We start from the raw sequence: 72,089 nt of genomic DNA, 5'->3' as shown, positions 1-72,089 counted from the left end.
AACTGGAGTGTTGTGCGATCGTAGAATGCCATTGCGGTTGAAGGGAAAGTTTTATAGGACGACTATTAGGCCCGCTTTACTATATAGTACGCAATGTTGGGCTGCCAAGAGACATCATATTCAAAAAATGAGTGTAGCTAAGATGCGTATGCTGAGATGGATGTGTGGAAATACAATAAAAGATAAGATTCGGAACGAGGAGATACGTAAGAAGGTAGGCGTTGCACCCATTGAAAATAAGATGAGAGAGAATCGTTTACGGTGGTTTGGACATATTCGACGAAGGCCTAATGATGCTCCAGTTAGAAGGGTGGAGAAATGGGAAAATATATTAGTTAAAAGAGGTCGGGGTAGGCCTAGGAAGACATGGATGGAGGTGATAAGAAAGGATATGAATGCTTTGAACCTCACCGAGGACATGGCATTGGATAGAAATGAATGGAGGAGAAGGATTCATGTGGAAGACCCATAATGATTTTCTTTGTTGGTTTATATCGCCGACCCCAATTGTTTTGGGATGAAGGCGTAGTTGTTGTTGTTGTTGTTGTATACTTGACCTGTATATACATATATAAGAAACCCACGGTCATCCCGTTAGCCCGCAGGCTGGGCTGGGCCGACCGGAGACTTTGTTGGGATGGGTTTAAGAGTGGTTTAGGTCAAGCCTTCTTTCAAAAACTAGGTGCCCCAGCCCGTTGTCCAGCCATACTCACTAAGGCTCTAACCAAAGGCTAAGTCTAACCTTGTCTTTAATAGGTTAGGTTCAGATTATTTCAGGTGTGATTTGGGGTAACAAATGATTCATAAGTGGCGGTATATGACTTAGGTTTTTTGGCATAAATAACAATATCTTCCAATGCACCATGACGCAATTTCTTTTCACTGTTGTTCTCGTGCATCGCACAAGTTTTGCACTAGTGTACATATATATATAGGAAAATATATGGTGGTTCTGTACCATGATACCATACGGTGGTACACACTCTTGTTTGCATAGATCTAGCCACCAAATGGTAAATATAACCGTACAGATGTGTTTTGCATGATTTATTTAGTATCTTAGAAGAATTTTTCATGTTTAATACACCATAAGATTTCATTTTTGAGACGGTGAAAATCACCAGCTTACAATTCATGTAAATAAGAGTGGTTAAAAATTGGTATAATATATCATATTTGAATCAACTTTAACACATGAAAAGAATAAATAGAATATGCTAAACATGATCCAACAGTAAGATTTAGTATTTAGAACTTAGATCTATCTAAATCAAGTGTGTACCACCATAAGTTATATGTTGTTGTGGTACAGCACCACCATAGAAGCACCCATGTATATATATGTATATATATAATGTGTGTGTACAGCGGCACAACCGTGTCCCATGTCCAAATTTTTAAGAACTGCCATATTGCACCAAGTGTATCCACATAACAGCCCGTTCCTACACCCGTATCAATGTAACATAGAGTGAAACATAAAATAAAACAACCAAGACATCTAACCAACACAAAAAAGCTGCTGAACAATAAGCAAATAACTTCCTCATCGAGCGCAAGGGTATCCAAACCGATAATCCAGGTAATAATACACAACTGCCAGTCATATCTCATGGTACAAATAAAGTGTTTCTTCTGTCATGGCGTTTGCAAACATTCTCAAAATTTGACATTACCATCGGCATATTTCTGATGCCACCGTCAGACAAAGTCAACATTCTATCTTTAACTGTATCTTATTTCCTTTTAAAATCTTACTTGATTTATATTCACTTGCATTTTTTTAATTTGTCATAATTTACATTACATTTTAATTTCAACTTAGTGTTATTATTTGATGTTTTTTAATCATATATATATATATATATACAGCCATGTCCACATGTCCTAATTTTTAAGAATTGCTGTGTTGCACCAAGTGTATCCACATAGTGGCCCATTCTCGCATTCATATCCACGTGACATAGAGTGAAACATAAAAGACATTAGCATCAGAATATCTTTGATGCCGCTGTCATATGCTTTTATCACTATACAGTTGCATCTATTATCAAAGAAATAACTTGACCTACTTAACGACTTTCTTTTAAACAAAGCAGATTCCACAAGTTGTGGAGATTCATTTCTAAGCCATTGAAAGCAAATGTCTGCAAAAGATAGTAAAGACGGTTTCCAATGACTTAATAACGAAGGAAAAAAGGGCAAAAAAGAGACAGAACTAAGCACATTAGAAGAAAAGAGAGAAACATCCTCAAAGGAAGGTACCATACATAGAGAAAACAAGTTATATAAAGGAAAATCCCATGCTTCTCATGTATGACGAGTATCTGCTTGAGCACAAACTCTGAAAGTTTGAAGATGTCAGTTACCTAAAAAGTGCCTTTTCTGCACCCAGAATTTGAAGAGTAGATGCAGGACATTTGGCCAAATTTGTAAGGCTACCAGCATGAGAAATCAAGCGGGCACCGACCATTTCACCAATTAAAGATGCTAAATTTGGTGCAATATCCTGCATTTTTGCGACAAGATATTCATAAAGCCCCTTTCTGAATTCAGACAGGTCCATTACCCTTTGAGCAAACTGTTGAACACTCAACAAGTCAATGGCAGATAAGTCCTGTCCTGAGAAGATAACACAAAAGGTGAGGGAAAAAATGATTCAAGAGCTACCTGGAAAAAGAAGAATAAGAAAGAACCAACTTTCACAATACCTACCCATGGACTGACTGGCTGCAACAAAAATCTCTTTTGCTTTGTCCTCATCACTAAGGATATCTGCAAGCTCCGGAATGGACTCTTCTTTTAGAACAGATTTGTCCTTTATAAGCTTTACAACTTTGGCATAAAGATAGTTATCATTGACAATCTTGGCGAGTTCTGGGAAATGCCACGAATACCATTCTCTGTGTGCAGGTAATAACAGCTTAGGCAATAGAAGCTGCAGATATAATCCTTTTGCAAGAAAATAGTAACACACATAGGGGGAAAATGACAGACAATAATCACCATCTCACCAAACAATTTTATCATCACTGTCAGATTCAGTGAAATCCAGTGATACTCTTATAAAAATAATTATCACGATATATCATGGATAGATTACCAGAAACTTAAATCTAGAGAGGGAAAAAAAGGCTTCTCTTCTAGTTTGAAAAATCTTCAAAAAGTATCAAGTGACATTTCCAAAACATGAGACATTTACAGCAGCAGCACAATACTTGCATTTGCTACACACACGGATGTGTGAACAAGTGTGCCACATACACATGTTAAAGAATAAGGACAGCCAGAATAGAATTTCTTTAACTCAAAAAATTGACACGAAAAGAATATGATATCTGAAATCCTAGCTCAGATCCATCAAATGCATTCTATAGATAGCATAAGATTTATAGAACTGAGGTCAAACTAGATAGTATGGAAATGGTTTGGATTATTTGGAAGTCAAGGTTGCATTCATGATCGTGTTGTGGAGTATAAAGTTTAAACTCCTTCCAAATAGTACAAAGTGGAGGAGTCCTGCACAAGTACATTGAAACAAAAAGGATGTAATATTTAAAGTGAATAGCAGGAAGAATAAAGTAGCAATCAGTCCTTGAGATTTGATCACATATTTCTCAAAACAATGGTTAAACATTATTTTCTACTGTAGCTTATCATTGGAAGTGGCCACTATACAAAAACACTGTCTAACAAAGCTAAAGTATAGGAGACCTTACAGCATCGACTATATTTCCCAAGGCAACTGAGAATTTCTTGAGGATCTTAGCTAAGCATTCCTTGTTTGGCAATGATCACGAGGTGGAAAACGGGATTTCATAGAAAGCAATATGGATTTTTCTTCAATTTTGCATTATTTGTCATCTGTTCCAGTTCCTTCCATTCTCTGAATTTAATTAATCCCTAATGCTTTCAGAATCAGAAATTGGCTTCAGTTCAAGAAAGAGCCAACGATTTTCCCACACGGCCTACTTTCCCCACAAGAGGAAGTAACATGCTTTATTTAGCTCTTACATGAAAAGCAAAAATATTCTCTTAGGATAATATTTTCTGAAGAAAAAGAATAATTCTTCCACGGTAATTAAGAACACTATTAGGCACCATTTGTAACAGAAAATAACTTGGTTTAATCTTGCCAAACTGTTGCAGAAAGCAAGAACACTAGCTACAAGATAACTGGTGACAAAGAAGCAACTGCTTTACAAGAAGAGAAAGAATGGGAGATCCACCTGATTCTCATGGAGAACAAGTTAATATCCTTGTCTAGAGTGTCAATGAGGAAAATCGCCTGGATGACCATATTATCCACTCTATTAACATTAAATTTGACCTTTGCACGACTGTAACCATGTGCAAGACCCAGTTGAGCTTTCTCCAAATCTGATTGCTGTTTGGTGCACAAAATGGATAACAGTTAATGAAATTTCAATGAAGGAGATAAACGAACAAAACAATGGCAGACAACAGACGTTGAGGGCCTTGATGAATCTCTCGAAATGCACACGGATACCACGCATGATTTCCAGAATATAATCATTGGATTGGCAAGGAATCTTGGTAACTTCAAAAATCTGTGAACCAATCTTTGACTCGTAGACACCTAAGGTGAACTTGGCCTTCTTCCCCTCCTTAACTTTTGGCAGATTGAGCTCCAGAAAGTTCCTCAGTTCATCAGTTAAAATGACTGCATCACAAATAAAAACAACAAATGATAAAACCAAACAATACTCAATAAGAGAAGCGCAAGAACACATAATAATCAAATAACGTTTGCCTATATTGATTCATTAACAACCTACTATTCATAAATATACAAGAGTTTTCACCAAACAGTAAAACATAAGGAATACAGTATTATCAGAGGATAGAAAGTACCAAGCATCTCCCATAAAATTATCCCATAAACAACCCCCTAATTGTTGCTCATCTGCTAAAAACCCAAGTATTAAAAAATAGAGGGAGTTGAGACCAAACAATTAAACATAAGAAATTCAATATTTTTTTAGGACAGAAACAATTAACTATCCCCCATAAAGTAATCCCCAAAAAGAACCATCAAAGAAAACACAACAAATTCAACAAAAAAAACAGATACCCATCACCAAATTGATTGCAACATCTATTCCCGAGCAATCTAGAGAGAGAAAGTTCCGCATTTCAAAAGGAAAACCGAGAAGAAGACAAAACCAATACAAAATCTCCCACCCAGAGAAAAAACCACGACGAATCCACCCGGAAAAACGTATACCATCAAAAATTTCACCGGAAAACAATCTCCCCACCATTCTAAAGAGAGAAAATTCGGTGTTTCGACGGCAGGAAACGACCAGTTTTCTAGTTAGGGGCAGGAATACCAACATTCGGAGATGGCGTTGCACTGCCTGAGCGCGTCGGCAGCGGAGGAGAAGGGCTGGAAGGCCGTGAGCTTCACCACCTTGCCGAAGCGGTTGAGGTCGGCGATGGACTCCCGGACAGCGTCGGTGTTCTGGCCGATCTCATCGATGCCGTACGCGTGGAAGAGAGAGAACCCGGAAGCCGACTCGAAGAGGAGGTACAACGTCGTCATGGTGGGCAGGCGGAAGCAGCAACCCCAACCAGCTTAGAGAGAGAAAGAGGCTTCCGTTTTTTTTAGGGTTTTAGAGAGGGAGAGGCAGGAGAAAGAGAGAGAAGCGGTTAGGGTTTAAAGCGTTGGACCAAAACACCAGCCTCTGCGTAAGCGTGAAGAAGTACTGATTTTGGCATAAATATTAGCCCTTGTTAAACGGGGAAAAAGTTTGGTACAGTCGACCGTAAATACAATCGTCTTAGCGAACGCCTCTTTTTTTTGTTTTTCTTTTAGTTTTAGCACATCTAACGATCCAATGTTTTATTTAGTAAGAACGGGCTTTAGGATCGCCCGAATCTGACCAATATGGAGGTGTTTTCTGAGATTCAATCAACGGCTATGAATGCATCGGTTTTTTGACTCATAAAAACATATTTTTTTGTCAAAAAAAACATGTTCAAAAAGGTTGATTTTCACTAAATTGAACATGTTGAACACATCTATGAGGTTAGTTTGAGTCGAAACAATTGTCATCATGAGATTCAAACTCGATAGTAGGTACAATTCATTGTAGCTAATATAAATCCTTGGTAAATATAACAATTATATTTAGTGGTCAATTTGTTTGTTTCAATTTCATAGTTGGTGTTCAGTGTTTATGGAGTTGGGGCAATAAGCATCTTGGATCCATGTTATCCCATGGGGTTTGACACGAATCAAAGACGCTACCATGGCACTGACACGATCTGAACATGTTCCAACATGCTGACAAATATTGGCATTTAAAAAAAAAAGGCAAAAAGCCACAAGAGTTGGTTGGCCAATACTTTTGATAAAATTGTAAAAATAAATTCTTTACTTTTAAATTTTTATTTCATGACAAAAATAATTCAAACTGCTTTATGTTGGAATTTAATTTTTTGTCACTTTACGCAAAAAAGAAAGAAAACAAAAACTTTAAAGTTATCATGAGAATTTGGCTACTACGATTTACCGCAATAATATTTTGTCACTATGGTTTCACTAGTATCTCAATATTTTTTCATAGCTTTTTATAATTTTTAATTATATTTCAGTGAAAATTTATTAATATTAATATATCAATAAATAAATTTTAATTGATTAAAAACAAAAAAATCATGTCCTTATGTCGTATTTTTCAAAAGATTTGCAAATTCAAGAGTCAAGATCTTGTCACACATAGAGATGTAAATGGGTTGGCGTAACACCAGACAACTTTCAATATTCTTAATTAGTTACAATATCTAAGTAATAGATATTTTGATGACTTATTCTATGGTTTTCGAATGCATGGTTCTGTTCACATCGAAAATTCGAAGAGAACAAAAGTGACTTCATCAAAATCAGAATTCATACAAGCTTAAAGCATGCCGGACAACACCAATGGCAAAATCATAATTTTGAAGGTCCATTTTATGAGTTTTGAACCTGTGATTGCATTCGTATCAAAATTTCAAGAAGAACGCTATTGATTTCGTCAAAATCGAAAATGAAATTCATTTGAAACATGCTCAACAAGTTTCAAGGGTATAATAATAAATTTTAGGGTCCTGAGAGTCATAGTCGTTCAAGCCCAAGTTGACCACCAATCAACCATTTGTGGTATATAATTGGCAAAATCTTGTTTTATATAAAATACTCTCTTGTATTTTTTTTAAGAGTATCTTTTAATAAATACATGCAATATAGAGGACCAAGTTTCACTAATTAAGTTAAGACTTAGTTAGTGAAACTAGATCATCAAATTAACTTAATTATGTTGGATTTGGATTGGATCTAATCCAACCCAGACCATAAGCTACCTCTTAAGAGAGCAAATTGTACATAGTTTTCTGCCCTAATTTTGCATGATTCATAAAATGTTAAGCCTCCCCACCCATATGTATTTAAAGAAATGCCACTTGTCATCCCATGCCTCCCTCTCCCTCACTAGGGATGGCAGTGGACTGGGCCAAAGGCGAGGGATAAGGTCTCCACCCCCGCCCTGTCTCAAAATCCTGCCCTCCATCCCTTCACGAGTCTTGATTTTAACCTCCATTCTTGTTTCATGTCCTCCATCCTCGGTCCAAACAGGGCGAGATGGGGCGGGGCCTCATTTTCCCTCAGTCCACTGCCATTCCTAAAGAATGATCAAAGACGAGGTGGGGTGGAGCAAGGTGGGGATTGGAGACGGAAACGAGGTAGGGTGGAAAAAAGCATAAGTCCATCCCCGCATGGGTTTCAATTTTAACCTCCATCCATGTTTCATGTCCTTCATCCTTGGTCCAAACGAAGCGAGGCAGAGCGGAGTCTTGTTTTCCCTATCCCTCACTATAAATACTACTTTCCTCTAACCCCCATTCACTTCATTCTCTCCTCTCAACCCATAAGTATTCACCTCTCTTCTCTCCGTAGTTCTTCCTCTCTCTCTTATTTGTTTTCTCCACCACTCCCTCTCTCCTCCATTAGTCCCTTGGCACCATATATTTTGGTGGTGCCCACCATAGTTCGGCCGCTACCCCTATAGTGACCCAGTTCGGTCCTCTATAGTGAACCAATTCTACCCTTTAGTGAACCAGTTTCTCTCATTATTTTGAGATTCGGTTCCTCGGTTCTCCCCTTGACCCGGATCACCTCGAAACTTGTTTTTGAGCTAACCTGCATTGTCCCCTCACACCAATTCAGTTTGCATAAGCCGACTTTCCACCCATCGTAGTTCGATTCAATTCAGCTATGTACATCAAAGATTTTTCTTAGAGGAAAATTCCCCCAGAATATTTTTGAAAATTTTATGTCTTTTTTCGACATGCTCCACAAGGTAGGTTCCTATACCAAATGCTCGTAGTTAGATGTTAAAATTCATATTCTTGAACTTGCGTATGATTTGTTTATGTTTCGATAACTTCACATGTGTTTGATATGCAATATAAAATAATATATATTTGCATAATATATATAGGAATATATATATATATATATATCAAAAATATATATATATGGGAATATATATATATATATATATATGGATTTCATTGAAAAATACCTTGTATGTTCATATTTCCCAAGAAAATATGTTATCATTCGTTTCTAGAGCAATATATTGGATGTGTACTTGTGTTCTTTTGCTATGCACAAAATAATAAGTTTATTTGTGTGCCTTGGTTTATGTATATTATGTAACACATATTTTAAGCTTTTGACCAAAAATTAGGATCTTTTAACCTATATTATGAGCTTTCAAACTGTATTATGAGCTTTCCACTTGTATTATGAGTTTTTAAACTGTAGTACAAGCTTTTAACCTATATTGTGGACTTTTAACATGTATTATGAGCTTTTAACTTGTATTATGAGTTTTTAACCGATATTATAAACTTTTAACCTATATTATAGACTTTTAACCTGATTATGAGCTTTTATCCTATATCATGAGTTTTCAAACTTTATTATGAACTTTTAACATGTATTATGAGCTTTCAACATATATTATGAGCTTTTGACATGTGTTACGAGCTTTTAATATATATTATGAGTTTTTGACATGTATTATAAGTTTTTACTTGTGTATACGACCTTTTACATATGCTTACGAGCTTTCTAATAACACATGTATGAATTACTCCAAATGCATATGAATTACGAATGCTCAAGGTTTAAATGTTTCACATCTTGGAATACGTATACTTTGAATTATATGATAATTTTGCTTTTCTATTAAAATATTGCATCATATAACTGATATATGCAATGAATGATTTCGCTCAATTGAGCGATGGATCACGACACCCTACTCATTGTGTTGGCGTGTTGAAATGTCATAACATGTATGCATAAATTGGTATGGCTCATGTAAGAGCTTGGGGTTCAAGGAACCTTGATGGTGTCATTGGGCCCATTTGTGTGTATGACATATGAATGACTGATATTGTATTGTAAGTCATCGACACGTGCTTATACAATGAGTGGAGATTCGATGGGAACCCATGAGGTGCGAACATGTACCAGGCTATGAAAAAACATACATACATAATAAATGAGTGGTTATTTGCCTTCACAAGCAAGTTGCTTGAATGGGTTAAAGGCACCAAAGCAATATTGAATGGGTTAGGTACATATGAGTGGAATAAAATTGAGTGGTTACCTTGAATAAGCATTTGGGTCACTGAACCCTAGTATCAGCCTATTGTTTTGTGACACATGAAATGATTAAACCCGTTAAAAAGATAACTCTTATACTTGTTCCTACCTTTGAGAGGGTTTTTTGTACAAACCTTGAGTGATTTTGATATATTTTTTGGAGCAAGGCATCTCAATGGTCTTTCACTCGTAGGTTCTAGAGGTTGGGGCTATCAATGTATCATAGGTGATAGATCTCCAACTATTGCAATAATCTGAAATGCTTGCATATTGAGTGGGAGTGGCCTTTGGAGAATCCTCTCTCGGTTATAAAGCATTCCTTTTAGAATCCGTTTAGCTAGTTATTCAGGATAATTGAAAATACATGGCATAATAAATCCCTAAATGGTCTTGATTGATACAACGATGAATGAGTCTACGAGTACCCGCTGGAAGAATAAATATCAAAACAAAAACCTTTTGAATCATACATTTTGAGATGAAAACATGCTTTAATAATACAATGCTTGAGTGGACATTTGCATTATGTTAAATGCATAAGTGGTCATATGTATTATATGTTTGACTGGGCATTTGTATTATATTAAATACACAAGTAGTCATTAAATGCTTGAGTGGACATTCATATTATGCTAAATATATGAGTAGAAACTTGCAATAATAGTTGCGCAACTCAATAGTAAAACTTAGGGTGGCTGAACACTAAAGGCGATGAGTTAGTCTGCCAAAGAATAATGTTATGCATAAGATGAAAATATTTTTGATAATGCAATAAGTTAAATATGTTCGTTATGAATTTATCAGCGTGATTATTGTAAATCATGCATTTTCTCGTGGAATAAATCTATGCAAAAATGGTTGATAAACTGTGACATCTGAGTTGCACAAATAAATATAAATTGACACCTGAATATATTTTTTAATATCTTGAGTTACTTGGAATTGGCATATACCTACTAGATTGTCACAAGTCTGACCATTTTTATGGGCAGATTATTGTAGGTAAAGACTGTGATGCAGAGCGAATGCAGGATGTTGCGGCGCTGTCGTCCGAGCCAATCATTTTTCTTTCCCATGCACTGAATTCAGACACATAACATTGTATTGGTTTTGTAACATTACATATTCCTTTGAATAAAAGTATTTTATTTGTGTCATGTTATCATCTTTCGAATTCAGTATAATCGTTTTGGAGTGTAACGTAACCCACCCAAGGTTTTGAATCAAAGATTTACAAGTTTCCGCTCAAGATTTTAATGCTAAAAGAAAAGTTTTAAATTTTCATGTGTTTTCAAGGGTTCAAATCTCGAGGTTACTACAGTTGGACTCAGGTATAATCCAAAAATTATTGAATCTGACATAATTGGATATATAGTTTTCATATTCGAATTTTGTTAACTTACAACCTTTACTACATTTGGATTTGAATGAGATAATAGAAACTATTCTGAAAACTGAATATGATAACACAATGCGCTTTTGCGAATTTACAACAAAATCCAACTCCGAATTCAACATACACTACACACATACGTAAAATGCATGAAAAAATTGCTAAATTCATGAATAAAAGTTATATAATAGAAACACCAATATAAATGTTTCAATAAAAAATAAATATAAAAATTCAAATTAACATAGGTCGTACTTCAAGTCTTCAAACCTCTATACATGAAACAAAAAATGATTATATTGTATGACAAAAATAAAGTGTTTCCCCAAATGCCTTATAATTTTCAAAATTCGCTAGATGTCCAAATTCATAAATTTGTGACTATAAAAGAACCTTTTTACACTTTGCGCAAGTGAATTTCCTCCAAATATGTGAACTTTTCTCCTAAATATCCAAATATGTGACCCCCCCCCCCCTATGTGAATTTTCTCCTGAATATGTAAATTTTTTCACAAATATGCAAATTTCCTCCCAAATATGAGAATATGTGAATTTTCTCTTAAAGGCTTTAGCGACACTTTTGAAGCATCACTATTTTTTTTACCTTTAGCTGCACTTTTGCAAATACCAAAAGGTCATTTGCCTGATATGTCCTGACATTTGCAAATACAATACTACATTTGCAACCATGAGTTGCAAATGTCTCCAAAATGTGTGAACTCCTTTTACTAAAATCGTATAAGGGGCACAGACAGAAGGACATTCTCAAATGTGTGAGGACATTCGTGAGTGAAGGTAAAGACATTCGCAAATGTGAGAGTATTTAGTTTAAAAAAATGTGTACATTTTGGGAACCTTTGCAACTCATGGTTGTGGATGTCCCCAAAATGTGTAAGCCTCCTTTTAATATAATCACATAAGGGGCACAAGCAGGAGGACATTGGAAAATATGTGACAAAATTTGTTTATTTGGATATTTGGAAGGAAGTTACATATATAGGAAAAAATCGCTTGTGTGAAGGGTAAAAAGGTTCTTTTACAGTTGAAAAATTATGAATTTCAACATTGAGTGAATTTCAAAATTATAGGGCATTTCAGGAAATGCATCATTTTTGTTGTACAATACAATCATTTTTCGTTACAAAAAGCGAAGCAATATAGCCCTTAGAGATATTTTCTTAAACCATGCATTAGAGCCTTCTCCTTAAAGTGGGTTTCAAATTATGCTTTACTCTCATTGACTGAACTTATTAACAATGATTTGTGTATTTTTTACTTTTTCTCGACATCAATTCTGTGATGGACTTGCTTTCTCATGATAAGGACTACTTCTAAGCTTCCACACAAAATTGAGTTTGATAGCACTTAAGTACAAGTATATCAAATATTACAACCTATTGCATCAACATTACAATAATTCAAGTGAATCACAAAATGAATACCACCATTAAAATAACGGCTCTAAGAAATGAAATTCTAAAGACGTAGTCAGGGAAAACCTTTATTATGATTTCTAAAGTTTTTTTTTATGTTTTTTTCTAATTTAAAGAACATTAACAATATGACCTAATGACAACAATGGTAGCATAAGAGTAATTGCTAGAAATACAACTAAAGAACCAAGAAACTTACAAAGCCATCGTGAAGCAAGCAAGATCTTCAAGTCTCAACCTTACTTGAATTAAAATAAATAATTAATAAGTACAAACACCATTTAAATTTTTTTATACTATTTCATTGGCCAATAAAATCACATTTTTTCCTATCAAAGCATCATCTATGACATAGAAGTTGCTAATAATTTTTTGACACCAAATGCACAAATTTAGCTACCTATTGTTGCCATAAACTTCACAAGTGAATAAATGAATCTGATGCTATTTTCAACCCACAATAACAACATTAGCATACTACTCTCCTCCTTTTTCACCCAAACTTGAGACCGATAATGGTGGAGTTATTGTTGCCTACAGTCCACCCAAAACTCAATTTTACGTCTTTAAATAAGAATATAATTTTAAGTAACAAAAAAATCAAATTATTCTCCACTGATTTACTTTATGGAAAAACTACATGCAACAACATGAAACTCAATGTAATTAGAGACATTATCATTATTCACAATACAAAATATAACTAATTATGAAGGTATCTAAATGAATTCAACACAATTTTTTTACATATGTATGTTTTATATCCAACTTAGAATTAAGATAACTGCGAACTTATAACTATACATTCTATTATAGGTTTCAATGTTCTTAATATCAGCTGATGCATAATAACATTAAGAAAGAACTAAGGTAAGTTAAGAGTTTCACAATATAATTTGGAATATTTAAATATATCAAGAAGCTTCTCATGCATTAATAAACAACAAACCCAATTATAATATTCACGATCGTCTTTCAACCATCAAGTTTTATCCATGTCAATTAAGGCAAAAAAATGATCATAGGAACACTTCAATTGCAAAAAGAAAACGATCATTTTAATAACATGTTAAAATTACTCATTGTGATAGATGAATATCAATTAAAATAGCATCTTGGTATGTTATTTGCGGAAAGGAGTTGAGTAATACAAAGTAAACATGGTAAAATTACATACCTAAACAATATTTATAAACAATAAAAACACAATTGCTAGTAAACCAAAATTGATTGCTCAAGGCTCACAATTTTCTTATCACAAATTTTTTTATTGATAAATATAAGATTAGAGAATGACCATAAAGTTTAAGAATCAAAGATTTGTAACTAGAGAACACTTTAATTCTAAAAAAAATGCTTAGATGCTTGCTTAGCAAAATATATTATGCAAGATGAAGTAATCTCAGCAAACAAGGAATACAAGGTAGATGCGAATAAACCAAAATATATTGCTTTAAAAATGTTAACCGAACTCAAAAAATTCTTAAGCGACATGATTGTAACTATAATTGAAAAGGTATACATGAACTTAAGATAAATATAATTCAACTTTAAAAGATATTTTCATGTAATAGTATATTTAAAATGCTAATAAAAAATGTGTAAGAACTAAAAAAGTATACTACCAAAAAAAATCAAATTGCATACCTAAGCAAAATTTTCCAAGTAATATAAATGGATATTGTGACAAAAATTTCTTTTTGATACGATATTACCAAAAAAACATGTTAAATATAAAGAGCGAGAGTATTGACCAAATAATGAAGATTTTATAAGACATAACAAGAGGGGTTGCCCTTTATATATCCTTATGTTTTGATAAACATAGAAGTTGACGTCACAATCTCCTTGAGTAAGGTTGTAGGTAGATCCAAATCACATGGAATAGGTTTTAAAAGCCAAAGAAAAATCACAAATATATTATATGTGTTAAATCTATATTCAGTGGTTTTTATTACATAACATTCATAAAATAAATATATTATTTTAATGAAAAAAGTATTTATCTTTTATTTGGCTTCTCAACCAATCTTGTTGACACTTTAAAGCTTCTACAATTTTTGGGTCAAGCTTAATTCGATAGAGAATGAGCAAACATCCTCCCGTGTTGAATGTTGATTCAGATTCAACTATAGACGCTATGATGGCTGAAAAATGTCTTGACATCTTTGTTAAAACAAGATACTTTGATGTATTTACTTTCCACTAGATTAGTATGTTCATGGAATTGCTCATAGGATACACATATTCAAGGAAACACTTTTTCTCTTGATCATTGCCACAAATACAACTCTAATTTTGATTTTAAATAATGAAATTTCAAAAACTCAATAAGGTAATTACTTAGGCCATGAGATCTAAACCTTTTCTAAGTCATATATTGAGCTAAATATCCAATGATAGAGCCATTTAAACCACTACTTTCAACACTAGTTGTACAAATAATAAGATTTAAAGGCACACTACGTAAAATATATTTATTGTAGATTATAGTTAAGCAATCACAAACATTTCTAAGATGTTTATCTACTTTATTACAATAGAATTCAAGATTGTAGAATTCCACCACATTTATCTCGAGGTGAGGATTAATGCAACTTTTTAAATAAAGCATTTTAAAAATATATTTTCAATAAAAAACATTTGTGCAAACCGTTCATCAAATAATAAAAACCAATTCACACTAGCGGTGAAGTTTGAGTCGAACTCAGGGACCGGAAAAAACTTTGTATTCAAGCATACAATTAAACTACTCTTTATTGTCAAAAATAAAAAGAATTAATTAAATAAATAAATAAGAGAGTATTGCCCCTGCAGAGGGCTTAAATAAATAAAAATAAAGTGCCTTATTACAATCCCAAATTGAATTGAATTAAATAAAATAAAACCCTAAGCTAAAAATAAAAGAAAAGGGTCTTCAATGCTTTAGTCTTTTGTCCCCTTGATCTTCTTTTAGGTTGAGCACTTTTGCATGGTTTAATTAAGGGCTCCCTAAGGGGCTTAAAGGATTTTTTTAGAAGACCTTTTAAGGACCTGAGAGGGCACTTCAGAGGTACAAAAAGGGGCTCACCGCATGTCCAATCGCTTTTTTGCATGAATCAAAAATAAAACACAGTAGCACGAATAGAACTAAACAAAAATCTAATAACTACTGAACAAAAAAAATCAACAAAAGCAAGAAAACTAACTAGAAACAAATTAATAACATGTACTGTCTATGAACAAACTAATAACAACCTAACACTAAATGACAAAATAGTAAAACAACCTAACTAACAAATCAAGAAACTAATTTCTAACAAACTATGAGTTAGTGACTAACTACTAAAAAGCTAAATATCGAATATCAATTAGAACTAACAAATTACTAAACTAACTAATTAACAGACAAATTAACAACTATGTAATCTTAAAACTAACTAACACAAAAAATATTCAGAGAATCAAGCTAACCGAATTCAATAATTAAACTACTTAACAAGTTAAATAACAAAAATGGATAACAAACTAGCTATGCTGTACAGAAATCACAACTAGCCTAATAGAACTAACCAACATAAAGCAATAACTAGCCTAAACTATTAAACAAAAAATTTGTTAACAATAAAAAACAAGGACTCGACTGAAAATAAAAACAACTAAGATGTAATTCTAATGAAAATGTATAGCTGGTAAAAAAACTACAACTAAAACTAAAAACGTTGATGGGAAAACAACTAAAACGCTGCTGCAAAGAAAGCTAAAATAAAAAATGTTGCTGCACTAATTGACAAAACTAAAAAAACAAAAGACGTTGCTGACTACTAATAAATTAAAGGCTGCAAGTAACTTACGACTAATCACGTTGTAAAAAAAAAAAATCTAAACTACAACTACCAGATTGGCTGAAGTAATTTATTTAAGTAAACAAAAAAAACTAAAACAAGTAAACTAACTAACTAAAACATCACGTATATGAGTTAACAATAGCTAAACTAACCTGGGATTGACAATAAACAACAAACTACTTGACGTCAAAAAAAAAGAAATGATATTTTAGAAAATGCTACACGAAGCTAGATCGGCTAAAAAAAACTTTATTTACATGATCTAAAAACAATAATAAATAAAAAATAGACTGCAGATTATTCTAAACTAAATCTAATCCTAAGCTATTCAAGAATCAAGGAACGATATAAAAACCCTATGTTAAACTATCGATTGACCTAAATCAAGATTATTTTATGCATAAATCAAGAAACAGCTAAACTAGATTAAACAATTTTTTTTTTCAAATGCGAAAAAACTAAACTAATTAAATATGCAGATGATGCAATGATCGACCTAAATACGATGCAATGCTATGCTCTATGCTATGCAAAACTAAACTACGGTAAAACGAGAGAGAAGAAATGAACTAGATGATTCGCTTTCTACGGATTGAATAAGAGAAGACGATGGCTGATCCTAGCTGAACGCATGCCTCCCCAACAAAGAAGAAGAAGTTGCCGACAACTAGAAGGGTTAGAAGCAGGAGGGAAAAAAAGAAGAAGAAGCAGCAGAAGGAGGAGAATAGGTAGAGGAAGAAATCAGCAAAGAGAGAGAGAGAGAGAGAGAGAGAGAGAGAGAGAGAGAGAGAGAGAGAGAGAGAGAAGAAAGAGAGGGAGCAAGGGGGCATGAACTTCAATGCTGAAAAAAAATGTCTCCTCTTGCTGAAAACATCCTATATATATTAATGTAATTAGGTTAAAACAAATTTTTCCAAACTAGTCCAAAGAATTTTTAATAATTTTCAAAAAGGGCTCTACTTAGAAAAATGTGTTTATCTAAAATGAGAATTCCTAAACTAACTAAAATTATTTAATTAAACCTAACCTAATTAAACTATAATTAAAAAAATCCTAAACTAATAAAAAACACTAAAAACACAGCGCAAGCTTTGAAATACATGATTTTCTGATATTTTCACTTCCAATGCGGTTTCTCAAAACTAACAATAAAAATGAGGTTTTAAAGTAATTTTTTTACTAGATCATGCATAAAATAAGATGAATAAAATGCAAAATATATGCATGATCAAATTTTCCCATGCTTATTGTTTGCTAGTCCTCGAGCAAACTAAAGCAAAAAGCAAAAATAATAGTCTAACAAAAACAAAAACAAAAACCTAACTCACTTTCATAGGAATCACGATTGTATTTAGCTTATGCAACAAGTCCTTTAAACCCATGGGTTATTCCAGTGGACGAGTAAGGTCTCGTGAGGGTTTGCAGTGATGCTACCCACAAACATCTCTGTCATGTATGCATAAAATAACCAACTTCAAAAACCATTAGGCAGTTAAAAAGTTTATTTTCACAAATATTTTGTGTCATTACATTATCGAAACATTATTAGAGTCTTTTACCTGCCACCACAACATAAGACCTTTTCTATTATTTTTCTAAATATTATAATCATTTATGCTTTATTCTCAGAAAACCAAATACATACATATCATTATTTACTTATCTTTACTTGTATGTTTTCTGCACATGTTTTCTCAATATTTGCTTCTAAGCAGTGAACCTTTTCTTTTATGCTCTTTTCTTTTTCTTGATTTTTAGTTTTTTCACACTTTTTTCTTTCTTTCTTTTGTTGAGCACTATATCAAATTTCTAATTTTTGTGACACGTGTAACGAGCTTTGGGTTAATTACTCTCAGGCCAGACGACCTTAGGGCACCAGATACAAAGTACCCCTCAGACTTAATCGCTCAAGTCACTAGACCTTCAATTTTCATAGTGTTACATATAGTCTACTTCTCTTTCATGTGCAATGTCAACATCTATTAGACTCTCTATAAAGTTTAAGTAACGAACTTTCGGGTCGGTGGCTCCCAAACCAGATGACTTTAGGGCACCAAGTGTAAACACCCCTCAAGCTCTACTTGCTCAAACAAAATAGGCCACATATATTAACTTAGACAAAGAAGTGTCTTTCTTCGTTATCCTTTTTGACATGAAACTCAAACACTTCAACTTGTGTCTGAGCCTAGCTACTGGAAAATACAAAGATATCAAACAACTAAACATATGATCTTTTTAATTTTTGAGCTCTTCTTTTCAATGTTGTTCATTTGCTTAGTTTTTAAAAATAAAACTGTGCATATCCATACTTATGATTTAAAATAAACTCTAGCATGCATCTATCGTCATTTCTTTGAAATCTACATAAATAACTATATTTTTCTAGATCATTGTCGGATTTTTTTTTTGGGGGGGGGCTTAAAAATTCTCTAAAAATATTAGATTTTGCAAAGCTTTCATATAAGATTAATTCATTCCTTAAAAGCCCAATTTTTATGAGTTGCCATCAAAAGTGTAAATACGAAGACATAAAAAGATTTGGGTGTGCAAACTATACCCTCCCCCATGCTTGAATGACACTGTCCTCAATAGCACTCTCTCATGCTTGCATGAAATTGAGTGAATGCATATGAGTACGAAAATAAATGAGAGAGAAGTAGTAGAAGTCACCTGATCCACACTGTGGAATCTTACCTGTTGTGGCATTGAACTGGCTTTGCAGAGATTCCATGTCACAATGGATATAACTCATAAAAATGCATAAAATGCCATGCATACACGATCTATCATTCATACTCATGAACCAAGACATAAACAAATGCATCATAAAAGAAGCAAAAATCTAATCCTAAAAATACAACATACAAATCCTGTGTGCTGCCTCACTCATCCATGAGGTCAATGACCTCGATGTCTTGACTAACCATGACATCAAAAATGTAGGGCTTCAGTCGTTGCCCATTGACCTTGAAGGTCCCAAGCACACGAGGATAAAAAATAACAATTGTTCCATGTGTAAACACCTCTCGTACTATGAAAGGGTCATCCCATCTAGACTTCAGCTTCTCTAGAAAAAGATGGAGCCACGAATTATAAAGTCAAACCCTCTGACCAGGCTCGAACTGTTTCTTCAAAATATGTTGGTCATGAAAATGCTTCGTTCGAGCCTTGTAGATCTTAGCACTCTCGTAAACCTCATTTCGCAACTCCTCAAGCTCACTCATCTGTAATTTTCTCTCTGCGTCAGCTTGGGTCATATCAAAATTGAACTTTTTGATAGCTCAATATGCCCTATGCTCCAACTCAACATGTAGATGACATGGCTTCCCAAAAACCAATCGATATGGAGACATGCCAATCAAAGTCTTGAAAGCAATCCTATATGCCCATAATACATCGTCAAGGCACTGGGACCAGTCCTTGCGGTCTGGCCGGACTGTGTTTTCAAGAATCGGAGTCTTGTTCTTATTCGGACATGTTTCTAATAATGAAGGATTCTGTATTTTGTCTGTTCTCTAGCATTTAGAAACATGTTCATATTTTTTGCTGGAAGCGACTCTTTGCTTTGTTACAGGATAATGGCCATCTCCAAGAAACTGAGTGCCGTTGAGGAGCTTATTGTACGTGATTCTTCTTCCTTACAAAGGTAAAGCTTGTACTAGCGATTAATGTTATTTTTCTGACTGAAAAGTATAAGAACCTAAAACTCTTCGTTCCATTCCTTAGAGGCTGGAAGAGAGAGGACAAGACTCGATTTTGATGATTTTGGTGTTCCCCAAAAATTCATGATCTAAGGGTATTTATAACGTTAACAATTAAGGTTGAAAAACTTGAAGCACATACCACTTTATAGCTGTCATGTACGCAAGCATGACAAAGGTCAGTCTGAACAGTGTACAGGAGAATGTTTTTGCTTGCTAAGGTTTTTGATGTCCATACAGATCCTGATGGAGTTGAAAGAGCGCACTGTGCAAACACCCTAGCTAGGACTCTGATTTTTTGGCTATTGATTGAACCAGCATAATGTTCATAGCCCTCGGAGGCGAAAAAGAAGAGGAAATTTGAACAAATTCCGAGGATGTGTGAACTTTCATGAAGGTCATGATTTGTCTATTTGTTTTCATTTGTTTTAAGCAAACATTGGGTGGCAGGATCCGGTTTATGTTATTGGGTAAGTACTTAGATGCAAGTAATTGCAAGCTTAAGATGGTTGTTTATCTAATAACATGGAACCCACCATATGGCTTATAATGTATGGGCAAGCTCATTTTGACTTAGCTTGAAGGTTGGTGCTTGGCAGAGATGGCAGTAACAGGGTTTTAATAAACACAGTGAAAACAATTTGTTCAGGCAGTGTAGCGGATGCGAGTCATGGTAATTGTTAATTCTTGAGTCAATTTATTTGGTTGATGAGAAGAAAGGCTTGTGTCATTCTCATTAATGTGGTTTACCTTTTTCTCGACGACATGGGGCATCTTGATATTGCTGGAAGATGGTTTGTTGGGCATGGCGGGGAGGAACACATTTTGCTTTGGTCACAAGTGGGGAGAGCAATCATAGCTGAGAACCAAAAACTAGGATTATTGGTCACACGGTCAGTCTTGAGACCAAGTTTCACAAGATTTAGGGCATGTTTGCAATGCCCTGTGATTCTTGAATTTCTCAAGATGTGGTTGTAATCACAACACTTTCTCAAGGTTAGTGAAACACGAGAAAAGTACAAGTTCTGATTGTGATGACCAGCTGTGATTATTTTTGCCTAAATCTTGTGAAGTTAGCAGCTTTTACTTTCTCAGCTGTGACTGTTCAACACCACCTGTGACCAATGCAAACATGTCTGTAAGGAAGGAGCATTCTCAAGTGATAATCAAAATCACAGCTTACATTTTCTCATGCTTCACTAAACCTGAGAAAGCACTATATAGTGGTTTGCAATCACATAAAGCTGAGAAAATCCAATACTTGCATGGCTTGGCAAACATGCACAAAATGTTTCTATGCAATACTGCAGTAAATCATATGGTAAAACTACATATTCTTTTAATTATTGGCAGTGGCAAGGCTGCATAAGGTTGCATTAGAGAGAGTGCTGCAGTGGTAGATAGGACATGAAAAACAAAAAAGTTCAGACAGAATTTGCTCATATTTTTCTCGATTCCATCAATCATAATGATCAAATGTTCAATCATAGAAGATTCAAAGATGGATCCGCTTTCCCAAGTGTCCGGGTCTTTGCCTCCTAGTCTGATTTGGGACGTGTCTTGTTCCCGGAGGCCTGGCTTACAGCCTGGTTAGGTTAGACCACGCTTTGCCCACAAGTGCCCTGTACATCTGGCTAGGTGGGTTGGCTAAAGGCATTCAAGTTGAAGAACATCATGAGTTTGATATTCAAGCTATGCATCCCTTGCCGCAATATACTCGTGGTCATGGAGTGTTGCACCGTGGACGAAGGTGATCGACAATCTTTGGATGTTCCAAGCTCATCTTCTACTTGAGCTGTGATGCCTGATTGAACGAACTATTGAGCAGTAAGGGGTGGCAAATATAACTCAAGTCTGCACTCTGGTGCTGAAATGTGTAGAAAACTCGGGCTATGGAAATTTGCAAAAGGATAAAGTAGAGTTTGGGGGGGAACTTTCTCACGTTACATGTGGTAGCAGATCACATGGGACTATGCTTTAAAACACAGAAGTCAGGCAATCATTTTCCATGAACTCTTACGCCACAAAACACAGAAAGAATGGATTAACATAAGCCAGGGTTCAAACAAAGCCACTGCCAGTCTCCTGCTTAACATGCATTGAAATTAGCCTCTCTCTCTCTCTCTCTCTCTATCTATCTATAATCACTAGAATATGTTTACCGAGATGAACGGCAATCCAAATGGTAATTGGCATGAAACCATTGAGTAAAAATCACTTTAATTTCAATTTTCTTTTTTAGGTTTTGTAGATTGTTTACAGTTGTGATCTACATGGTTTGTTTAGTAGGAAATAAGTTTTGAATCATGTGATTGTAACATGTAAGCAGATTTTTTATGGGCTTCAAAAATCAATGGCAGACAATGTACCAAAACTTCACGACTAAAAAATGGTATTCTTATAGCACAAAAACATGATCCAAAACCTTATCCGTAGCAAACAAATTATGCTGAAGGCACCTATGTGATTAGATTAAGTTGATACATAGCAAACAAATTTTGCTGAAGGCATCTATGTGGTTAGATCAAGTTGATACAGTTTGCACTTATAGTTTCCAACTCAATACTTCTCTACCTTAATTAGTATCAAAGGAAAATAGAAACCTACAAAATGGGTCCAGTGCTAAAGAAAACATGCTAATGGATTTCCTGCATTTTATTGAAATAAGGTTTCAAAAATCAACAGCTTACAATTTTCATAAAATTTTGAGGCAAAATCCAAAATGCATGATCGAAGTGTCGATTTCTACTAAATCAATCATGCTGAACACATCTATGGGTCAGAATTTCGAAAAAAAACACCAAAAATCCATTAGCATGTTTCATTTAGCACTGTGCCCATTTTGTAGGTTTCCATTTCCCTAGTATCAAATATTAACCTTTATACATATATGACAAGAAACCTGACTAAGAATGGGGTCACTTAATAGGCCTCTTTTTAGACAGTGAAGATGTTAGTATATAATAGACACTATTATGTGTGCAAAACAAAGTCTACGGATGCAAGCATCTAACATCACAGAAATAGAGGATATGCAATATCTTATCTTACCTATTTTCTACATATTTCCAAATGTTTGAAGAGTTTCCAGATACAAATTCCCTCGCAAGGCTAACCTCAGAAAAGCAAGGAAAACCTTATTTTAACCAGCTTTTCCTCCAAAACAAGGGCACTCTGAAAGAAACATTTTTACATAATGTTCACCCAGCATCTGAAACAACTCGGCATGGGCAATCTAGCATCACTCTACAATAAAATACAAGTGCAATCCTTATAATTGGGGGCAAGGGGTAATCCCCCAGAGTTTTACGCTGCCAGGACAATGGCAGAGCCAACACAGCTAGGTCTCTGATAAATATAAAAAAATCCTTATACTTGGATGCATAGGACGCCTGACAAACTTCACCAGTTTAGAAAGATGGTGAAGCCACAAATCCATGGGCTTGATGCATTTCAGTAGGATGATCTCATACCTACTAATAACCAGGCTTGTCATGGTTGATAAATTGGTGAAAGATTTCCCTTGTGTGTGTGCAGTCAACAGATCACATATATGTCTGTCTTTCAATATTCCACATTGAGATTTTTATTACTGTATCAACACCTTGAAAACTTGAGAAAATTAAATTAAATATGGTGACAAAAATCAATTGCAGGACAATCCTCGAATTTGTTGAACAATAGCCGATCTGAATTCATCGGAATCCATTATAATCCTAGAGAATGTGTGGAATATAAAGTCAAAAAACACAGTCAAGATAAATTATGATAGTGCTTTCTGAACTTCGACAGTGACCTCTTTTTGTGGCTTCTCAGCATCAAGTTTTGCAACAACACCCTTCTTCGAATAATAATCAATAACCTGCAATTCAGACAAAAAAAATTAGTTTCAGGATTTGAGAGGAACTTAAAATGGGGATCTGTTAAACTCAAGTTTGTGATCATTCATATGTTCCCTTGGTTACAAGAATCAGTTGTTTCTTGTTTGAGAAATATCAAACTATGACTTAAAACACGAACGTAACTGAAAATCACCCAATTCTTTTTGTGCAACTAGCTTTTGATAGACAGCATATATCACTAGTTGTACAATATTCATTTTACTCCTTTATTGTTTTTGATAATGGACACTTGTTATTGGCACTGTTGTAAATATTTATTTTAAACATCTGTTACTGTCCTTACTCCTTACAAGGGCTCGTTATATAAATGAAATACTCAAAACTCAAAAGTACTACCTCTCACCTTGACAAACCATTTGGGGTCAATGGTTGCTTGCTCAAACATTTCTCATTCTTGTTGATATCAGAAAATTATCATGGTATCAGAGGTGACGCTCTGCTAATGTGCTGCCTATTGCATAACAAGATCGTTTTCCTGGAGGTACTTTTCTTTTATTCTTATTTCTTTTTTAACCATTCTTCTGTCTTTTCTTTCTGCTCCTTTCATCCTCTCCCTTATCCTTTCCTTAGTATATCTTCTACCTCAATCTCTATAAACATCTTTATTTCCTTTTCTCAAAAAATTCCAGTCCAGTAGAAGTAGAGTGCTATCCTTGGTTATATGTAGGCAGGCAAGAGTTTCATTTTGTTTAACAGAGGTAACAAAAGCAGAGCTTTCTTTGCTGACATAAACCTAAAAGTTCCATTCCAGGTCCTATGGGAATCACTGATTCAATTCCAGCAAATGATCCGACACAATTTGCATATCTATTTTGTAGTTTGATCAGGAAAACAGCTCTTGAATGAGGAAGAGTGTGATGAAAGAGATTGTGGGAAAGCACTCATCAGTCGACTCGTCACACATTTGCACCATCACAATCTTTTGTACCATCTTTGGATTAACAATATAAGGAGTGATGTTTCTGGCTATCGAATACATTCATATCAGGTGACCTTATAATCGATTCCTCTGGACAAAAAAGTGCAAAGTTTGCTCTTTGGTGTTGGTAATTGTTAACGTCGGCTGGGTTCCTGATTAAACAGTAACTGAGAGAGAGAGAGAGTAATCGTTTGTTTCATTAGTCCCTAATCCCTTCTTAAAGGAATTAGTAAAAAATTAGGTTACTAAAAGAACCCACCTACTTATTACTAATTACATAAAGCTACCCAAAACCAAAAAGATATTTTCCTTTAACACTCCCCCTCAAGCTGGAGCATATATATCTATCATGCTCAGCTTGTCACAGCATTTAAGAAAGCCCACACTAGCAAGAGGTTTAGTAAACACATCGGCAACTTGATCCTCTGAAGCAACGTGACAAGTAGAGATTTGACCTGTCTATGCTAGATCTCCTATGTAGTGACAATCAACTTCAATGTGTTTAGTCCTCTCATGAAACACTGGATTATTAGCAATATAAGTGGCTGCTCTGTTATCACATTTCATCACCATCGGCGTTGAGGTCTGTACATGTAGATCTCTGAGAATTGATCTAACCCATATCATTTCGGCTGCAGTTTGGGCCATGGCTCTATATTCTGACTCAGCACTCGATCGAGCTACTACGGTATGCTTTTTACTTCTCCAACTTATTAAATTTCTGCCTATAAACACACAAAACCCCGTAGTGGATTTTCTATCACTAATGTCTCCTGCATAGTCAGCATCCAAATACGCAACTATATCTAGAGAAGAGCTTGATTTGTATAGTAGTCCTTTACCCGGAGAAGACTTCAAGTACCTAAGAATCATCATTGCTGCCTGCCAATGTACTTGGGTTGGTTTATCCGTGAACTGGCTAATCCTGCTCACGGCTAGAGAAATATCTGGTCTTGTCACTGTAACTTACAAGAGTTTACCAACTAGAGACCGGAAACTTCTACTGTCAATAGGTTTTGCCTCTTCAAACAAGTGAAGTTTAGGATCCATTGGAATGTTAGCAGGTTTGGCTCCTAACATTCCTGTTTCCTGTAACAAATCAAGTACATACTTCCTCTGAGATAAAACTAACCCTTCACGGCTTCGAGCTACCTCTATACCCAAGAAATATCTAAGAGAACCAAGATCTTTGGTAACGAAGTGTTTCTGCAGATGAGCTTTGGTATCTGAGATATCCTTTTTATTGCTCCCTGTAAGTATAATATCATCCACGTACACAACCATAATCACAACACCAGTGGGAGTTTTCTTAACAAGCAATGAGTGGTCTGATGCTGACCTATTAAAACCGAAAGCGGACATACTCTCAAACAACTTCTGAAACCACGCACGTAGACTTTGCTTTAGACCATATATTGCTTTCTTTAACTTGCACACCTTGTAACACTCCCCCTAAACCTCGAAACCCGGAGGTTGCTGCATATACATTGTCTCTGACAAATCACCATACAAAAATGTGTTCTTCACATCCAACTGGCATAAGCCCCAACCATTATGGACAGCTACAGATATGATTAGCCGAATAGTGCCAAAGCGTGCCACAGGAGAAAAAGTTTCAAAGAAGTCTACCCCATATGTCTGTGTATACCCTTTTGCCAACAACCTGGCTTTGTACCGTTCAATAGAGCCATCTGAATTGTACTTAATGGTGTAGATCCACTTACACCCAACAATATCAACATCCTCCGGCGGAGTAACTAACTCCCAGGTATTCCGTGAGACTAAGGCATCCATCTCATCTTGCATAGCCACTTTCCATTTTGAGTCTAGGACAGCCTGATGGTGATCTAGAGGTAGAGATTCAGCGGATAGAGCTATGATGAACTTCTTCATATGACTCCCAAGTCTCGCATCTGTAACAAACTTAGAAATGGGATGTAAGGTACATTGCCTTTTACCTTTCCTGATAGCTATTGGCAAATTATCATCCACAATAGATGCTTCAGTTGTGGTTGGAGGACTTGCTTCTGAGGGAGAAGGTAGTGTAGGTTCTGATTCCGGAGGAGATCTTCGAGTATATACCAGAGGTGGATCGTGATACCGTGAGTGAGTGTGAGAGGTAGGAGAGCTTGAAGGAATGATATCGTGACTGAGTGTGAGAGTTGATTCCATAGGAAAAGGTGGAATAGGTAATGACATTGCATCACCCTGATCACATAGGAACCTGGAGGCAGTATTTGAAAAGAAGGGAATGGACTCAAAGAAAGATACATCTGCATTGACATACTCCCTACGAGCGATGGGATCATAACACCTGTACCCCTTTTGATTTCTTGGATAGCCCACAAAAACACACTTTATGGATTGAGCCGACAGTTTGTCTCGATGAGGCCCAGGTTTATGAATGAAACAAACGCACCCAAACACCTTAGGAGGAATCGAGAAAAGAGGTGCATTGAGATATAGGATGTTCACGGGAATTTGTTCTCCCAATGAGGATGATGGCATGCGATTGATAAGAGAGCAAGTTGTAAGAATGGCATCTCCCGAATATGAAGGAGGCATACATGATTGTAGCATAAGGCTGCGAGCAACATCTAGAAGATGTCTATACTTTTTTTCAGCTACGCCATTTTGTTGAGAGGTATGAGCACAAGTAGTTTAAGGTAGAATGCCATGAATCTTATAAAACCGTAGTAACTCATTGGTTTTAAATTCGAGAGCATTGTCAGTGCGAATGATCTTGACAAGAGAATCAAACTGAGTCTTTATTTCAACAATGAGAGACATAAGAATTGAAGAAACTTCTGATCTGTCGTTTATTAAAAATACCCATGATAATCTAGAAAAATCATCAACAATGACTAAATAATAACGACATTGAGACCTACTGGGAACTCTACTAGGTCCCCACACATCGACGTGAAGAAGCTCAAATAATCTTTGACTCGATGGACTCTGACTTGAAGGAAACGAACTTCTGTGATGTTTACTCAACTGACAGGCTTCACACTGGAATGAGGCAGAAGGAAAATTTTGAGGAAGGATTCTATGCAGTTTTGGTAAAGGCACATGATCGAGACGAAGGTGCCATTGATAAGAACTGGAGGATGACTCAGACACAGTATGCACGACTCCCAGAGGTTGATGAAGATAGTAGACACCTCCTTCTTCATAGCCTCCACCAATCCTCTTCCCCGTCAGCAAATCCTGAAACATACAACACAAAGGATCAAAAATCACTCTACAATTGTGCTCCTTTGCAATACGACTAACTGACAATAAGTTTTGATGAGAGGAAGGAGCATGAAGCACATCTGTCAGCTGAAGTAACGGAGAGATGGAAACAGTTCCTTGTCCCACAATGGGTGAGGAACTCCCATCGACAAGAACAACCTTGTGATGATCACACATGGGGTCTAGCTTAGAAAAAGATTTTGAAGATCCACATAGGTGTCTAGAGGCACCTGAATCAATAATCCATTTACTACCTTGGTGATTTAATCCTTCACCTGTGGAGTAAGCAACATCTGCAATGGGAGTAGCTGCGTTCGAACTAGAAGGGCGGTGGGACATCAATTCTTCATACTCTTTGCGACTTATAGTGACCGAGTCATTGGAGGAGCCAGTGGGAACCTCCATGTCAATCTTTGCAATTTGAGCCTTGGACACATTTGATATCTGAGAAGAAGTAGGCGGTCTACCATTTTTATCCCAACACCTATCCTCAAGATGTCCCAATTTGCCACAGTAGGTGCACTGAAATCTACCTCTTCCCCCTGTACCTCTGCCTCGACCTCTGCCACGCATATTTAGGAAATTTCCTCTTCCCCGGCCTGGGGTGACTACCAGAGCAGATGTTTGTGAGTCAGAATGAGTTTGTGGAAGAGTGATAGCCAATCTACTCAGTCGGTTGTAGGCTTCGCAAGAGTGGGAACATCCGATCCTGTCAACATCTGAACTTTGGCAACTGCAAATTCAGATGATAGTCCTGTCAGGAATCTTGCAACCATGGTTTGCTCCTGGTGGGATTTCTGCGTGGTACAACATAGGGGCATGTGTGCATTCAGCCTCTCAAATGCAGATTTGACAGATGCATAATATTGAGCCAGCGTCTGATCTCCTTGTTGTAGTTGGTAAATCTCCTGCTCGACTTGTAGGATGCGACTCACATTGGTCTCGTGAGAGTACGTATCTCAAAGGTTGTCCCACATTTCTTTAGCAGTGGTGTAGTAAATAAGTCCATCAGCGATATGAGGCAATACACTGTTCATCATCCACGACATAACGATGTCGTTATCTTCATCCCATGTGCTATATTTCCCAATTTTATCAGGTGGTTCCGGTTCTAAAAGAATATATTTTTTTCGATGACCAGAGACGGACATCATAAAAGTTCGGGACCACCTTGCATAGTTAGAGTCATCTAGCTTGACAGATGACCCGTACGAAAAAGGATTCACAAAAGCTTTATAATCTCCAATCAGTTCCCTCTTTAGATCACCCGCCATCTTGACTTAATCTCAAACAGTCACCAGACTTTATCTAGATCTGATCAGTCCAGATCAGATTTGTGGCACACACGAAACAGGAAAGCACGCAAGAACCAGGAAAGTACGTCAATCAAAATCAGATGATACAGGAAAGGCACTTCCTATCTAACGTAGGGACTCGTCAGATCTGATATAGGTAGGGCTCCACCACGATTATTTCACAACCAGACCTGTCGTTAGATCTGGTTTCAGATCAACGTCTGGCGCAATAACAAAAAAAAAAACCTTCAGCAGACCCGATCTCCACCTGATCTGGTCTTCTCCACGATCCACACACCACAATCCACTTCCACGTCAATCTTCAGCAGACCCGATCTCCACTTGATGGGTAGCAGCTGGCGACTTCAACCATGACAGAAAATCGAAGACTTGATTTTCTTTCCCAAGCCTTCCTTAATCACGACAGACATACCCAGATCTGAGTAAGATCTGATTCCTCCCCCCCCCCTTTTTTTCTTTCAGATCTTCACCCTGTACACGACGAGATCTGGCACCCACGACCATTGGGTCTTCATCCAACTTCCAGATCTGGCTTCAGATGTGAGTCATGACCTCCAGTCAGATCTTCATTGTCGTGACTAGGTCTGACTACAGATCTGTCGCCAGATCTGATCTTCACCAAGAGGCGTTGATCGCTGATCAGCAGAGGAGCGACGGGATGTTGATCTTCTCTGACTATCCGATGAGATATTGCTTGAAGGAAACTGAGACTGGAACTCAGGCACCCAAGATCGCACACTGCTCTGATACCATGTTAACGTCGGCTGGGTTCCTGATTAAACAGTAACTGAGAGAGAGAGAGAGTAATCGTTTGTTTCATTAGTCCATAATCCCTTCTTAAAGGAATTAGTAGAAAATTAGGTTACTAAAAGAACCCATCTACTTATTACTAATTACATAAAGCTACCCAAAACCAAAAAGATATTTTCCTTTTAACAGTAATAATGTCTAGATTCAACAGTTCATACTGTAGTCATTATCTGGGAAACTTGTGTCATGATCAGAAACTTTCTTGCTTTTTATTCCTTATATTATTCTCTAGTTATTTGTTCTTGTTCTCTTTTGCCAACACCTATTCAATGGAGTCATCCTCTTCTTCTGCTTCACCTAATCTAACCTTTCCTATGGTAAACATCAAACTAAATTCATGCAACTGTATTATTAGGAAGGGAATTCTTATACTTCAAATCTTTGTCATATAGGTATCGGTGTTGGTATGTATTACAATATGGGTACAGTTGCAGCTGTTTCTGAAAGAAAGGTGAGAAAGTATAGCTCTCTCTCTCTCTCTCTATATATATATATACTCTCTCTCTCTCTCTCTCTATATATATATATATATATATAGAGAGAGAGAGAGAGAGATGAGTAGCTCCTAAACACTTCTAAAAAACATAGTTGCATGTGTTTTTTGCTTGATCCTGTGAATGCGTTCATCATTGCTTATTCACTAAAAACCATGCTTTGGTTCAAATCGATTTGATGAGATACCTCGATTTCTGTTTCACAAAGTTTTGGTTCAATATGAGCCATCAATTTTCAATCACTCTAAATATGCATCTAAACACGAAAAATGCCTAATCTAATAAGTGTTTTCTACTAAATAAGCTATAGAGAATATGTCTATGAGTTTGGATTAAACAAACCACCAAAACTCTGTCCCATTGAAGCTTTTTAGGACAGTTAAAGAGATAATATTGTTTAAGAACTACTCATCACCACCAAAGACTTGATTAATATAGGATAAGTCTCTGGTGTGGATGTGCATACGTTATCAATAAGGGTGTCAATGGGTCAGATTTGGTTCAGACCCATGTAGAACCAGACCCAAACCTGACTTGAGATGATGGTACCGGGTCCGGACCAGGGTCTAATTGGACCCACCATAAGTGAAACCATACCCGAATCCTATAAGGATTACATGAACCAAACCCGGACCATACCCGGTAAAATAATATTTTTTAGCATTTTTATATCGAAAAATTGCGGATCTTAATCGGAACTCGGGTAGGGCCTGGGTCTGGTATGGAATTTCACAAACCATACCCAGCTTCATATATTAATTGGACCCTTCAGGCCCGACCCAGATTCTAATTGGGCCTTCTTAGCTATCACCAAACCCTGACCCTATAGGGTTTGGTACGGGTCGAGTCTGGGTCAAACCCGACCCATTGACACTCCTAGTTATCAATGAGTTGAAAGAAGGAACATCTTACTGCTCATGTTATCTAACATAACAGATATGATCTACATTGTCAGTTTGGTGGGGAATGACTTCTAAATCACCAGAATCTGGTCTGTATACAGGATTTTTTTGTTATTCAAAATTCAACGGTGGCAGGAACATACAGAATATTTATGACTTAAAAAGGTATTTTTATGTTGAAAAAACACGATCCAAGAGCCGATCTCTAATAAATTGACTATGCCAAACACATCCTTAAGGTTACATTGAGTCAAAACAACTTGCACATATGAGTTTCAAACTTTCAACTCATTGATACAGTATGCATATCCGCAGCAGACATATATATATATCTATATATATATATGGTACTATTATTTTGTATGTACAATCTAGTTGGAAACTTGGAATCTGATGATGCAAGTTTTTTGACAAGATGCCACAGATGTTAGGAGAGTGCATGAGCACGTATGGACCAGCATGTGCACACACACACATGCAAGATGACAATAAGAAGTTTTACCCCACCTGGACCAGCTGGCAACTGATTGCTGTATATGGATCCAAACTTGCAGTACAGTATTATGTTATGGTAAGGATTGGATAGACCCAAGGTTGCCGGAATAGGAAGCAGAAGCGGGAAAAGATACAGGAGGCAAAAGCGATAAACAAGAAATTGATTTGTGAAATGAGAATCGAAAAGGAAGCGATATGAGAATCAAATGGGAAGAAAAACCGGAATCACATGGGACGAGAATAAAAACTAAAGTAAAAATGACTTCTTAAATTTCATGAGTTTTTAGTGTTAGAATTAGAATTCTGTTAAAATCTAAAAATGATGGTTACCTATTTAAAGAAAGCACATGGGAAGTGGGTGAGAAGAATGAGATGAAACACAGAAAACATGAAAAGAAGTACAAGAGGACATATAGCAAGCATGTAGAAAACAAGCATGAAGTGCATGAAAATCATAGAAGAAGCGTGAGAGAATTGATATTCTCATCAAGTTTCAGAAGCGAAAAGTATCGCACTTATAAAGTGAGTTTCCAAGAAGTGCACTTCCCACCTATCTAAGAAGCTTCCAGTAATTCTGATAGACCTACCTGATCTGCATGGGACATTTGAGTGAGATCCCACCCAAATCCTTCCCACCTGAAACCAGACAAACCAGATTGCCCCACCACTGGTTTTCTTTTAAGCCCTATTAACATCTGACTGTGATCCAAATATATTACTAGACCTGAATCAAATGTACCAGACAAGATCAAGCCTAGAAGAGTAAATCGAAAGAAGGAAAGGAAAAACCCCAACAAAATCCAATTGATTTTCATAGATAAACATCATTCCCAGGTTCTCTACTTTGAGCAGTGAACCACAACAAACAATGTAGCATTCCAAAATTGCCCAAAGCCTTTTTGGTTCAAATGAACCAACCTAAAGAACCATGGTTTTAAGACCTTTATGATCCCTGATCCACAACCAGGGAAAAGGTGACCATGTTGGCTCATTAAGCACCTGCCTAACCTACAAACTCACAACCCTCGTGTTTATGGTCCAAATAATTTTGCATGTTGTAAAGTGATTCTTTTTTTCCTAAATTCAAACAACAAAAACAGTGATAAGCATGTGTTCTACATCTGATGAACTCTTGTTTCCAGCTATTTAGAACCTCAATTAGGTGGTTATGTTGTACAATGAACATCTGATGAAATGATAAATTTTCAAAACAAGCAACTTTGCAAAACAAGCGACTGAAGGAAACACGGAAAAGCAATCTTTTCAATTCAGCAGATAGTACTACATTCAACCAACAAGATGAAATCCCAGCATTTAACAGAAATATTGTACTTGAAGATCGCTTCCAAAATAAATAAAACTGACAGATGTCAACAAAAAATAATAAAATGAGTATCCATACAGGTTCAGTTTGCCTGTGAAAAGATTCCAGCCTTGACTTGAGAACTGCTGCTGTGTCATCCTTGCGTTGGATCAGTGGCTCACCAGTTATCTTGCACACACACATAAATAAGGGAAAAAAATAAGGTTGGTTCTAGAGAACTAAAAAAGAAAAAAGAAAATGTACAACATAATCCAGGAAACTCTAATCACAAACTTGAAATGCTGACAAAAGACACAGATATGTGACACATAAATAGGATATGCAGAGATGTTCATATATTTTCAATAAGATTTTACTAATAGGGGAAGCATTCATATATATATATATATGTGTGTGTGTGTGTGTGTGTGTGTGTGTGTGCATAATATTGTATGTATATTTCTTTCAAAAAAAAATTGTATGTATATATGTGCATGTGTATGAGAGAGAGACTTCTAACTCCTGTGCAATACAAGCAAAACAAGTCAAGAATCAAGATAATTAAGAAATACAACTATAGCCATTTTAAGGACAAAAACTAAAACGAAAAATATCTAGAAAGGCTCAAGATCAGACACATATACAGTAATTGACACAATGTTGACTGTGTCCATGAAGTGTCGTGGTGTGCCCAATGTCTGTCATGACATATTGACATGGGAAACCTTGGCTTCTTGCCAATATATTTCTGTGCAACAGAGGCAAAAAGAGAGCTGTTATAAGCACGTTTATCCTCTTTTAGTGCACAAATCATTCTTCAGAGATCCCTGCTTGATTTCCTAATTCATACATTTGTCTAGAGCTAGTGGACATTTACTTCTCATTCCACACTTTCCTTGGTTCTCTTATTCAGATGTGTATATTCTCTTTGATGCACACCAGGAACAGAGGCCTTCTCAGCCACTCAGACCAGGAACAGAGGTCTTCTCAGACACTCATTTGAGGGAAGATACAGGGATGCCAGTGGAAGAGAGAGATAGAGTTGGAAAGTGAAAAGATCAAGTTCATTGCAAAATGGAGAAGTCCTAACTCAGATTAGAATGAACAAAATTATTATAAAAACAAACAAACTTTACATTATTTTCCATGCATTTGTTCATTAAGCTAATTCAGGTAAAAAGAACATGGTCCATGAATAACGATGTTGCAAAAAAATCACCTATCTAACAAAAAGGGACTTGATACCTCAGATTTTTTAATTCAACGTTTAATCTCATCTACCTGTTGGAAGAACATAGTCAAGAAGTAGATCTTATGTATTGCGGTATTACCTAGTATTTCTGTAACGACCCCGAATGACCCGTGAAAAATAGTGTTTTTTTTTTAAAGCATTTACAAAAAACCTCCCAAGGATCCGGGGCATCAAAGATTTAATATACCAAACCACAAATCATCCATGCATTGAATAAACTTGAAGTAATAATCAACTTCATTAATTAAATAAATCAATAAATCAAAAGTCTAAAAGTAGACTATATCAAAATCATGCTATCTTGTCAGAATCCCAAACACCATCGCAACTCTTGTAATCTACAGCTAGCCAATCCAAGACATCACTGAGTATATGCGCCTGAAAAACAATTTTAAGAAAAGGAGTAAGAACCGAAGTCCTCGTACAAATTCTTCTAAAAATCCAAACAATAAAGAAAATAGCATAAACAAATTTATGCATAAATTTCAGAGGAATATCACAAGCAATAACTTACCACAATTATTTTACCATTCAAGCATTCAACCAAATATCATGCAAAACCAAATATGCAAAGATGCATGAACTAATACTAAATAGTAAAATACGGATGATTCAATGCACATGCAGGAGTAACCTATTAAGTTATTTATCAAAGTTGTTTTTGCATGCATATCCCTATTAAATGCACACAAATTTAATTTTCAATTTTCCTTAAACCCGCAAACACTCAAAACATGCACAATTCCTGAAGTTCAAGTAAAGTCTCAATCATAGCTTAACACACAATTTGTATTTTATTTACTAGGTTTCACACTTGTTCCTCGACCAATATCAGAAATCCTCACATTTCATCAAAACATTAAAAATCCTCACCTAATGTCGGGACATCAATGAAAATCCTCAACAATTGACCCCACTTTCTTGGTACACCAATAACTATAGTTAAGTCAACAACAACACCCCTAGACAAGGTGGCTGAAATTTCCCTAAAACCGTAGCCGAAAGACGAACCACCACATAAGGTTCTGAGGCACAATCAAACATGAAGTTTTAATATCCTTAAGGTCCTCCAAGACCATCATCCAAGATTCTCACACTGTGGAAGAGACATCAAGGAAGAAATTAATTACAGTGCTCTGGTCTTTTTTACAATTTCAAATCAGTTTCAAGTTATTTACACAAGAATCGTTTTGCAAATCAACATGCAAAAACAATTTCGGGTCTTGGTCCACACAATTTAACAGTGTAATTAAATTTGAAAAATCAATAATTTTCATAAGTCATTTTGAAAATGACTAAACAAAGCAATAATATTAGAGCAACACACGCTCCTAGCCTACACGACCCGCAGTGGTTCACATCTGACTATCAACATATCTCAAAAGTAATTTATGCAAAATTGTAAAATTCAGTGAACATGAAACACACACAGTTCAAACATGTCTACAATGCACATTCAAAACACAAAATAAATACACATTAAGCCAAGTACATACGCATGTGAATACAATGCCAGCAGACCACACCATTCATGATCAATTCCATGCATATAATTAATCAAACATGCATATGATCACAATATTGCAAACACCAAATTGTTTTCAGATTCATGCGTATGATATGCACAATTGCAAACTGATCAATTTAGGATCAAATTTATGTATGAACTCAGAAATTACATATTCCAATTATAAACATGTACATGACCATCTTCATGTACGTAAATCGGCTATGCAGAATTTTTTCAAGTGCCGATCAGATTTATGTGTATACTCAAATTATGTACAGAAATCGGCAAAACAGTAAATATCAATGTGCTGGTCAGATTCATGCACATGATCAGATTCATCTACATGTATCGACCTATCATAGACTATCCACAGCTGGTTTGATTCATGTACATGGTCTGTGTCATATACATGTATCTGCCATATATTTACATTCAGCTGAACAGTAAAACAATTATAAACAGTTGGTCTTATCCATGTACATGGTCAGATTCCAGTACATGGATCGGCCTACCATATGTGAGCATCATCCCAGCTGGTCTGACCTATGTACATGATCACAATCATGTACATGGGTCGGCCAGGTCGGCCAGACCTGTACAAACATGTACACAACTTGGTTGATCCATGTACATGATCAAAATCATGTACATGGGTCGGCTAGACCTGTACAACCATGTTAACAACATGCTGGTTGATCCATGTAAATCATGTACATGGGTCAGCCTGTGAAAATATCTCAAAGGAGATAAAGTGTGCTATAAGCACACCACCACCAATAGGTACGTGCACAAAGGCACAAGAACACTTTGAACAAATGTACACAAAGGTACAATAAAGCAACACAAATGCATATAAAATATAAAGAATTTTTATTGAGAAGAATGGAGAACAAAAGCTCCAAGAAGTGGTTTTTACAAAGGGGGAACTCCCCTATTTATAAGCTAGCAAGAGGCCTTGGAGGGGCTCCACTAGCTGTTGGAGCCCCTCCAACGGTTAGAATTCTAACCGTTGGAGAGGCCCAATAGCTAGTGTTGAGCCCCCTCCAAATTGACTTTAGTCAACAAACAAGAAAAAGGAAAAAGAAAAAGAAAAGAAAAAAAGAAAAGAAAAATAAAGTACAAAAAAAACATTACAGCATATGAATATGCACAAAAGAGGGGAAATGACTATAATACCCTTGTGGGTTTTACAAGAAGAGAGAGAAACATATATATATATATAAAGATAGATACATATACGTATATATATATCATATATATGTGCATATATATATGCATATATATATATATATATATATATATATATATATATATATATATATATATATAAGAGAGATACAATTTAACACCCTCCCTCAAACTTAGGGCGCAATGACCGAAAGTTTGCCAAGGAGAAAGTTGAATCTTGGAGAGCAAAGCGTCTTAATGAAGAAATCTGTCAACTGATATTCTGAAGTCACATAAGAAAGGTCGATGACTTTTTATAGATATGCTTCTCTGACATAATGAGAGTCCATCTCAATATGCTTTGTCCGCTCATGAAAAGTGTGATTCTTAGCAATATAGATTACACTCTTATTATCGTAACACAACTTTGTGGGTTCTTGAATTTGAATTCCCATGTCTTGCAGCAACTGATTAATCCAGACAATCTCCATAGTTGTAGAAGTCATGGCTCGATATTCTGCTTCGGTGGATGATATAGACACCTTCTGTTGTTTCTTGCATCTCCATGAGATCAGGGATTCACCTAAAAAAATGCAAAAACCTGTAGTGGAGTGACGATTATTTGAGTCACCTCCCCAATCAGAATCAGTATATGCAATTAAATTTAACTCAGAAGATGAGGAAAGAAAAACTCCCTTGTTTAAAGTTCCCCTTATGTATCTGACAACTCGGAGAACGACGCTCATATGAACGGATGTAGGAGCATGCTGAAATTGGCTTGCAGTATGCACGACATGAGAGATGTCTGGCCTTGTGATGCTAAGATACATTAGAGACCCCACAAGTTGCTAGTAAAGGGTAGGATCCTCCAAAGGTATCCCATCATCGATCTTCATTTTTTATTCCACAATTTCAGGGGTCTCACAGATTTTATCGTCAGTAATACCTGAACTATCAAGAATCTCACATGCAAGTTTAGTTTAAGACAAAAAATAGCCTCTATGAGAGTAGGCTACCTCGATACCAAGAAAGTAAGTCAGATACCCCAAGTCTGACATTTCGAACCTTTCTTTTAAAGTGGTTTTAATGTTTCTGATGCATTTTATGTCACTACCTGTTATCAACATATCATCAACATACAACAGTAAAATCACAATTCCTGCATTAGACTTTTTGACAAACAGAGCAGTGTCAGTGTAGCATGAAGTAAAATCATCTTGAACCATTACTTTATTAAATCGATCATACCAAGCCTTAGGGGCTTGTTTTAAACCACAAAGCGCTTTTTACAAACGAAGGACTTTTCCTTTTGGTACGTCCATACCAGGAGGAGCATCCATGTAGACTTCTTCATTAAGGTCCCCATTTAAAAAAGCATTTTTACCATCCATTTGGTAAATGTTCTATTTTTTAATAGATGCAATGGTGATCAAACATCTTACCGTGACCATTCGTGCAATGGGGGCAAAGGTTTCTTCGTAATCCATGTCGTATTCTTGACTATATCATTTTGCAACAACGCAGACTTTATATCTTTCAAGTGTGCCATCACTCTTGGTTTTGACTTTAAAAACTCATATACATCCTATTGATTTCTTTTCTTTTGGAAGATATTGAAAGGCCCAAGTTTTGGCTTTGTTGAGGGCTCTAAGTTCATTATCCATGGCGTCCCTCCACTCTCATTTTCTTAGTTTCTTCAAAATTCCTAGTTTCTTGATATGAGTGAATGGCGCTAAGACATGCCCTATGTTTTGGAGAAAAGGACTCGTAGGATATAAATCTATAAGGATTTTTCCTAGATCTTTCGGTTCTTCCAGAATGGTTGGAGGGCTCACAGAGTCACTATACTTTTCTATTGCACTTTTAAAGGTATTTTTATCAATATGTGAGTAGGTAATTGGTTCAACTATCATTTCTTCTTCAAGTTGGATGGGTGGTGGAATACTTTCACTTATATCCCCATCATCATTCAATTCATCATCGCTAAAAAATCCTCATTTCTAGATAATAATTCAAACAAAAAAGAGTAATCAACATTATCTTTATTAGTTTTGTGTTCTTCAAAACCACTCATATTTTCTAAAAAGGTTACGTTTCTTGAAACATATAGTTTGTCATTTTTAATATCATAACTAAAACCTTTTTGTGTTTCCGAATATCCCAAAAACGCACAAGGAATAACTTTGGGAGATAGTTTATTGTTCTTGTTGGTGAGGACAAAGCATTTACAACAAAAAATCCTTAATCTATTGTAATCAGGTTCTTTTTTATACAATGTTTCAAAAAGGGATATTTGATTCAAATTTTTGGATGGAAGTCGATTTATGAGGTAAACCGATGCAAGAGCCACTTCGGCCCAGTGGCGGAGCCATGGGTGGGCGGTCGCCCACACCAAAATTTCTTATCGGACCCTGGTCGGGTCCGGACCCGACCCAGATTTGAGAACCCAATAGGGTTAAGTTAGTAGGGTTGTGGGGAAGGGCTCACAACGCCTTTCCCTACGCCACCCTCCCCCTTCCTCCTTACCTCCCGTAACGGCCATTGTCGGTCATTGCATTACCAGTGGATGTCGGCTCCCTCTCGTCTTCTCTGTTTCCCCCTCTACGATTTTCGGCGAGCCGATCCCCCGCGGCAACTCTGCCGCGACGAGCACTGGCGCCTCTCGCAGGTAAACCCCTTCTCCTGTTTTTCTTTTCTCGTTCAATCAGGATCGCTGGAGGACCAGCAGAGGGTCAGTGTCCTCTGCCGAAGCCTTCCCCTTCCCCCGTGACGGTTGGAGGTCCGACAGAGGGTCGGTGGCCTCTGTCGGAGCTTCCCACTTCCCTTGGGGCCGTCGGAGGTCCGACAGAGGACAGGGTGGCCTCTGTCGGAGCCTCCCCCTTTTCCTTCGGTGGTTGCCGGAGGGCCGGCAAGGCCTGACTGCCTCTGTCGGGCCCCTTTGGTCTCTCCGGCAGGACGGGGGGGGGGACTCCGCCCCTGTCCTCGCCCTACCACTTTTATTTTTCTGGCAGGACAAGGGCCCTCGCCCCTGTCCTCGAGCCTGTCGGTAGGGGGCTTTGCCCCTTGCCCCTTTGATCTTTCCGACAGGACAAGGGGCTCCACCCCCTGTCGTTTTGATCGTCGGCAGGAGCAAAGCCCCTGTAGTCACGGGCTGAATGCTTCTCTTATGTGATTTTCTTGAAACGTGCAGAACTTGGATAATTTTTTTAGCTTTTTAATGATTTGGTATTACTTGCTAGAACTTGCGAACTGAAAATCGGGTTTGGACTTTGGAGAATTTTACGGTACATGCTACTACCTTCTCTAGAATTTTACTTTCACTTGATGATTGAGAGTTTTAGATTCAATTCATATCATGCTGTTGATACTCATTGCTTAGTTACAAAACATAGTTTGATACCTAGCTTCATAGAAGATTGTCATTTTCATTTTGCTCGATCCTTTTTTGCAATGAGATTTGGCTCATAGAACATTGTCTTATTTTTTTTTTCGTTGCATAGGAATGGATAAGTTTATAATGAAAAGGTCAATCCTTGATAAATCTTCTTTAACTCGAAAAAGAACCAAGTCAGAAAATAAGCAAAACATAAATTGATGAATCAGAGTTACCTGACCCTGCACTTCATCCTTCTATTTCTAGTTATCATCCTAATATCCAAGATAATGTTCGTAGAGCATATATGATTTGAGGTTCTTGTCAACCTCGATATTGTACATTTCAACTAAACCACCAAAAACAAAGGTTCATTCCAGCTTGGTATGATGAGTATAAGGATTGGTTGGAGTATAGTCCAAGTAAGCATAAAACATATTGTTTGCAGTGTTATCTTTTCAGGCCAAAAAGCACATAGAAGATTAGTGCAGAGGCATTCGTATATGAAGGATTTGATAACTGGAAAGGCAAGAAGAAGTTTGATAAACATGTTGGAAGCTCTAGCAGTTTTCATAATTCAGCACGAATGAAGTGTCAAAATTTAATGCAACAAAAACAACATATTGATGCTATACTTTATAAAGAAAGTGTTCAACATAAAGATGAATATAGATTTTGCCTTTGGGCAACTGTTAATGTAATCAAATACTTGTTAAGTCAAGGATTAGCATTTCGAGGGCATGATGAAGCTGAAGAATCTCTTAATAGAGGAAATTTTATTGAGTTGTTAAAGATATTTACAAAGATCAATGATGACATAAATAAAGTTGTATTGAAAAGTGCTCCAGAAAATAACAAATTGATATCTCCTGATATACAAAAGGATATTGTCAAGGTTGTTTCTATACAAACCACAAATGCTATTATCATGAAACTTGGAGATACTTTTTTTTTCTATTTTACTTGATGATTCTCGTGATGTATCAACTAAAGAACAAATGACTATTGTTTTACGGTTTGTTAATGAAAAATGTCGAGTGGTTGAGCGATTTCTTACTCTTGTGCATATTCTTGAAACAAGTTCTATATCACTCAAACAAGCAGTTGAAGAAGCAATTTGTAAGAATAAATTAAGCATATCAAGTTTATGTGAACAGGGTTATGATGGAGCAAGTAATATGAGAGGGGCGTTTAATGGATTGAAAAGTCTTATATTACATGAAAATGCATCTGCATATTATATTCATTGTTTTTCACATCAACTTAAATTGACATTAGTTGGTGTTGCTAAAAAAATTCATTGCTTGATGTGTTTTTCAATATATTAGGTAGGTTGTCAACTTTTTCTCCACTTCATGCAAGAGATCTGAGCTTATTCGAGAAGCAAAATTTATGCGAATTGTTGAAGCACTTGCATTGGGTGAACATGAAACAGGACGAGGATTAAATCAAGAAATAAGTTTCAAACGACCTGGTGATACTCGGTGGGGTTCTCATTACGATGCTTTGGTTAATTTACTCAGTATGTATTCTTTTGTTATTTAAGTGTTAGATTTCATTGTAGAAGATACATATTCAGGAAAAAGTTCAGATGCAATTATTTTATATCATCAGTTGCAAGATTTTGAATTTGTTTTTTGCGTACATTTGATGTGTAAAGTTTGGGGAATAACTGATGACCATTCACAAGCACTTCAGCGAAAAGATTAAGACATTGTGAATGCTATGAGTTTAGTCACTACATCAAAACAGTGTCTTCAAGGTTTGAGAGACAATGGATGGGACTCTCTCATAGCAACTCAAAAGCACATTGTATTTTCTCATGTGTATTTATTGATTAAGTTGGCATTAACTTTGTCAGTTGCAACAAGTGTTGAAAGAGCATTTTTAGCTACGAACAATATCAAAAGTCGTCTACGTAATAGAATGAGAGATGAATGGATCAATGATGCTTTGGTTACTTACATAGAGAAGGAGACATTTGATACCATCAGTGATGATACAATTATGAATTGTTTTCAAAATATAAAAAATAAAAGATGCCCGTTATAAAATTTTCATGAATTTAGTTGTTTGTATTTCTTAAGTGAACAATCTTTATTTTAGTTTAAAAGTACAATTTAAGGTTTTATCTTATTATGTTCATAAATTTAGTTATTTATGTTTATAACAATTGTTATTTTAATTCAAAGGCTTATTTAAGTTTTATCTCTCCACGAACGACTATTCCTCCAGCGAAATTTTTTTGGCTCCGCCACTGGTCCGAATAAATGGATCGTCCTTCAAGACCATAGCATTGTCCCCGAGACCCAAAGTCTGCCCACACAACGAAAAACTTCTGGCTCCGCCACTACTTCAGCCCAAAATCTTTTTGGAATTTTTTGATAAATGAGTATGGTCCTTATAGTTTCTATTATATGTCTATGTTTTTGTTCGGCTAATCCATTTTGTTGAGGTGTTTTAGGGCAAGACCTTTGATAAACAATCTTATTATTTTCAATATAACTTTTGAAATCATTTGAAAGATATTCTCCCCCGAAATCGGTTCTAAGAATTTATAATTTACTATTGAATTGATTTTGTATCATTATATGAAAAACCTTAAAGGTAGAGAAAACCTCATGTTTATGTTCGAGGAAGTATATCCAACTATATCTTGAGAAATCATCAACATAAATAACATAATACGAAAACCTTCCCTTAGACACAACGGGTGCCGATCCCCATATATCCGAATGCACAATTTCAAAAGGCTTAGTTGAAAACATAGTTTTTTGTCCAAAAGGTAAGTTTCTTATTTTACCAAGAATACAATCATTACAATTGAAGTTATCTTAACATAAAGTTTTAGCAAAATGTAAATAAGAAAGCTTGACAATATTTCGATGCCCAAGGCGTTTATGCCAAACATTTATATCTTTATGTTGGGCAACATTACAAAAAGAGTATTTTGAAATTTGAAGAAATTCCATAAAGTATAGATCTCCCTTCCTAGAGCCTTCCCCAATCAACTTCCCGGACGGGCAATCCTGTATCCAACATTTATTTGATGAGAATTTGATATCACACCCATGATCCGATAGTTGAGAGACGGAATGTAAATTTAAATTTAGTTTTAGGATAAATCTAACTTTAGAAATAAAAAACCTTGTCTTTCAAAATCTCTAATTCCTTTTATTTCAAGAGAAGCCCCATCCGCGGTAGAGACAAAAGAGGGTGACAAATTTTTTGAGTATTTAGAAAGTGCAAAAACATTTGGAGTCATATGAAAGGATGCACTCGAGTCTAAGAGCCAAAGAGTCTAAACGGGAGGAGAGAAGGTGGTCATGGCGGCTCCGGAAACGGATCCCTTGAGGAGAGGTTGAAGAGCTTCCATGATTTGATTTAGAGACAAAGTGGCATTGTTGGAAGTTGAAGGTCCTTCCTCCTTGTTTGGTTGGAAAGTTGTAGTCATAGCCACCATCTTTTTCCACTTAGGACAAACCGGTTTAATGTATCCCGGTTCTTTGCAAAAGTAGCATATGATCTTACTATAATCTCTTCTTTCATATTGCTCACCATTTTCTCTTCTTCCTTGATTTTTTGTTGAAGTGAGGGGGTTTATATGTTTTGACATTATTCTCCGGTCTTGAGACGGCATAAGCACCCTCATCCTTATAGGGAACGGCTAACACACTTAGATTGACTTTATTCATCCCCAATCTAGTTTCTTCTCCACTTAGTTTGGTAAGCACATCTTCCAACGGAAGAGAAGAGAAAGAACTCAAAAGAGAGGACCTTGTTTGTTCGAACTCGGGTCTAAGCCCATTTAAAAAATTGAAGAAATGATCTTCTTCTAATTGTTTGGCCCTCAATTCAATTGCCTCTCCACTTCATTTAGATTCTTGGAGAGCAAGTTCATCCCAAATAGTGGATAGCTCGGCAAAATATTCTCTAATAGACATTTCCCCTTGTTGAAGAGTTAATGCCCTCTTTTGTAGATAATATTTATGGGACAAATCTCTTGAAGTATACATTCTTTCAAGATACTCCCAAACTTGAAAGGCTTTCTTGAACTTCAAAATGTTTGCATTTATTTTCGTTTTAACGGAAGAAAAAAACCATGAAAGAATTTTGCAGTTTTTCATCTCCCATTCTTCATGCCTTTTGTTGTATTCTTCAAAGGCTTTTTCTCTCTCTTCACCATCTAGAACCTTTATTTCACCCTTCTCAATAATGGTGATCTTGGGTTCAGGAATGGTTCCTTTGACATATCCCCAAATACCTTTCCCTTTAATGTGAGTCTCCATATTTCCGGCCCAAACATGGTAGTTGGAGCCATTTAATTTAAAACCGAGTGAGAAATGAAACTCGTTGTAAAAACCTTTAAGTCTTTTAAGTCTTGTTGTAAAAACTTTCCAAAATATTGAAGAAAGAGAAGTCCCCACTCCAATCACCAAGAAGCTAAAGGCACACTTTTCGAGGCACTTGCAAATATGAAGAATCACATGATCTTCAAACTTGCTCTGATACCATGTGAAAATATCTCAAAAGGAGATAGTGTGCTATAAGCACACCACCACCAATAGGTATGTGCACAAAGGCAGAAGAACACTTTGAACAAATGTACACAAAGATACAATAAAGCAACACAAATGCACAAAGGCATATAAAATATAAAGAATTTTTATTAAGAAGAATGGAGAACAAAAGCTCCAAGAAGTGGTTTTTACAAAGGGGGAACTCCCCTATTTATAAGCTAAAAAGAGGCCTTGGAGGGGCTCCACTAGCTGTTGAAGCCCCTCCAACGGTTAGAATTCTAACCGTTGGAGAGGCCCAACAGCTAGTGTTGAGCCCCCTCCAAGTTGACTTTAGTTAACAAACAAGAAAAAGAAAAAGGAAAAAGGAAAGAAAAAAAGAAAAGAAGAAAAAATAAAAGTACAAAAAAACATTACAGCATATTCATAATTATGAACATGCGCAAAAGAGGGGAAATGATTATAATACCCTTGCGGGTTTTACAAGAAGAGAGAGAAACATATATATTTACATATATATATATATATATATATATATATATATAAACACGGCCAAACCTGTACAACCATGTTAACAGCACGCTCGTTGATCCATGTACATGGGTCGGCAAGGCTGAAAATAAACATGTATCCAGCATGCTCACTAATCCATCTACATGATCAGAATCATGTACATGGGTCGGTCAGGCCTATATAAGCAAATGTAAACAACTGCTGAAAACACACACACACACACACACACACACACACACATATATATATATATATATATATATATATATATATATATATATATATATATATATATATATATATATATATATATATATATATATATATATATATATTTTTTCAATGCATGATCATGTAATCTACAACACTAAAATACATATGTATAATTCAAAACATGAGCAAGAATCGACAAGTTGAGAAACCCATATGCGTGAGCACTAAAATCAGCAAACCAGAATCATATATAATATGTGCTTGATCATGAAGTTGACAATATAAAAACACATATCTATGAGTATGAAATGGACCCATCTAAAGTACATGCATGTTTTCAGGATACATAAACCATAAAATCGACACGTATATTTTCAGATGCATGCTCAAGAAGGTCGACAAATCTGAGTATATATATATATATATATATATATATATATATATATATGAACAAGAAAAATCGACACACCTGAGTATATGCATATCTATATTTTCAATATATAGGAATAGGGGAAATTGGCACATCTGAATATATATATATATATATATATATATATATATATATTCAGTATGTTGGATAAATAAAATCGGCAAATCTGAACTTCATGAATATTTTTAGATGCATGCATACTAAAATCGGCAGGTCTGAAATACATAAAAATATTTAGATGCATGGGCATGAAACTCGATAAACCTGCAATATATATATATATATATATATATATATATATATATATATATATATATATATATATATATATATATATATTCAAATTGTATGCACATGAGAACTCGACAAACCTGAAATTCATATATGTATGCATACAAATATTTTCAGATTTGCATGAACGGGGAAATCGACATCCATGAAAATTAACTATATATATATATATATATATATATATATATATATATATATATATATATATATAATCGACAATATATATACACATATAGCTTTAAAATCAGATTTCCCCTTTTTCCCCAAAATCTAAGCTTGAATCAGTTATACAATCCCCTTTCCGATGCGAATTAAGAGAGAAACCTGTACCTTGATTCGAATATCGAAAAAAAACCCAAAGAAATCATAGATGGATGCTCTTTTATTTTTTTAATTTCTTCTTTTCTTTTCCCTTTTTCTTTGTTTTTTTTCTCTTTCTTTTCTCTCTCTCCACACGATTTTCACTCTCTCTCTCTCTAGAACTCAGTTCTAGAGAGAGGCGCTTAAGACTTCCTTTTATATATTGTTAATGGGATTTTTAGAAAGGGGGGTGACGTCCCCTTCTAGATACACTCACATATGGGTAGAGTTCTACCTTATTTCTTCTAGACTTTTACTATTTATTATTATTTTATTTATTTAATATTCTTTAAAGAATATTCCAAGGGGGACGCCCCTTCTAAAAGATCCTCATGGGGTAGAGTTCTACCTCAGGTAGAACTCAATCTCATCCTATTTAAAAGTATTTTTAAAACTTTAAATTCATTCCAGTTTTAAAATTGCTATAGATGGATTTCGGATTCGATTTGGATCCAAGATCCAAATCCATATGGATCTCAACCTGGACAGATCCTAGTCAATATTAGCTTGGATCAAATGGAGCAGATCCAGTCCGATCCAATCTAGAAAAAGCTCAAAATAGAGGCCGATCATTTTTGAAAAATGTATTTTTCGGGACAACCGTAATCCGAATTCGGAAAAACATATCTTATAGGATCTACATTCCGAGGCGGATCTAACAGTGGTCATACCTGAATTTCGCTTCGAAATTTTGCCTGATTAACATAAATTTCGCTCAAATTTAAAGGTTAAGATTTAAAAATTCAAATTATAACTAACTCAAATAGCTCGCGTCAGTGGGCTCCGGGCCATGCCCAGACCCTACTGACATCACCTCCTATTTAATTATTTTCCCATGATTTTATCAATTAAATATAAATATATAAATTAAAAATTATATTTTTTGACTTTTAAAAATCATGGAAAAATACGAGATATTACAATTTCTTGTTCCATGATAGATGATACATAAATGCATACATATATAGTGAATAAAAGTTTAAAACAGGAAAACAAAAACTTTTTCTTGTGAGATATTAAAACTTTTTTCGCTTTGTTTTTGTGTATTTATTATCCACTTGTTATGATTTAAAAGTAAGTTTTGTTCTTATATTAGTCAAATACTCAAATAGTTACCTATTTTGAAATAATAGTCAAACTATTATGACCTACCTTTCAATGGTTGACCTATTCAGTAGAGGAATAATATGACAAAATGCTAGGAAAAATATGCAAAAGACAGAAGATCCTCAAAAGGGAAATCATAGTGGCCAAAAAAAGGACAGCAGCGAGAGGGGAAGAGGGTGAGATGTTGGATTGTGGTGCCATTTGATGGTTCTTCAATGATTGGCACCATTAGACTGAACCCACATGAACTCCAAAATTGAGCATGTTATGTTAGCATACCAGACAAATGCAATGAAAGCAGCCTCACAATAAGTCGTGTCCCACAACCAAGTCAGCCCTAAGCAAAGGTAATACAGCAAAAAATCTAAAAACAATGAAAGGGTTTATTATTTGACACGTTAAAGAAGATGGATACTAAAAGCTAATATTAAAACTGTTCAAAAAGACTTTGAAACTCTTCTGAAAGATGCATAAACGTTATTAATTTGGTTTCATTCAGAAATTTTTAATTCATACCTCAACATCCTGCAATATAAAATTTCTATCTATAACCTACTTGGCCAAGAGGTTACCATAATGAGAAAAGAGAAGAAAGAAACGTGGATTGAAATATCTTACATCGTCAACTCCAGGTACTTTTGGAGGGGCAAATTTCATGTGGTAGGTACGACCACTAGAAGGATGGATCAAGCGACCAGTAATTCTCTCCTCCAAAATTGAATCGTCAATGGCAAAGTTAAGCACCTTATCAATCTTCGTTCCTTGCTTTTCAAGCATCTCATCCAGCTGACCCAACATAAACAGAGGAAAGAGTGGGAAAAGGAAAAAAACAATCAAACGCACATAAAGAATGACCATCCACAGATATAAGAACTACAAAAAAGGAAAGCATAATTGATAGATAAGTAACAGCACAAAAATGAGGCCTAATAAATGCTCGATCAGAGATAAATTCACCTTCTCTGATTGAACTACTGTCCTGGGAAAACCATCGAGTATGAAACCTTTCTGACAAGAAGGTTTTTTTATTGCTTCATCAATTATTCCAACAACCAAATCATCTGAAACTAATTCTCCCTGCAAAATTAAAAGAAAATTTAAAGGAAATGGAAAAACAAATGATAGCATGTCATTGTTTTATGAACTAGTAAGAACAACTAAACTAAATAGCAAACTGTACCTTGTCCATAGCCTCTTTAGCTTTAATGCCAAGAGGAGTCTTAGCAGCAACTGCAGCTCTCAGCATATCTCCAGTTGCCAAGTGGCATAAACAATATTCATCCTTAATAATGGGTGACTGTGTACCCTTTCCTGATCCTGGTGGACCTGCCACTCATTGAAAGCAAGTAATCACGATCAGTACAGTAAGTGTTCTACTTTTGCCAGAACTTGTATTCTCTTACTAAGAGATAGCTGATTAAATTGTATAATAGTATTAGATAAAGATGACACATAGTTGTGGTTCCTAATGATTTTGATGAAATTTGACATCCTACTAAAGTATTTTTAAGCCTAGACATATCTAAGCATCAGACTCCTTTTTTATCCTGTATAGTATTAATTTCAATTGTTAGGTTAACTTTGAAGCTATGTCACATGTATACATGGCTCTCCATATGGCCATTTTTATAAAGTTTTCAATATGACTATTATATAAGGGGACACAGTACGGGGGCCAAAATGAAGAATCTGTGACATTTTTCAACATGGTAATATGGGTGGATTTAAGGTTACTGAGATGTAGGTCAATATGCAATAACAGGCAATCATTTTGTTGAAACTTCAATTGATAAATAACTGTAGAGTTTGGATCTTGGTGGTTTAAATGCCTGACTTGCCGCACCCTAATCACCCTTAGAGTTGTCAACAGGTCGGACCTAAGCTCCGGTATCGCCCAACCAGATCCATAACCCTGGGTTTGGTAACAAGAATGAAAACCCAAGTAAAAATATAACTGGGTTTGGGATTAGTGATTCAAACCCAGTCGGGTTTGGGTCCGGATATGAGCAGCTTGTAAAGAAGCTCGGATCGGATACCCGACCCAGTGTGAGGATGGCCTAGTGATCCAAATATACGCACATGTATTAAAAAGCAAAGCAAAGGAGCATCAATGAGAATCAAACCTCAACCCCATTGCACAAAAGAGCATGCAGCTACGACTACACCAACAAGTCTTCCCTGTCCACTGAGGGAAAAAAAATATAACTACTTTTAGAGCAATTTTTGACAAACCAGTTCAACCCAACCCTTTAATAAGCGAACCGGGTCCGGGTTTGGGAACTTAAAAAGTGTATTTGGTTGGATATGGTTTCATCAATCTTTGACCCAACAACTATCTGAACCCACACCCGAGCCCGACTATTATTTTTATGGGCAGGTCAGGGTCGACCCCGACCAGCTCTGATCCAACCCATTGACATCTCTAATCACCCTAGGAATTTATTGTGTATTGGTCAGGCACCTAATATTTGGTATCAGAGTAACCTCTACATCTCGAGTTCAATTCCCAGAAGGACTGACCTGGGAAAATGACCACTTGGACCAAAGAAAAAACTGTCAAAAGATGGAAAAGGGCTGGCATGGAGTCAAGGCCAAAAAGTGAGGGACCATCCAAAATTGGGCTGCCAAGATCACTTGTTGTAAATTGTGGTGGTTTAAGGGCCTAATCCAATGCACCTTGATCACCCTAGGGCTTTATGGTGCATTGACTAGGCACCCAACTTATAGAAACATAACACATTAATTGCTAATTAAAGGATTATGAGTGATGCCAAATATAAAGAACTAATGAAGCAAGACCCAAAGCCACCTTATAGTTCATGAATTGCGGGTCACTGCTTGTGGAGAATCTAGTCTTTTATACTCTCAAAAATAATTTAAGAGAACTTTTCTGGTTCTTGGACAATAGAGTTCCTAGACTGATGAATGCCAAGAAAGGAGTAATATCCCAGGTTACTAAAAATATGACAAACTAAAGCTTATCCCGACCCTATCATTGGGCATGTCCATACAAGGGTGAACAACTTTGAACCTTGCCAAGACCATAAAATTTTATCAAGCAAGCACTTATGCAGTTGCATGTGATAACCATCATGATCCCTCTTTTTCCTAATCAGAAAATCAAATATTTGCTTAGAAACATAATAAAGAATACTGTAAAAGAGCAGGTAGCATTATGAAAAATCACCTCCCACAGTACGCATATATAGCAAGAACTTTCTAGAAAAACTGTAATTGTATAACTTGCACCAATTAGATCATCCACAATAGATTTTACTTTTAGACTGGCCCCTTAACATATCTTACTTCCTTTATGTCACTTTACATGCCCCTTGAAATATAGCAGACTCAGATACTTCTATATTTACTTCTAAGCACAGATGACACCAGGCCCGCCTTAGTCCTTATTTTGAAATCCATTTCTTGCTCTAGAAGAAATCCATCTATCTAGATGAAGAGACCTGAAGGTGACTTTATTAGCGGCAATTCATTGCGGTAGAAGAAGAGATATGCAGTCGTCAACTTAGTATCAAATGTTATCATTGTAAGACTCATGCATTAAAAAAAAGGTTTTGGATCCAACCCAGATCCGGGTCCACACACCCCCAAGGACCCCAACCCTCGCCGGCTTCACGCTAAAGCGACCCAAGCCCCTCCCCTCTCTCGACTCTGCTCGAACCCCGACCCTCTCGCCTCTCCCCCCTCTCACGCCGAAGACCCGACGCCTCTCATCTCTCTCTCCCTACGAACCTCTCTCTCCTTTGCCGGAAAACAGGCCCGACACCCCCCTCGTCTCTTCCCATCTCTCCCTTCCCGAATCTCTTTCTTTGCTAACCTCGCCGGAGCACACCGCTTGCCTGGAGCCGCCTCTCCTCGGTGAGCTCTCCCTCCAACCTCCATAGCGTCCCTCGCCGGGACCACCGAGCAGGAATCACCTTCCCTGTAAGTCTCTCTCGTTCTCTCTCGTGACCTCACTCGTTCCCCTCTTCTTCCTCTGTTTTCTCAGAGGACAACAACAGTCGTTGGCTGTTGCTGTGGCCTTTAGGTGCCAACCCGGTGGGGCGGCTGAAGCCGCCACCCACCTTCCCCCTTGTTTTCTTTTCTCGTCGACAACCCAAAGCCACCTATGTCACATGGGTGCGGGTGCGGGTGCGGGTGCGGGTGCGGGTGCGGGTGCGACACGGGTGCGGCACAATTTTAAAATTTTTGGACACGGGGACTCGGCAAAAATATATATATATATATATATATATATATATATATATATATATATATATATATATATATATATATATATATAAAATTTTATTTTATTTTATTTTTAAAATGCCACAGGTGTCTGTGCACAGTCACAGACTGTGACTGTGACTGTGCACAGGCACAGCACTGTGCACTGTGCACAGGCACAGCACTGTGCACTGTGCACAGGCACAGCACTGTGCACTGTGCACTGTGCACAGGCACAGCACTGTGCACAGTCACAGACTGTGCACAGTGCACACTGCAAAGACTGTGCACAGTCTGTGACTTTTTTATATATATTTTTTTAAATAAAAATTATAAAAAATTAGTTTTTTAGGGACATTTTTGGACTCGGTCAAAGTTGACCGAGTCCAAAATGTGGACGGACTCGGCCTGGACTCGTTGACCGAGTCCGACTCGGCATTGACCGAGTCCGGGCCGAGTCCGAAGCCGCACCCGAGTCCGCACCCGTGTCGGGGCGTGTCGACTCGGGTGCGGCACCTCCTTAGCCGAGTCCGTGTGACATAGAAAGCCACCAACAACAGTGGCTCTGGCTTGCTAGTTGAGAGGGTGTCGAGCACCCTTACCTTTCTCTCTCTCGTTTCCACCGATAGGAGGACGCCACCCTCCTGCTTGTCCAATTTCTCCAGCAGGAGGGCGCCGCCCCTCCTGCCTGTTTTTGTTCTTCCAACATGAGGGTCCGTTTAGTTTTCTCTAGCAGGATGGTGCAGCCCTCCTGCCCGTCTCATTTTTTTCTAGCAGGATGGTGCAGCCCTCCAGACCGTCTCATTTTTTTCTAGCAGGAGGGCTTCACCCTCCTACCTAATCTTTTTTTTTGGCAGGACGACGCTACCCTCCTGCCTAGGCTCTCCTATCGAGCTGAGCTCAGTTCCCTCCGTTGAAGGACCGAGCCTAGGCTCGGTCCTATTTTGTTTGGGGGCCAGATCTGGCTCGACATAATGGTCGAGCCCTCTGTCCTTCCTTTCCTGCACGTTTGGTCGGAAGACAGACACTACCATGCCTGTCCCCTTGTTTTTTCCCCTTTTCATCGGTCGACCGACGCAAGCAAGATGCTCGATTTGGTTTAAAAGACCAGATCCTATAGAATAGGTCGTCAGTTAAAAATAGAACCTGATATACTTATTCGTCTCTTTGGTTCCATCAAGGGAGAGGATGAGATGGTACAAAAACTTCAATGAACATATTGTTAACAACTACGCTCCTCAAGTAGCAATTAACTCAGTGTCCCCGATCATCGGAGTTATAGGACAGGGCTACCAAAAATTATCCTAAGTAGTAGATCTCATGGGCTTCTGCAGAAGTTTGAATGCATCCCTTGCCATGTATGCCTCTGAAAAATTCTCTCTCGGTCACTAGCCGTCCCCTTAGGAGCGAACTCAGCTAGTTGTTCGGGGTATCAAAATACATACAATAACAAACCCCCAGGCAGTCTCAGTTGTTTCTACGTTTCTCCTGTGCATACCCTCAGGACAGTTAATATCGAAACAAGATTATCATGCTTATTTTACTTATTCTGAACTGCGCGTCACGAAAGGAACAACGCATATGTTAGTCTTGTTCTGAATTTTGATATCTAGGAACCATATTTTTATAAGTCTGACCCATTTTATGGTGTACAGGTGATGATTAGGTCGACACGACAGGCGATGACGTGATGATATCAAGATCCGACTTTTACTCTGACGTTTCGTTCCTGAGCACGTTTTGTAATTTTGTATAAGGGTTTCCTTTGAAAATTCCTCTTTTGTATAAACTTTAAATTATCAAAAACCTTGTTTTAAATCTATGTGGTTTCAATGCTTATATAGAGATACAAATCTATTGTGTAAAAGAAGGTTCGCCTGTAATGTGCCCAAGGTCCCTTGACTTGTTATTTCAAACACCCTTTTCCGTTGAACTGCCATTTTAAACTCTGAAAAAGGATTGATTACAAAGCTTTTAAATTTTTCCTAAAAAGTTACAAGTTCGAGATTTTGGGGCGTTACAATCACATATGAGGGTTTTGCTCCGAGTAACAAGCTATGTAGGTTCTAGTGCAACCCAATACAACTTTTTCAAGGAGTGATACCTGGTAATTCCTATAAGGAAACTAAGCATAAAAGGAAACATAAAATTTCCATGACAACCTAAAACACTCTTCTATCCTTTCCAAATCCAAGTCAAAGATTCCTCACCCCCACGGGCTGATGAGAGACCAAATCTATTGTTCATGGCCATTGCACACCCAAAAAACCACATTTTATCCAATTCTCACACTCAAAAATCTCATTCTTTCCAATTACTACCATCATTTGTGAAAATTTTTGCCAAAAGAATACAGGGGTTAAGTACACAAAGGACTTCTAAGTTAGGAAGATAGCCACCAAAGTGCACATGTTTTTTTTTTTTTTTGGAATAGGCAGCTAAGTGCACATGCTTATTGAAACACATATAAATTGACTTACAAATCAGTATGTATTTTTCTTTATTATATATGTCAGTCTTGATATGTAGACCACCTAAACATCACCATAACATCTCCACAACCATAATCACCATCATACTATCATTTATCAAGTAGATCAACAAGAAAAAAATAACTGCAATATGTACTACTTATATTTATCATCATCAAGACATGTTCCACCACCATCCTGCAAACAACATCAAGTTTCAATATGGGCATGACTAGAAATTACTATCATCATTTTCACACCAGTATAACGGAACAGATCACCACACACTGACATCATCATCATGTCCAATCTCCACCACCACAGGATAGTGATCATCATATCCCTCACAACAATCAACAGCACATCACTATCATTGCCTTCATCATACGCCATCAAGACTATCTCCTCATCAACATCACCACCCCACCAATACCTTTCCTCCATCCACCCATTACAAATATAGCTTGAATTTGTGATGATACAGCAATACTTGCCTAAAAAAGGTCCATGATGACCAATTCTTAAAACTAGTCTAACAGTACAATATGAGATGTCACCCTGACCCTACAATTATCATAAATACTTAACAGAACGAAATGGACATGTTTCACATAAAGGAGTGGCCAAAAGCAACTAAATCTTAACAAATCTTAAAAGCTGAACCGAGTCCGTTCTTAACCAAAAAGAGGGTCAAAGTTCAAAATAAAAAAACGAAAAAGAAATGATAAATGGGTCAAAACCTCCACCTCTCTTTTTTTAGGACAGTCAGTAGGGTCGTTGTCTGTAAAACAAAAGGCCAAATTTGAACTAAAACACACCAAAATAAGCTAGGAAAAAGCATACCTATCTGCGAAAGTAAAATACACGAAAATAGAATAAACGGTTCCAATTGAAATAAGCTCAACATAAACATACTCTTTAAACATAAACTTCAACTTGTAAAAGAAAGCAAGTTTAGAAGTGTTCATCTCTCCTCGACATGAGAATCACAAAAAGGCCACCCAAGATCAACAAAACTTGAAAACATTTCGATTTTACACTATATATTTTCGAAAAATAAAACCTAAAAGATATTGTGCAAAAAAACTTTTATAAAAGTTGGGTATCAATGATCTCAATAAGCAACCATTCAAGAGAGAGAGAGAGAGATCTATTTTAAGCCAAAAGCAGAACAAAACACCACAATGACAAGCCGCAACCTCTCTAAACCACAGATTTACGCAAGAAACCGTATGCCCCTCCGCATCCTTCTTCCCTAGCTCAAATTTCAGCGACATTTTGGTCATTCTCTAAATTCAGACCCTCCATAGGTCCTCTACGCATCAAAAATTACAGAATCCCCATAAAAGTAAAAACACCAACAATCACCAAACGTATCAAAACAAGGTAAAAATCCGTCTTCAGGCCACCAAATCGCATTCAAACAAGCATCACTCTAGTAATACTCGAAAAAAGGGATATTTGGAAAGAAAAGGGGGATAAGGCGAGAAAATACCGATTAAAATGAGTCGCTTGTCGGGTTTGTTCGCGCATTTCATCCGACGGAGGAGCTCCGTCATCAGATCTATCGAATGGACGTCCGAGAGATCCGTCGAACTCGCCATCCTCTCTCTCCTTCTCTCCACACACACACACACAGTAGGGAAGAGAGAGAAAAGGTGGAGCTTTGGTTTGGGTGAAAGATGGCTCAGAATTCAGAAATAGGACTCTTTTTATTTCCCTTTTTGCCCCTATAACCTTTTCTTTCTTTCAGTAACCGACAGATGCCCCTCAAAAGCCATGTCCTCTTTGACTTGCAATTTGGTCATCCCTACACCAAACAACGGTTGAAAACGGGTCGGATCGTGATATATCCAAATCCAAATATGAATTCGAATATAGGGCAGAAAGTTCGAATCTGGATGGGGATCCAAACTATATCCAGTGTATAGAGTTGGATCCTTTGAATTTTATATGAGAATGCTGGATCCGATATATATAAAAAGAAAAGGTTGAAACTTGTATAGTTGTATATGGATCAGACCTTAACCAGCTCCGAATGTAAGCCCGACAGAATGTATCCATCCCAAGTTTGAAAAATGCTTGAAAAAGTTTGAAACATGATCTTGCCCCCATGAAAATCTTACAATATGTTACATAATTTCTTTTTCTTGAAAAAAAACCCGAGAAAAATATTGCAAATTTAAAATTATCAACATTGCAAAAACTATGTCACAGGGCACGCCGTTTTGGCTGTGCATCCTTGGTGACAAGAGCGCGCGGACGCACCGACTTGATCACCGACACGTACTGCATTATTTTAATATTTAAAAACCATTTTATTAGATTTTAATTGTATTTCAACAAAAAACTAATTTTATGATGAAATATTCATCAAACAGTTTTTTATTTATTAAAAAATAAAAAATCCCCTGTCCTCGTATACGATTTTTTAAGATCGAATCAGATTTCTGCATCCTCACGAATCAATGTGACAAAGTGCAAAAATAGCATAACACGCGGTAAAACAAGATATTTTAAAGTATCTTGAAGGTAGGGCTCCAACAAGAGAGTTGCCTATAAGTTATAGTTATTATAAAGCTCGTTTATTTATTAAAAACCTAACATAGTTAACGAAAGAAGAATAACAAAGACTTGGAAAGATGACCCATTGAGAGAAGGGTGACTTTTTTTTTTGTGGAAACATCATAACAAATATTGGCTCAATGAACAGGTAGGGGTCTACCTAACCACAACTTAACTATATAAAAAAAGATATTTTAAAATAGGAAAATTATAAAAACAACAAGTTTAAGTTTTTTTTTTTGTATTATATCGACTCGCAATATTGACAAAATACAGGCGATATATGTGACTTAGGTTAGAATAGTATATAAGTTTTTGGGTTGAAGGTCCAACCTAACCTACCAGTTTGTAACCCTGCACCAATCTAGGGTTTCTATAAAATTACATAACCTATTTGCCGTCATATATTTATGCAGGTGGCAGAAGGTTAGGGATTAGGATCTCAAACAAATGTTGTTAATCACTTTGCAAATTGGTCGATTTTAGGTTGCTTGAGTTCAGGAAGACAATCTTGGTGAGCTCAGGTCAATCTTAAGGATGAATCTTTGGTCAAACCCAAGACGTTCGCAAATAGGCTTGGCTCCCAATGGAACTTGAGCCCCTTAGGATTTAAGGTGGTTCTAACAGGTCCAGTTTAAACAAGTACAAACTTGGCTTGGCTCAAACCAGTGTGAGAAGTCTTGGTTCTTGAGATTTTCTTGACAAGAAAATCTCACAACTTTTTTAAAAAAATTTAAATTATTCTTTAAAACATTAAGAAGAATTTGTAGAATTTACAATCGAAGAGTATTTCTTCAAAATTTGAAAAAAAAAAATTAAAAATAAATGAAAATTTAAAAATAAAACATCACATTTGTGCTAAAATCGATGACAAAAACCAAAGCTAATACCAAAAGGCAATAAATTGCATTTTCAAGATTTTGTGCAATTGTTGAGAGCTCCTTGGAACATTAAACTAATCTTTAAGAAACTAAACTTCAAAGTTTGAATTTACACGAATGCTTTTTCTTTCTTTTCTTTTTTTTGCCCCATGAGTCCATAGCTTCAGAGGCAACATCTTTTTTTTATATAAAAAAAAGTTGGTTGATAACCATTGTTGGATTCAAACCCATGACCTCTGGGATATGATAGTGTGACCTAACTATTCAGCTATTTCATTCAGCCCTGGAGAAGCCAAGTTTTTTGGTATAATGAAAATCCAACTTTTTCAATAATATTGAAATTGTGCTTCAGTTAAAGTCAACACGGTTAGGTCTTTGGTCCTGGAGGTGGTTTCTCTCTTTAAGGATAATAGCCAAAGTGCTAAAGATAATGTTAAAGATAACAATGATAGAGATAAAGATCATAGTGATAAGGCCAAAGATACCGGTCAAACCGAGACTCTCGTGGCCCTGAGAACTCTTCAAGATTAATCATCATTAAGTTAGGAGTGTTTTGTATATCGTGTTTTGTTATGTATATTATGTACAATCAAGAAGGTTATAAATAGATGCTTTAATGTCTCAGCCAATATCTGCGAGACAATATTTTCTTTAAGCACTTTTGTTATTTGGTTTACGTGGTGTCTGGCATTTTTTCATGGTATCAGAGCCTTCCTCTCCAACAAGCAGTCTAATGGCGTCCATTGCATCTGCATCTAACCTGAATGGTTCGACGACAACTATTGTATCTGCCACTCAATGGAACGTTGTGGCAAATCTTGTCTCTATCAAGTTGAATCATGAAAACCACCTTTTCTAGCGCTGCAGATGGTGAGTCAAGATTTATTGAGTTTTGTTGATGGGTCATCCTTTAAACTCATCGAGTTTATATCTGATAAAGAAGGCAGCTAGGTAGTCAACCCTAACTATCACGTAAAACAGACCAACTTGCCTTGAGTTGGATCAAGGCTACAATCTCTGAAGCAATCCGCAGGCAAATAATAAGAACTAAGTCTACGTACCTATGAAGCTTGGATAATGTTGGAAAAAACCTATGGTTCACAATCACCTTTGTGCATCATGATGTTGAAGAAAGAATTAACCTTCATCAAGACGGAATCGATGGACATGCGAACCTATCTTTAGAAGATCGAATTTTTATCTTAGTCATTAGTGACCTCAAGGCATCCCGTCAATGATCCGGATCTTATTTAGATAACGTTGAATGACCTCTCCATCGAATATGAAAGTTTCGTCACGTCAGTTACAATGGGCTCCACCATTCACGAGTTTGCCGATTTATATGATTTACTAATAAATCAAGAAAAGAGAGTGCTCATGTTGCACTCTAAATCAACTGGAATCCAAGAATCCAGCCAAACTGCATTCTCTATCTCTCGAGATAGAGGCTCTCGAGATAGAGGCCGCTGTTGCGGCTCTTACAAAGTTCGGTGGAATCAAGGTAGGGGGAATGGACATGGCTCTCATTTGAACAACAACCAAGGCTACTCCAATACACAAGCACCTGTAACCTGTCAATATTGTGACAGATGTAGGTACATTGCTAAGGATTGTTGGGACATTCCAAAAGCCTCTTTAGCGATGTCTATGCAATAAGGAGGAGATGATTATTGGTATCCTGACACAGGTGCCATATTTAACTATGCATGAGCAAAACCTTACCAATAAATCTTCATATCTTGAGAGTAACTCTATTATGATAGGCAATGGTAAGACTCTCCCTATTTCTAGTACATGAGATATGGTTATCTCATTTAAAGGAACTCAGTTTTCATTAAAAAATGTCCTGCATATGTTTTAGCTATCACAAAGAACTTATTATCTGTTGGTTAATTTTACTCAGAAAAATGATTATATTTTTGAGTTCTCACCGGTTAAGAATAATAGCAATAGTGCTAAAGATACTGTTAAAGATAACAATGATAGAGATAATGATCATAGTGATAAGGCCAAAGATACTGGTCAAACCGAGACTCTTGTGACCCTGAGGACTCTTCAAGATTAATCATCGTTACCTTAGGAGTGTTTTGTATATTGTGTTTTGTTATGTATATCATGCACAATCAAGAAGGTTATAAATAGACGCTTTAACGTCTCAGCCAATATCTACAAGACAATATTTTCTTGAATCACTTTTATTATCTGGTTTATGTGGCGACTAGCATTTTTTCATTGTCTATGTAAATATAAAAAATGCACATATATATATATATATATAGAGAGAGAGAGAGAGAGAGAGAGTATAGGTGCTTAATGATAAGCGTTTAATGAGTTTTTCTGGGTTTTTTTTCATTTTATTTTTAAATTATGACCGTATAAATGTGATCTATGTACTTGATTTTATAGAGATCAGCTCTTGAAGTGTTCCATTTTGACACATGGGTGGGTTTTTATAAGGTTCAAAAGCTCAACGGTCCAAAATCTTTGTAAATTTTCGATGCTTTAAATATCGTTTTTTTCATGGAAAACACATTATGGAGTCAGAACTGAGGAAAAAATACCAAAAGAGCAGAAAAAACCATTATGTGATAGGCACTTTTTATTAAATAAAAGTTTCAACTTTCAATTACAATTTTCATAGTATTTATGACTCGTATCGTTGCTTTGTATTCACTTTTCATGGGTATTCCTTCACCAACCACTCCTCACCTCTTGCTTCTTACACCTACTTGCTTACTTGCCTAACTATAAATGACCCGATTGTTTTACAAGAAAGAAAGTACTTTTATATCAAAACAACCATCTTTTCAACCACCACGGGTCGCCCTCATGACCAGTGGGGTGGTTGTAAGGGTGTTGAGATGAAAACACCATACCAAACTTCATTGAAGCACGAGTGTGTCAGTAGCTTTCAGAGGTGGGTCACATAAGGTAAGGTGATCGTGAGGTCACACCTGAAGTTTTCCTGGCTTGGGTGAGGGTTCCTCGCTTGAAAAGAAAAAACCGTCTTTTCAACCAGGCATTAAACAAACAATCCTGAGAAAAAATGTGTGTTCATGATTTACTTAGATGCCAGTGCAATTGGGCCCCATGAGAAACCATTTCATATGGAATGACTTTCATATGTGAAGGCCAGGAAATTTTGTGTGAAAAAAACGCACAAGGTGTTTTTTCAAGCCGTGTGCCCCTTTCACACGAAAGGGGATTCCTTCCCAGTTCTGTGCATCAAATTGGCCCTGCGAGTTTGAGCTTCGGTTTGATCAAGTGTATTATAAGTAGGGATGTCAATCAATTGGATTTTATCCAGTGTCCGATTCAATTTCATTTAGCTGCATTTGGTAAGACAAAACCATATCCAATTACAATCGAATGCGGGTATGGTTTTGACGTTTTGCTACTGAATCCGACAAATAACCAAATTTGATGGATACCCGAATCCATTTACATGTAAAAGTGGATCTGGATGAGCTTTTCACCATCAAAATTCAATTTCTTGTAGCCACATCTATGGTATTGGACACATCTGATCCTAATCCGAAGTGTTTACATCTCTAATTATAATTGCACTTTATCTGAGTAGCTTAGCTGCATTCCATATTTTTTGCCAATGAAAGGTTATTGTGGATACCACTAATTATTTTTTAAAATAATTAAATATAACGTAGGCTTGGACACGACCTCAGGCATGAATAAGAATGATATAGAGAAAGTGACATGTTTTCCTACCTTATTATTTACACAAAGCACTAAATTTTTTAAATAAGATTCGATTAAGTATACGTTGGAAGGGCACAGTCACAAACATCATGCCGCGATCTTTTCAAAAGACAATATCATATAATAAAATTATATTTTTGAAATAGCACCTATTTTCAAAATATTGTATCAACCCTTTTCTTTTTTTTTATAACGAGGAACCCTCACTGAGAACCGAATCATTTAATGGGCCAACCCCCCTAGGGTCACTAGGCACAAGCAACCCCAGGCCTGCCCATTCTCTGCTGGTGGCTGGCTGAAAAATGGTCATCCGAACCTTTTTTTTTTAATGTTAAAAAAGGTAGTTCGCCGGCCAGCCACCACAAATGCTGTAAAAAAGAAGAGTTTTTCGGGTTTGGCCAAAAAATGGCCGGCTGATACCGCGCTCGTTGGGGCCGGTACCAGTGCTGGCCATTTTCTGGCTGGTCCTCTACTGCTGTTTAGGGAGGTGGGGGGAAGAGAGAGAATTGAGGGTGCGAGGTAGGTGGGGCCCGATAAACCAGGTTGCAAACCTGGGGGAGGGGCCTTTTTTCACTTAGCCAGGTTTGGGCCCTCCTCAGGTTTTGGGCTAAAAACCTAGTTAACACCCAAAACCCAGTTGAAAACTGAGTTTTGAGAGTCATCCAACCGATACCTTAAATTTGTTACTTCTAAATTTAGAGTTCACAGTCACTACTAAGAGATCAGATTCAGCTACTTATCCAAAACATTAGCACAAAAGTTGTTAAATCTCTATGGTCTACAACACACCCAAAAATATCACCATAATATTATCATGATATTTTCCAAGGACGGTGTAATATTTAAAAAGTGTGACTTTTTTAAAACATTATCTATTTTGAAAATATCATATTAATATCAATATAATATTTTTGGGTCGTCTTTTTGTTATTTATATTATATGTATAATCTAATAATTTATTTTTATATTCGACAATATTTTCTTGAGATTTCCCTAAGATGAACTAGCTTTTTCAAAATATCATGAGATTTTTTCCTATTGACACTACAAGAAAATATGTGATTAGCGACAAAATTATTCCGTCGTTAGTTAGTGACAGATTAACGAGAGAAACACATCTGTCGCTATAATCAATAAAATTTACGAAAATAGCGAAGAAATATATCCCCTCGCAAAATTCATAGATAATTAGCGACGGATTTTACGAGGGAATATTTTGTCATAATGGATGCACCATTTAGCGATGACTTTTGCGACAGAATATATTCCGTCGCTATTTAGCGACGAAATTGGTGACGGAATATATTCTGTTGCCATTTTTGTGTTTTGATTTACGGTGGCTTAGCGACGGAATTAATCCACCGCTAAGCCATTGCTAAATGTCGCATAACCCCTAATCCCAACCCTCTTTTTCTTTTCTTCTTTCGCTGCTCCCGCTTCCGCCCGCCACCCTCTCCTTCCCGCCGCCATATTCGTCCCGTCGGCCTCTCTCCGGCCCCCACCGTCCACCGTTCGCCGGCTGCCGACCCCCGTCAGCCTTCCGCAGCCACCCGGAGACACGCAGGTAATTTGCGTTTTCCGGCAGGGGGTCGACCCCCTGCGTTTCCGGTAGGGGGTCGACCCCCTACATTTCGGTAGGGGGTCGACCCCCTGCATTTTTCAGCATGGGGTCGACCCCCTACGTTTTCGGCAGGGGGTCGACCCCCTGCGTTCTGGCATGGGGTCGACCCCCTGCGTTTTCGGCAGGGGGTCGACCCCATGCGTTTCGGTAGGTCATTGGGTGTTGGGCTTCTCAAGGCCTATGCAAGATGTTTTCATTTGCCTCAGTTTTTTTTTTTCGGCAGGTGGTGACTTCATTTTAAAACAGTATTTTTTGCAGATTTCTCAACGGAACCCGCTTGTGCTGAGTCACCCGTGGTAAGTAAGTGACAAAAACAATGCAAATCGGGTAAATACCCGTGGTGAGTAAGTGATGCAAGCGCATCACATGTTATTTAATTTATTGGATGTAACACTTTATTTTTCACACACTCACTTAGTTGTTGATATCTAGAGTTGCTTTGTTGGAGTTCGGAGATCATGCTGAGCATGATTTTAATGTATGAGAATGAAAGTGTTCTTATTTTTGGAGTACAGATTTCATGCAAGGTATGGTAGTAGTTAGTGAAATATTAGAGTGTGTTTGCTGCAGGTACATGTTTGACATTTGTTTGATATGAATGATTTCGATGTATTGCAATGTTTGATGTAATTGTATTCATGCTTGCATGTAGTTACTTTCAATTTGATTATGACTTCCATGTGAAATTGTATAATGAAAGCATGCTTCAAATGAATGTATCGTGTCATTAATAGTTTGCACATGAAAATATTAAGGTATCAATGCATGCATCATAATTATTGTTATTGTATGACATCATATATTGCATGATAAATTTGATATTTTCTTCATCATAGCATTCTAATGGTTCTCTTTTAACTGGTTAGGTTATTATTCGTAACATCATACGATAAATTGACTGCAAACCGTGAATGTATTGTAATACTTGATGCGAATGAATGGGTTGTAATGCAATACTTGATGTAAATGATTTGAATTATTTGAATGTATTGTAATACTTGATACGAATGATTTGAATGCATTGCAATACTTGATGTGAATGATTTGAATGTATTATAATACTTGATGCGAATGAATGGGTTGTATTGCAATACTTGATGTGAATTATTTGAATTATTTGAATGTATTGTAATACTTGATGCGAATAATTTGAATGCATTGCAATACTTGATGTGAATGATTTGAATGCATTGCAATACTTGATGTGAATGAGTTGAATGTATTGTAATACTTGATGCGAATGAATGAGTTGTATTATACTTGATGTAAATGATTTGAATTATTTGAATGTATTGTAATACTTGTTGTGAATCATTTAAATGTATTACAATACTTGATGCGAATGATTTGAATGCATTGCAATACTTGATGTGAATGATTTAAATGCATTGCAATACTTGATGTGAATAACTTGAATGTATTGTAATACTTGATGCGAATGAATGAGTTGTATTATACTTGATGTAAATGATTTGAATTATTTGAATGTATTGTAATACTTGTTGTGAATCATTTGAATGTATTGTAATACTTGATGCGAATGATTTGAATGTATTGTAATACTTGATGTGAATTATTTGAATGTATTGTATGACATTCGTTATTTGTTAGAATATGGTTCGTGGAGGTTACAATAGTCGTTCATCCAGTAGTAGCCAGGCCCAGCCTTCATCTTCACGGGCTCCTGTGATAGGTATATCATTTAACTAATTCGATGCTTGATTAGTTGAAATGCGCATTCTGAGAATTTTTAACGTATTTTTTTACAGATGATGTTTCACTTGTACACGACCCACCTACACCAGTGGATCACACAAGTCAGGAGCCAACACAGAATACAGAGTCTTCTCAGTCTGGCACAAGAAGACTCATTCGAATAGTGTATATCGATAATCGACCATAAGTATTTCGTTTTTAATTATTGCATATCTTATAAATATTTTATATTGATATTTATTGTGTACCAATTCATATACAGCACGAGGTTTGAGCCACAAGAAGTAGTACGCGAGATTAGGAATTCACTTCTTCAACATCTACCAGAACTAGTCGCTCAATGAAAAGAGTATCCAAAAGAGGTGATAGACAGATTGTGGTCCTCATTCACGGTATACAGTTGTTTGTCATAGTTAATGTGTTTCATATTTAATTTTTTTATAAGCATGCCTACTAACTTTTTGAAAATATATATAGGCTTCGAATCGCTTCGCGACTACGGTGGAGGAACATGATGCAAGGAAGGTGTGACAGAGAGTGGCTGCCAATCGATTTGCAGACATGCTGCACAATATGAAGACTGCAACAAAAAAAGCATTTGGCGAAATAGATGATCCACTACAGTGGAAGGGCCATGGCCCTATTATTATCAGAAGAGATTATTGGGAGGGAATGTGCGACAAGTGGGCGGGGGATGCATTTCGAAATCGCTCTGCGAAGGCTGCACAAAATCGAGCGAAAATGCCCGAAGCCCATCTACACACAGGTGGATCTAAGACTTTTGGGAGCCACCTGAAGAAAATTGTAACTCATCAATATATAATATCAATTTTATAAGTATTGTTGCAAACTTGTTAACTAAATCTTTTATCATTTAACTTCGCAGGAAGCAGAAAAAGGAGACATTGTACCATATAAGGATGTGTTTATTGAAACATATAAACGGAAGACCATGAGAGACTTCGTATCAGAGAAGGCGAGAACGACAACGGTATGTATTTATTCTATTAATAATTATTGCAATATGCAAGTTATCATAATGTTATCATTAATTATTAATGCATACTGTAAACATTATTTTGTAGGAGGCATATGAGCAACAAATAGTAGAGCGATATGACGATGCCGCTACTTAGCATCCATCATTTGATCCTGCAGCATGGGTGACTGCAGCAGGTGAACCCAAAAAGGATCGTGTGTTCGGGTTTGAGAGTAATAAGAACACTTCACCTGTTATTGTTTCTTCCAGTTACGGCTCACAGACTTATTCCGTCGACATAAGCTCCAAGCAACATCCTATTCTTTTCGGTGATTATGTACGCCAGATCGTTAAGAACACAATGCGTGACTACTTCCATGAAACCATCGCCAATGTTCTCCGAGCTGAGTTCAACAGTTTTTTGCTGAACAGAGGAACTTTGATTGCAGGTCCCTCTCAGGTATGAAAGTTTCATGCAATATATTGTATGTCGTTAGATTTCATGTAACTTTGATTGCCTTAACATATTCAATTTTTTTACTGCCTTAGAACACATATGAGCATGCTATAATCACATATTCAGTTTTTTAACTGTCGTAGAACACATATGAGCATTCTAGAATCATATATACAGCTTTTTGTCTGCCTTAGAGCACATATGAGCATGGTAGAATCACATATAGAGTTTTTCTGACTGCCTTAGAACACATATGAGCATGCTATAATTACATATTCAGTTTTTTGACTGCCTTAGAACACATATGAGCATGATCGAATCACATATATAGCTTTTTGACTGCCTTAGAGCACATATGAGCATAGTAGAATCACATATAGAGTTTTTTGCCTGCCTTAGAGCACATATGAGCATGCTATAATCACATATAAAGTTTTTTGCCTGCTTTAGAGCACATATGAGCATGATAGAATCACATATAACATTTTTTTGACTGCCTTAGAACACATATGAGCATGCGATAATCACATATTCAATTTTTTGACTGCCTTAGAACATATATGAGCATGCTATAATTACATATTCAGTTTTTTGACTGCCTTAAAACACATATGAGCATGCTAAAATCACATACAGAGTTTTTTTACTGTCTTAGAACACATATCATTCATGATATAATCACATATAAAGTTTTTTGTTTTGCCTGTCTTAGAGCACATATGAGCATGATAGAATCACATATAAAGTTTTTTTGACTGCCTTAGTACATATATGAGCATGCTATAATCACATATTTAATTTTTTTACTGCCTTGGAACACATATGAGCATAATCGAATCACATATATAGCTTTTTGCCTGCCTTAGAGCACAAATGAGCAGAATAGAATCACATATAGAGTTTTTCTGACTGCCTTATAACACATATGAGCATGATATAATCACATACAGAGTTTTTTTACTGTCTTAGAACACATATCATTCATGATAGAATCACGTATAAAGTTTTTTGCCTGCCTTAGAGCACATATGAGCATGATAGAATCACATATAGAGTTTTTTTACTGCCTTAGAACACATATGAGCACATGATAGAATCACATATTTAATTTTTTTACTGCTTTTGAACACATATGAGCATAATCGAATCACATATATAGCTTTTTGCCTGCCTTAGAGCACATATGAGCATGATAGAATCACATATAGAGTTTTTCTGACTGCCTTATAACACATATGAGCATGATATAATCACATATAGAGTTTTTTTACTGCCTTAGAACACATATCATTCATGATAGAATCACATATAAAGTTTTTTGCCTGCCGTAGAGCACATATGAGCATGATAGAATCACATATAGAGTTTTTTTACTGCCTTAGAACACATATGAGCACATGATAGAATCACATATAATGTATAATTTATTTCAATATATTTTGTTTATCAATACTGACTGTTCTTTTCTTGTGTAGGTTGCTGGCGATAATCAGTGTTGCGGAGCTGAAGGGACAAATCAAGGCAATGAACAAGAAGACGCACAAAATCTTGGCGATGATTAGATTAATGTGTTGAATTTGTTCTATTTTTTTTTTGAAAATGTAATTGTTGAATTGTAAATAATTAAACTTGTGAATTTTAAAGTGGAACGATTAATTGTTTTAGTTTCCTTTTATATGTAATTTTATGTGTACTTTGTTTTTTATTTACAAAAAATATAAATTGTACAGGAAATATAAATTGTAGCGTTCTCGATATTTAATTTTCAAATATTTTTTTATTTTTTTCTTGTTTGCGACAGATATATCCGTCGCTATACATATAATTTAGCGACGACTGTAAATCCGTCGCCAAGCCGAGGTCACCGTTTAGCACTGACGGATTTACGACGGAATCCGTTGTTCGTTATTCCGTCGCAATTAGCGATGGAACTGGCGACGAATTTATGTTGTCGCCAGTTAGCGTCGAAAAATTCGTGACGTAAGATATCCGTCGCTACTTCGTCGTTAATCTGTCGCTAAGCCGGTTAGTGACGGATTAGGGACAGAATGAGGTCGTCGTTAATCCATTGCTTTGTTGTAGTGTGATATTTTCCTATAAACGAAGTTTGTGACTATGGTCTAGAACAAGTGGGTGCTTTGAAACACATTATGGAGGACAAGCTAAAATATTCCAAATTGTAGTGCTTTTGTGGATATGTGGATGCACCTGAGCAACATCGATCTTTACGGTTATCTTTAAAAAAAATAAATTATTCCTGCCAGTGTAATAGGAATATCAGCACTTTGAATACACCCTCAGAAAAGTTGAACGTGCGTTTGGGGTATATGGGAAAGGCAACATCCGAATTGAACAACAGTGTTTGGTTTGGAAAGTGAAAGAGTGATCACAATTCACAACTCTTCTCTTCCCGCACTCCTTTGAGACCAGGACCAGGTACAGAGGCACATGTTTATACCTAGCAAAACTTCGATTAACAGGCCTCTGTCTGAGAAAACAACAACAGCAACATCAACAATAATAATGTGTCTGTTGCTTTAAGAGGTGGGCCACGCAAGGTAGGGTGGTCATGGGGGCCCACCTGGGGTTTTCCTCGCTTGGGCGAAGGTTCTTCGTCGCGAAAAAAATGAAACTCCATCCTTTACAAAATATTATCAAGAAATCTCGTGCTTTTAAAAAAAAAATTATGTTTAGAAAAGAAATCTCCTGCTTTTTTAGCTTTACATATTGCTAACTGTGGTGTTTATCTTTTCCAAGCACAGTGGGTGCCTTATTCAAAGGAAGGGAAATCTCTCTTCAAAGTACATTCTTGTTCTTTCTATTCAATATGGTGATAAGTTCTTTCTATTATATATATATATATATATATCGTTAAGCTATCGGCAACTTAGTGTCATTATAAAAAACAGTAATTTGAGGCACTAAAGCAATTTCATTATCTGCAACCATTGGTTATTATTTAAAAGATATATAAACAACAAATGCGTAATGTACAAACAGTTTATATATAAAAATGTCAACTTAGATGAAGACAATAAACTACAAAAATAAGTTTCTTGAAAGGCAATTTCCACTGCAATAAATGTTTAAGTGAAACATAAATGAACAAAAAAACCTCACTGAAATATTGGAACACACAAAATGAAACGAAAAACAAAGTACAGAAACAAGAAAGATAATAGGGGGAAAAAAGAAAATAATTATCTTATATAAAATTGGTGAACAAATATCAACAAATTGAAGATTCATAAACTTTTCCAAATGAATAACCGATTTCTTCCTAAACCCACATCATTTTGAAGTATATAATCTGAAAAAAAAATAAAGAAAAAATCCTGGTTTTTTATCAAAATGTATTGTGATATATCACGATACCTAGTTTTTTTGCAGCCTTTTAGAAAATTTATAGGTTTTGAAGCAAATGGCGATATATGGCTATACATTGGCCGATATTGTTACCATGATATCCAAAGACCCATTTGTAAATATTGTCAAGGACAATGTTGTGAAAAAATGAGAACACAAGGGACAGTTTGTAATGTGCTATTCTCTTCACACGGCAGGGACTTTTTAGTCAAATTCCAGTTGTTACTCATCGAAAAGTGGATTCTAAGTTTGGTGGATTGTTGGTTACTTTGAATCATATTCTTCTCTCCAGTCTTCTTGTCTTTACTATGGTGGTGGTTAAGCACGCCGGAGTTGACTTCCCAATAAAGAAATGAACCTACCCTTCAGGATATTACAAGTGGGTCCGAACTGCCCATTTTTTGGATCATTATTTCTGACCCTTGTTAGGGGTAACGGATGGATCTTGGGTCGGACATCCTATTCAGATTCAGTAAAGCTGGTAGAATCTGATTAGTAATTGGTTTTCGGATTTTGAATGCAGTTCTGCATCTGAATTCAATGGAGAATCTGACTCAATCATATGTAAAATATATCTGATTAGCTAATCGGATCTGGATTTCATATGACCATTTCCTCATTTGGATATGAGTCTGACTGGATCCAATTGGGTTGGATTAAATAAAGCCTAATCTAAACCGAGTCTGAGCAGTTTGCGTCATTTTCTTAGAGGTAGGGGTGTCAATGGTCGGACCTTAACACAACAACAATTATTCTTTGTTGTGATGGTTTGTGAGGGCTGTCATAAGGAAAAACAAAAAATAGTGTGTTGATGATCTTTTATTTTTTAATGAAAAATAAGTGGTGGAAGTGAGAAGCTCGTGGCACCTTTTGCTCTCCCTTTTAATTCAAAAAGAAACGGGAAGCGCCTCTTTTTTCTTGTTCTCTTTCAACATTTTATTTCTTCACCTTTGTGTTACATGAAATGCACTTGGAAGGTGTTTTTCATTAGGAGGTTGCTCACTACTCCACCACATTTCATACCACTTTATTAGAAAGAATAATGTTCTACGCATCTTTGTTCAATGAATCTTTCAGGGGCAATCAACCATAGTCTACTTGTTCTTTCTAATGCATATGATAATAACTTTGTTATTGTTGTTCTTTATAAGTTTAGCTTTATAATTATTCTCGATCATGTGATCTTTTTAAAAAAACTCATGACATTGTTCACAATCATTAAACCTTTTACCGCAAGCAATTTCTCCATCGTTTGAGTATGTTGTTAGCCATTAAAATTGTTTACAATTGTTGATTTCTTTTTTTTGCAACTCATCATACAACTCAAATATTTCTGCTTTAATGATTTTCAATTGCTCTTCATTGAATAAAAACCATTAAACGAGAATTAAGGGTTTGACTTCTCAAATGTCATTCGTGTATCATTTTCACTGACCATTATTTATCCCATATCATCACTCTCTTGGTTCTCTCTTATCATTTCTGATTTCTGCATGGCTGACATGGTATAGTCATCATCATCGCTATCATTTGATTCTCCATTGTGATCGCCATCTCTACTATATCAAATGAACTGATTGGCTGCATAAAGTAAATCAAAATTTATCATATATATTGCTCCCTTTGCTTTCATGTATGTAATATTCTTACAATTCCAACTTTCAAGATTAACAATAAAAATAACACTTCCAACTCAAGCACAAATTAGAAAGTCCATCAACCTTTTCTTAGATTTATCATCTACTTGGAAGGTTGGGTTTCATTCAACTAAATGCAATAAGGATCACCAATATTGGTTTGTTCACATGGTTCCACATTTTCTGCAGTGATCCTTTTATCATTAACTATTTGGGATAGTGAGATGTTTTCCAAAGGACTGAGCTCAATAAAAAAATGTGCCTGAGATATATGCATATTATCTGCCAGATTTTCATCATTTCA

At 36.3% G+C, this 72,089-nt stretch overlaps 2 protein-coding genes across 3 annotated transcripts in view; both read right to left on the bottom strand.

The window, feature by feature from the left end:
* The window catches only part of LOC149840870 (nucleolar protein 56-like), a 17,708-nt gene extending 11,993 nt beyond the window's left edge, over positions 1–5,715 (bottom strand). The window contains exons 1-5 of the mRNA XM_090003411.1: positions 5,359–5,715; positions 4,470–4,684; positions 4,230–4,387; positions 2,716–2,903; positions 2,370–2,622 (exon numbers count right to left, since the gene is read on the bottom strand). Of these exons, the coding sequence (XP_089859537.1) occupies positions 2,370–2,622; positions 2,716–2,903; positions 4,230–4,387; positions 4,470–4,684; positions 5,359–5,566 (1,022 nt within the window). The 5' untranslated portion in view covers positions 5,567–5,715. The remainder of the gene's footprint in view (positions 1–2,369; positions 2,623–2,715; positions 2,904–4,229; positions 4,388–4,469; positions 4,685–5,358) is intronic.
* Positions 5,716–23,592: 17,877 nt separating this feature from the next.
* LOC149840869 (adenylate kinase 4-like) lies at positions 23,593–56,506 on the bottom strand. Of its 2 annotated transcripts, XM_090003409.1 has the most exons (6): positions 56,341–56,491; positions 49,328–49,473; positions 49,105–49,224; positions 48,766–48,933; positions 33,514–33,603; positions 23,593–23,898 (listed from the first exon to the last, which is right to left on the bottom strand). In XM_090003409.1, the coding sequence occupies exons 1-6, from the start codon at positions 56,447–56,449 to the stop codon at positions 23,800–23,802; spliced, it is 732 nt and encodes a 243-aa protein (XP_089859535.1). In that variant the 5' UTR covers positions 56,450–56,491; the 3' UTR covers positions 23,593–23,799. The 2 variants fall into 2 exon arrangements, with proteins under 2 accessions (XP_089859535.1, XP_089859536.1); XM_090003410.1 differs by lacking the exons at positions 23,593–23,898; positions 33,514–33,603 and adding an exon at positions 34,897–35,044 and having other exon boundaries at positions 56,341–56,506.
* Between the last annotated feature and the right edge of the window lie 15,583 nt (positions 56,507–72,089).

Source organism: Nuphar pumila, chromosome 4 (genome assembly GCF_984573655.1).
Source record: "Nuphar pumila chromosome 4, dmNupPumi1.hap1.1, whole genome shotgun sequence".
Classification (NCBI taxonomy): Eukaryota; Viridiplantae; Streptophyta; class Magnoliopsida; order Nymphaeales; family Nymphaeaceae; genus Nuphar; species Nuphar pumila.
Note: the sequence above shows the minus strand (reverse complement) of the source record. Positions and strands in the feature narration are given on the sequence as shown.

Coding starts and splice junctions, on each gene's coding strand:
- LOC149840869 (XM_090003409.1), bottom strand. CDS start 56,449: ATGGCGAGTTCGACGGATCTCTCGGACGTCCATTCGATAGATCTGATG. Junction 49,474..56,340: donor CAAGCGACTCATTTTAATCG/GTATTTTCTCGC, acceptor AATGAGTGGCAG/GTCCACCAGGATCAGGAAAG. Junction 49,225..49,327: donor CTAAAGAGGCTATGGACAAG/GTACAGTTTGCT, acceptor TTAATTTTGCAG/GGAGAATTAGTTTCAGATGA.